This window comes from Lycium barbarum, chromosome 3, assembly GCF_019175385.1.
Source record: "Lycium barbarum isolate Lr01 chromosome 3, ASM1917538v2, whole genome shotgun sequence".
Classification (NCBI taxonomy): domain Eukaryota; kingdom Viridiplantae; phylum Streptophyta; class Magnoliopsida; order Solanales; family Solanaceae; genus Lycium; species Lycium barbarum.
This window is the reverse complement of record NC_083339.1, coordinates 130,225,833-130,297,921: the sequence shown is the minus strand read 5'-3', so window position 1 is coordinate 130,297,921 and position 72,089 is coordinate 130,225,833. Positions and strand designations below refer to the sequence as shown.

The window sequence follows — 72,089 nt, the reverse complement described above, 5'->3', positions numbered from 1 at the left end:
GGACTCCAATGCGAGTACCGGATACCGAATGAGAAACCAAAAAAAATTAAGCTAAATCTAGATCTTTCAAGTTTCAACTACAATCCAACGCATCGCACTTTATAAAGCACATGATACACATTTCCTACTAACTATTAGATCACGAGCGAGCCTATATATCCAAATCTCGGCGCTGTTATCTTTATATTAAAAACAAAAAGGACCATCCAAAATCCCATCGTCGTTTTAAATTTAAAGGGTATGTATGAAAAAAAATAATAGAAAAAGAAAAGAAATTTTGGATTAAGCTTTTTTATGAACTGCTCAAATTACGGCTCGTCACATTGATCTCCTGCTAATTTTTTATATATGCCAGCTGCTATCATATTGGTGTGGGATTGATGTAATTAAAAGTTTGTGATAAACTTCAAAACGAGCTCATAGTTTGAAAATGATGCATCTTTCCGGCCATTTCCGGCCACAACTCTATTGCTCAACAAAGACGCTTGCGGTAATTAGAGTGGACTTTCAATTTTCCATTTTCAATTTTTCTTAAAAAGATACGATATATAATGTGTACGGTGTGAAGAAACTGTTATCCCTATATTCAAACGTATAAACTGTTAATCATAAAATAAAATATAAGAATGAAAGTGTAGTTTCGAGACAACAGAAAATTGTGTTTCCTTAAGAAATTTAATCCCCTCACAATTGTTCAAGGTTTGGATTAATTCCTCCCAGGATAGAACGAAACTCTATTCTGCAATACTGGCAATCAAAATTGCAGAACTTCAGCGAACTCAACCAACGGATGTAATCATACGACACTTACAATTTTTCTGTTTTGAAAACGATGCAAGAAGAGGGGATGAATTTTTTTCAGAAAGTAAAAGTGCGTTTTTCGAGGTGTAAAATTTGTAGCCATTGAAAAGGTGCAAAGGCACCTGTTCGGGAAGAAGATGACCGATCAGTTAAGACCGTTGGGATTTAAGGAAAATTAAATAATGAAAGTGGAACATAAATTTAGTCCAAAAAGATTATCAATTAATCAGATCATTGTTATACCCTATTTTAACCTGAGTCAAAATAGTTTACAACATCCGGGTAATTTCGGGGTTATTTAACGTTAGGAGTCGCCACCTAATTATTTACGGTGAATTAGGGCACCTAAAGTTTATCAAAGTAATTATCTAGAGTTGATTTTATTAAAATCTACGAAACCAAATGATTCTAGGTACAAGTTCAACTAATCTAGAGGGAAGGTATTAGGCATCCTCTAAATTCCATTAATAATGGTTAACCGACCGGACTTATAATTAATTAGATTAGTAAAAGTGTAAAATATAAGTATTAACCTATAAGGTGGTTGATTTAAACTAAGAATGGGAATTAGTGCTTAAAAGTTAAAGGCCGTGACTAAAATGTGTTGTGGAGTTTCAAAAGGGCAGAATGAAATTTCAAAGGTAGTAATGTATGTGAATTTGGTGTTGATTCTTCATTTGTAAACATATATTTTTTGTATTGTTATATTTTCGGTAAACATATCTCTTCGGTAAACATATGAATTCGGTAAACATATTTTATTTGTTGATTCGTCATTTCAGATATATCTTTTAGCACTAAAGAATGATGACAAAGAACAAAGGGACCCTTATTCTTCTTTGTATTGCTAATTTTTCTAACAGAACACATAATTAGAGATCAAATCATTCCAGTGCAAATAAAGTGAAAAGCAAGCAGATAGATGTGCAAAAGTAAAGTAACGGAAAACACATATATTAAATGGGCTCAACCCATTTCAAAGCTGCTGTCTTATGTTCCTGTCGTGTGGGGCTTTGGCCCAATGTCTTTTTTTCTTTTTCTGCAGGCCACGGATTGGGGCTGACACGGGAAGAGAATTTCGTTGGGCTTTAGCCCAACATCGGATGCGGGAGTGGGCGAGTCTCTCGGACTCGTAGGCGAGATATCATGCATAAAAAATGAAAAGAAAAGGATTAGTACGGTGAGGATTTATAAGACCTATACTTCAAATATAAAAAGGAAAGCAACAACCGAAAACTTAGATAAAAAAATCATATAAATAATGGCAGCCCAGATAGATTTAATTTACTAATGGAATAAAACCCAGCCCAATAACAGAACATAAAGAGAGGCAAGTCATATATGATACAAGATTTAAAACAGACCAGGGGTTGTATATGCAGGGTACGAAACGCAACAAAAAGGGGAACTGAAATAGGTTCTATCTGTCTCTTTCTTTTAAGGGCTGTTGGTTTGCCAAGAAACAGAGAATCGCAGGCAAGCAAAGAAAAGAGGGGGGGGGGGGGGGGGGCAGCCTAATGAATCATTTTAAAGACCTAATCAAAAACACATAAATCAACAAACAAAAGAAACACTAAACTAAACATTAAATACGCCAGTGTCACATTCGCTATTATAGTCAGTACTTAAACCAAACACTCAAAGCGAAACAAACATGTGTTGAGTTCAACCAATTTTAGGCATTCTGAGATGGAGATCAGACTGAGCATCTTTAAAGAAGGACCTTTACATATGCTTCAAGTTTATAACATCTAAATAATCAAACTGTTCCCTCTTTAATCATCTAACTAATCACAAAAGTAAAAAAGGATTTATGATTTTTGTCCAGTTAACTAACCCATCAGAGGTCTATGTATTTAACCGAAAGGAAATTAAACAGGTCACCACACCACATAGCTTATCAAGATTTCAAACAGAGGCACTGCCAGGGCCAGCAGAGTATGAGCAGCTACGCCAAAGGCCATGTTCAAAGTCATAATTTATTAACCATTCCTAAGGTTCGAACAAGGACAGATCTGGAGTTTGTTTCCATTCGACAATAAAAACCAATTCAAACTGTACACAATGAAAGGAGAAATAAAACCAATAAACACTTAAGGCAACTATATCCAATCAAAACTAAATTCATACTCACACCATTATTAACCTATCATTTACACTTTTCAAGACTATTGGCTTGGTTCAATCAAACGCCGAGAACTAGGCCTCTTAATAATCAAAGAAACGATAATCTGTTCCCCCTTTCTTTACTCAGACTAGCATGTAAATTCCCCATTTCTTTTCAACAACTCATAAACAATTAAGCAAAGAGAAAACATGAATGACATTCACTACAGGTTGTATGACTAATCACAAGTTTCAGATGAAGTTATGGGAAAATCAACTATATGGCAGAGTCTACATAATACAACTTCAACTTAGCAGATATCCAACCAACGAGGCTGAGATCAATTTGGAGAAATTTTCTTAATAAGCTTGAATTAAATGTCTATATGTCAATATTAATCCGATCTGATTCTGAGCTAGCCATAAATCATATTGATGGCTACATTAACACATATTCTATTAACTAACAGGCAAAACCTAAACAGATATGCTAAACTGCTACTAATAATAACAGAACAAACTAATGACACAAAACTCAAGCTAAACACAAACAAAGGACAACAAATGATGAACCAAACAACACCAAATAACTTAACGGAAGAAAGATTACCTTTTGTGGGTGCAGTGAAGTGGGGACGTCAAGTCTCGAATCTACACTCGAACGCGACGAACTCGAACTCGAAAAAAGTCTTTCGAATCGAAAATTGTGATAGAACCGAATACTCTTTTTTTAAAAGGAAGTTTGGTTTGTTTTTTTTTTTTAAATAATCCTAATACATAAGTAAAAAAAATGACTCGAAACAGACTGGAATTTGAACAGATTCAAAATCTAAAGTAATGGAAAAGTCGAAATGTTGAATGTGGTAAAGTTGGTCCTCCTCTAATCAGTATTGAATTCCCCAATCCCTATTTTTCCCCATATATCGTGACTGAAAAATGTAAATATTTAAGAGGAAATGTTCAGGCGGCTGAAAAAAGCTCTCTTTGTTGGATCAAAACGTGAGTATATATAGAGTGATTTCTAGGGTTTTTCGGTTCTGGATTGGGCGGGATTTTGAAATCAAATTTGTTTCCAAAAATCAGAACGTTAAGGGGTATTCTGACCTTAATCAGAAACCACGAAGATGGGGACAACAATCATTTCAAACTTGTACTCAGGAGAATTAAAAAGGTTGATAAAGCAAAGATTTCTCTTCATAAGTGGACAAAACCATTAAAATCGTTTTGGAAAGCAAACAGAAAATAGCAAAAGAAAACAAAAACCAGACCCTTTCAACCGTTGAAAATCGGACCGGCCATTAATTCCTTTTCCACAAATGGCCATGCATAGCCTGGTTCTAGCGAAAACGATCTGTGATTTTGCCCAAGTCGTCGGTTGAGAGAGAGAGAGTAGAGAGCAGAAAAATCTTGTATAGAAATGGTTGGACAAAGGTTGGGTAAGGTTAAAGGGCGACTGGGACTTTGCTAAAATGGAGGGGGGAGAGAGATGAAGATGAGGAGAAAGGAGAGGGTATGCGGTTGGTTGAAGGAGAGAGAGAAAAAAATGAGAGGCGCAGCTAGGGTTCTTGTTTGGAGGATGAACTAATGACAAATAGGTGGGCTGGGTCGGGTCGTCGGGTTTGGGCTGGACTGTTGGGTAAGGTGTTGGGCTGATTTGTTTTGGGCTGGTCGGGTGAGCTCATTTGTTTAAATAGATAATGGGCTTGATCGATTAGGCCATTAATTGGCTGAAAAATGTGTGTTCTTCTTTCTTTATTTTAATTATTTTTGGGCTTCTAATTTAACAACTAGTACAATACATATTATGTGAAGACAAATAATAACTAGTATGTAGAAAGTAAAGGATTTAATAAAGTAAAATTAATTTAACGAGTACAAAAACCGAAAATAAAGTGATGACGAACCCCTTTGAAATTTGTGATAAAGTGATGCTAGTAATAGTGCAAATGATGATATTAATAGTAAAAAAAATGTTTAGCTCGTCAAAAATTAGAAGCTCCAAGAAATAAATTGAAATAAAGGATGGACAAAATTGGGTGTCAACAATCATTTGACCGAATCCGAAGCCGAGCCGAGCCGAGCGACGACGACGGCACGAGGGGAGGTCCTCTTCTCAACTCTTTATGAGCTAGAAGATGTGCTTCTACATATAAGCACACACATATCACTCCCCCCCCCCCCCCCCCCCCCCCACCAATGTGGGAGAATGCTGGTTTGGGCTGGACTGTTGGGTAAGGTGTTGGGCTGATTTGTTTTGGGCTGGTCGGGTGAGCTCATTTGTTTAAATAGATAATGGGCTTGATCGATTAGGCCATTAATTGGTTGAAAAATGTGTGTTCTTCTTTCTTTATTTTAATTATTTTTGGGCTTCTAATTTAACAACTAGTACAATACATATTATGTGAAGACAAATAATAACTAGTATGTAGAAAGTAAAGGATTTAATAAAGTAAAATTAATTTAACGAGTACAAAAACCGAAAATAAAGTGATGACGAACCCCTTTGAAATTTGTGATAAAGTGATGCTAGTAATAGTGCAAATGATGATATTAATAGTAAAAAAAATGTTTAGCTCGTCAAAAATTAGAAGCTCCAAGAAATAAATTGAAATAAAGGAGGGACAAAATTGGGTGTCAACAATAATTTGACTGAATCCAAAGCCGAGCCGAGCGACGACGACGGCACGAGGGGAGGTCCTCTTCTCAACTCTTTATGAGCTAGAAGATGTGCTTCTACATATAAGCACACACGTATCACTTCCCCCCCCCCCCCCCCCACCACCAATGTGGGAGAATGCTTACTTGGAAAAGTTATTTTTCCAAAATTTTATTTCCCTCTAATTTTGTTTCCCTACATTTCCCAATTCACACTTCCTCCTTAAAGTCCATCACTTTGTGACTTTTAAAACCCATCAATCCCCCACATGAATGGGGAATGGCTACTTTATGAAAATATGCATGAATAAACTGTGTGATTTACAAGTAAGGATTAACCGCATCTGGGTAAGTAGGTTTCCCTTTGAACTTTCCGTAGTGAACATACATCGGATATACCTGATCAATCGGTAGATATCCTTGAACCGTCGAGCTTTGATGTATATCTAGACAATATATGTCACACAATTAACCCTTAACCGTTCTTGGTTCTCATTGTTGTGTTCGTTTCAGCCATGAACACTACCTGGTTTCATGAGTGCATAAAGAACTGGCATTACACTAATTCTCCTTGAACCGGCTTCCACTTCACACTCACATAGGTGATTCCTGAATGTGTAACCCATAGATACATTGTTTGCTCATATCATGTCAAACTTAAAAACCATTAAAAAAACCTTAACGCTTTATCCTTGTTCCTGAACATTATCTTATCGTGAGAATAGATTGAGTTTGACGACAATGTTGAACCATCAATCATAACTTTGTTTGTTCTCCTTGAACTTAGATCTTGGGATCTCCAGTCGGCCAGGTGGAGTTACCATTATGATGGCTTGTTCTCGGCCATAATCCTATTCCCTTTGATGATTTATCAACCGCCTCTCTAGTTAGGCCTTTTGTAAGTGGATCCGACACATTATCCTTTGCATAGTCAATCGTGATAATTCCACTAGAGAGTAATTATTTAACGGTATTATGTCTTCATCGTATGTGACGAGATTTTCTGTTATACATAACGCTTCTAGCCCTTCCTATTGCAGCTTGACTATCACAGTGTATGCATATAGGTGCCACTGGTTTAGGCCATAACGGAATGTCTTCCAAGAACTTCCACAGCCATTCAGCTTCCTCACCAGCTTTATCCAAGGCTATAAATTCAGACTCCATTGTCGAGCAAGCGATACATGTCTGCTTGGATGATTTCCAAGACAATGCTCATCCTTCAACGGTGAAAATGAATCCGCTTGTGGATTTAACTTTAGATGATCCGGTGATCCAATTTGCATCACTATATCCTTTAATTACCACATGATATTTATTATAGTGTAAAGCATAGTCTTGGGTGTATTGTAAATACCCCAAAACTCTTTTCATTGCCATCCAATTAGTTTGGTCAGGATTACTTGTGTAACGACTCAGTTTACTTATTGCACAGGCTATATCTGGTCGTGTACAGTTCATAATGTACATCAAACTTTCCAACACTCGAGCATAGTCTAACTGAGACTTTCTTTGACCTTGGTTCTTTTTAAGAGCAAGGTTCACATCAATCGGAGTATTTGAAACTTTAAACTCCATATACTTGAATTTTTCAAGTACCATCTTAACATAGTAAGTTTGAGACGATGCTAGACCTTGTGGGGTTCTATGGATTAAATCAGCAATTCATAAGTCTTTCATATAAAACTTGCTAGCAAGTATGCGCTTAGTAGGATTTATGTCGGCAATGTCTGTGCTCATTATCAACATATCATCAACGTATAAGAAAACAATGACCATGTGATTTGGAGTGTTCTTAATGTATACACATTTATCACACTCGTTAATTTTAAATCCATTTGCCAACATTATTTGGTCAAATTTCACATGCCATTGTTTGGGTGCTTGTTTAAGTCAATACAGTGACTTAACAAGTCGACACACCTTCTTTTCTTTTTCGGAAACTACAAATCCTTCGGGTTGATCCATGTAGATTTCTTCTTCCAAATCTCCATTTAAGAAGGCTGTTTTCACGTCCATTTTATGCATTTGGAGACTGTACATCGCAGCCAACCCTATTAACACCTGAATGGATGTGATTCTCGTTACCGTTGTGTACGTATCAAAATAATCAAGACCTTCTCCTTGTCTAAATCCTTTGACAACAAGTCTTGCCTTATATTTTATCAATAATGTCATCATCTTTCATTTTCCTCTTCAAAATCCATTTTGAACCTAAAGGTTTGTTTCCTGGAGGAAGATCAACCAATTCCCAAGTATGATTGTTTAATATGGATTCTATTGCCTCTTTCCAATTTGTGCTTCTGAGGAAGACATAGCTTCCTTAAAAGTTTGAGGCTCATTCTCTATTAAGAATGTCAAAAAATCAGGACCAAAAGAAGTGGATGTCCTTTGAGGTTTGCTACGTCTTGGATTCTCCTCGTTAGGCATACTGTCTTTTGTTTCTTCCTGAGGTCGTTTAGGTTTTTTGCTAGATGATTCACACTCCATTTTATACGGATAAATATTCTAAAAAAAATCAGCATTATCTTATTCAATTACCATATTAACATGAATGTCTGGATATTCTGATTTATGCACCAGAAAATGATACGCTTTACTGTTGGTGGCATATCCTATGAAAACACAGTCAATGATTTTCGGTCCTATTTTTACCCTTTTGGGTTTAGGAACTTGTACTTTTTCCAAACACCCCCACACTTTGAAATATTTCAAGTTGGTTTTCTTTCTTTCCATTGTTCATATGTCATGGACTCTGTTTTGCTATGGGGTACTCGGTTGAGTATTCGGTTAGCTATCTGCGGTAAACCAGAACTTATAAATAAGGCGTTCATCATTTTCTTTAATGTTCAATTCTTTCTTTCTGCAATTCTATTGGATTGCGGAGTGTATGGGGCAATTGTTTGATGAATAATGCCATATTCCAAGCATATTTCTTCAAAAGGACATTCATATTCTCCACACCTGTCGCTTCTAATCATTTTGATTTTCTTGTTAAGTTGTGTTTCGACTTCATTTTTGTATTGTTTAAATGCGTTAATAGCTTCATCTTTGCTATTAAGTAAATAAACACAGCAATATCGAGTGCTTCATTTTTGCTATTATGAAATACTTTTTCCCACCGTGAGATGGTATTGACTTCATGTCACAAATATTTGTATGAATTAAGTCTAGAAGATTGGAATTCCTTTCAATAGACTTATAAGGGTGCTTAGCATGCTTAGATTCAACACATACTTGACATTTTGAATTATTGCATTCAAATTTTGGCAGTATTTCCAAGTTAATCATTTTCTGCAAAGTTTTACAATTAACATGTCCCAAACGCGCAAACCATAAACTATTTGACTCAAGTAAATAAGAAGAAGTAAAATTTTTATTCATATCAACTGAAATTACATTAAGTTTGAAAAAGCCCTCTGTGAGGTAACCCTTTCCAACGTACATATCATTCTTACTAACAACTACCTTATCAGAAACAAAAACACATTTGAATCCATTCTTGACGAATAGTGAATTTGAGACCGAATTTTTCTGCATTTCTAGAACATGAAGTTCATTATTAAGCGTCATGATCTTGCCAGACATTATCTTCAAGGCAATCTTGTCTGTTCCTTCGATTTTTGCCGTTGCAGAATTTGCCGTGAATATTGTCTCATCGGGACCAGCTGCCGAATAGGAAGAAAAGGATTCCTTGTTAGAACACACATGGGGGGTGGCACCAGAGTCTATCCCCCATTCCCTTGGATTACCTACCAAGTTGCATTCTGATAACATGGCACAATTGTCCATTTCTTCATTTTTTTCTGCCATGTTGGCTTGACCTTTCTTCTTCTCCTTATCATTTTTTGGAGCACAACAATCTAAAGCCATGTGTCCAAATTTGCCGCAATTGTAGCAACTTCCTCTGAATTTCTTCTTGCTTGGAACATTCTTTCCTCCAGAAGCCCGTTTCCTTTCCTTTGAACTTGTTGAAGCAGTTTCAATAACGTTTGCACCCATTATTGCTTGTTTTTTGTTGGCCTTCTTCTCAGCAGATATGTTGTCTTCCTCAATTCTAAGGCGGACAATCAGATCTTCCAATGTCATATCTTTTCATTTGTGCTTTAGGTAGTTTTTAAAGTCCCTCCATGAAGGAGGCAACTTTTCAATGAAAGACACAACTTGGAAAGCTCTGTTGATTACCATTCCTTCTGCAAAGAGATCGTGTGTAATCACTTGTAATTCCTGGACCTACGACATGACAGTTTTACTATCAATCATTTTAAATTCCAGGAATTTTGCAGCAACGAACTTCTTCAACCTAGTATCCTCGGTCTTATATTTCTTGTCCAAAGCATTCCATAATTTCTTAGACATCTTACAACCGCTATAGACATTATATAGGCCATCATCCAGCCCATTGAGAATATAGTTTTTGCATAGAATATCATAATGGTTCCATGCCTTCGTCACGATAAAACGCTCGTTGTTCGGACTCTCCTCTGGTAGAACAGGAACATCCTCAGTAATAATTTTTTGCAAACTGAGGGTTGTCAAGTAGAAAAATATTTTATGTTGCCACCGTTTATAGTCGATGCTGGATAACTTTCCGGGCTTCTCAGCCGCAGCCATTGCAGGCGCAGTCGTAGTGCGGTTAGAGGAGGCAATAGTCGTTGCACCCGTAGCACTTTGAGTAGCAATTTCAACCATTTCTGTTCGAAAAAACAAACAAAGAGAATTAATCAATTGGTGAGGTTTTTATATTCTTCAAACTAAACGCAAAAGGTTATTCACTCGATGAAGCTTTTATGTCGTCAAATCGAGTAAATTAACAGAGTAGAAAATCCGAAGATTTTAATATCCAAGCAAACAGAATATAAGATGAAACAGAAGTATATAAAATTAAATTCCTTAAGTTTGTTATCCCTATATTCAAACGTATAAACTATGAACCATAAAATATAAGAACGAAAGTGTAGTTTCGAGCCCACAGAAAACTGTGTTTCCTGAAGGAATTTAATCCCCTCACAATTGCCCAAGGTTTGGATTAACTCCTCGCAGGATAGAACGAAACTCTATTCTGCAATACTGGCAATCGAAATTGCAGTACTTCAGCGAACTCAAACAACGGATGTAATCACACGACACTTACTATTTTTCTATTTTGAAAACGATGCAAGAAGAGGGGATGAATTTTTTCAGAGAGTAAAATTGTGTTTTTCTGCGTGTAAAATTGAGGCGAAGCATCTAAAAATTTGTAGACATTGAAAAGGTGCAAAGGCACCTGTTCGGGAAGAAGATGATCGATCAGTTAAGACCGTTCGAATTTAATATTAGTTTCCACAAATTAATTAATTAATTAAATACTGCGCGAATTAATATTAGGAAAAGAAAAAATAAATAATGAAAGTGGAGCATAAATTTGGTCCAAAAAGATTATCAATCAATCATTTGACTGAAGCCAAAGCTGAGCCGAGCGATGACGACGGCGCGAGTAGAGGTCCTCTTCTCAACTCTTTATGAGCTAGAAGATGTGCTTCTATATATAAGCACACAAATATCACTTTCCACCACCAATGTGGGAGAATGCTCACTTGGAAAAGTTATTTTTCCAAAATCTCATTTCCTCCAATTTTGTTGCCCTCCATATCTCAATTCACACTTCCTCTTTAAAGTCCATCAGTTTGTGACTTTAAAAACCCAACAGAAACATAAGCAAAATATATTATACTAAAAACGCTAAATATCTATTTAGCCCCCATAAACTTGGCACATTTTGTAAATTAGATACTTAAACTTACATAATAATTCGATAGACACTTGAACTTGGCAAATGTGTATCATGTAGATTACCTCACCCTAACATGGAATGTCACGTGTGTTTCATGCATACTTGAGCGAGTGGAGGCCTCAAATTTTCTTGTTCTGTTTCTCTTTCTTTCTTTCTTTTTAGAATTTTTTTTATGGACCTAATACTTTAACCATTTTATAAACAATTCACTACCGATCGAGGAAAGTGGCCATGGATGTACAGAGAAAGCAACTGGCAATTTTCTAGAAAATATTCAATAATCAATGATTAATTTGTTAAAGTCAGCATAAGCTTAAATCTGGAGATGAATTTTTGGATTGAAAAAGAAACTGGAACCAAAATGATGAAAACTATAGCAGATTACGTGTTCTTCGGCCACCTTCAAATTGTCGAAAACTATGGCAAATATGTGTGTTCTCCGGCCATCTCGAAAACCATGACATATTGCGTGAGGAATTAATTGTTTCTTTAGAGCCGAAGAAGATTTAAGGTGGACATCATAATTAAGTTAGATTTTATCTCCACTGATCTCTTTAATTAGATAGAACCTATAATAAACATGAATATGAATAATGACAGACGGATGAAAAAAGAAAAAGGCAAGGGATTGTGGGTTTGGAAGATGGCTGGGAACGTTTTTCCTTTTTATTCTTTTTCTTTTTTATTGTCTATTTTTCTTTTTTATAACTATAAGTCATTTTTCCCTTTAAATTACAAGTGTCAATACCTGATTGGTTCAATTGATATGTGAGATGTAGTTGCTTTCACGCGTCTGGTCTCATAGACATGGGTATTTAAAAGATACAAGACTATCAAGTTCAAGTGTCTATCTAGTTACTATGTAAGTTTAAGTACATATCTAACAAAAGGTGCCAAGTTTAAGGGGCTATCTAGGTATTTAGCCTACTAAAAACATTTGTATATATATAATCTAGGCAAATATTATGAGAGGTCATTGATGATAATGGTGTGGTGGGGATGGGGTGAAGATGATGTGTGTTGCCAATACAGTATTGGAGGGTGGGAGGATACAATCAAATGCAAATTGCCACTTGTGGAACTTGTTTTCCCTACTTCTATTAGGGAAGTCATTTTTCTCATATTTAAAGAACTTGTTTTCCTAGAAAAAAATATTTTTCATAAATTTTGACCAACCGAAAGGAAAATTTTTAAAAACACTCTTTGAAAAATATTTCCTCTGTATCAAACACACCCATAGGCCTCGTTTGGTTGGGGAACAAGTTATCCCAGGATTGTTATTCCACCCTCTATGTGGGATAAATAACACTCTAATACCGGGATAACTAATCCCGGGATTAGTTATCCCGTGGATTTATCCCAACTAAACGTGGGATAAGATGGTACTAAATTTTTATTCCAAGACTATTTTTGCTTATCCATTATACCAAACGACCTTATAGAGTTTAAATTTTAATACACTATCACTAATACTTACAAGACAAAATATGAGTACTCTCTATAACAATCATTAATTAATAACCTAAAATTAATGGTGAGTGACATGCTATAATCATAGAACATGTATTGGACAATATACGGGGATACAACTATACCAATGTGGTTAGGACACGTGGCATAGAGGACAAGTCATAAGATGAGTTAGCATGATTACCACTGATGGTAGAACCGTGGTACCGAACAAAGTGCCAGGCCTGGTGGAAGATTAGAATAGCTCCGGACAAGAGTGTAACGGTCTTCTATTACGGGTCAATTCAAGCGTTACAGATACGGTGTAATCATGCTTTATGGCCCTCTTCATTACCCATTATTGCTATGTATTTAAAACACATTATGAATAGGGGTGTAACACATGGAATGTGTGTGGCCCTAGCATTTAGTTAAGGGTGTGAAGTGGGTCGGGCCATATAAATGGGGGTCACATGGGGCCGGGCCGGGCCGGGCCATAGTTAGTGGGCCGGGTTGGAGGAGGGAAAGGGGTGTCCGGCCAGCCCCCTACCCGGGTAGGGGTACGTAGTGGGCTAAGTGGGTCGGGCCGGATTTTAGTTAGTGGGCCGAGCTTTTTTCTTTCTTTTTAAAGTTCTAATACAAAAATAGACATTTACATTTACTACTAATAATAAAATTAACATTTACAACTAATGATAAAATTGCTAAATTAAAAAAAGTTTAGTCGTCGTCAAATTCAAAAAGCTAGCCGTTGTAAATTTAAAAAACTAGTTGTTGCTAATTTTATTTGAACCCCTAAATTTATGAATAACTACACTTTGGTCATATTTTCAAACTATAAATACCCCTCCATTCTTCTTCATTTTCACACAATTCTTCCACAATTCTCTCTTTATCTAAATTTGCTATTCAACTAGTGTACATTGCTTCACCTCCACCTTCTCCTCGAGTTCGAAGATCAACTTCAAGTACGGTGTGGATGCATTTTGAGCGAGTAAATGAGGAACTTGTTAAATGTCAACATTGTGGTGACATATATCTCCACAAGTCCGGAGCGTCGGGTATTAGCCTATTGGGGGGGGGGGGGGTACTGGTGTGTTGCGTAGACACTTGTGAAAAGGCATGAAATTGAACTGAATGATTTATCAAAGGTATATTTGTTGAGATAAGTACTATCACAATCTAATATATACTATATACTGAAAATGTATCAAAGGTATATTTGTTGAGAAAACAAGAGTGTCTAGCTTTAAAATACAATTTTAAAGAAAACTAAAGTGCTCCGTAAAATGAGACTCCTAATTTATTAGGATACAATGTTTTTAAAATACTTATTATTAGTAATAAATGTAGTACATATCTTGTTTTTTTTATATTACTTGAAGTGGGTCGGGCCTGGCCAGTGCCCCTGCGGGCCATCACCCGGGCTACTGGTGGGTTGTCCACCTTGTCCGGCCCAGACCCCTAATAAATCCCACTTAGCCCAGCCCCTTACATCTCTTAGTGGGTTTGGGCCGGGCCGGTGGTGGGCCGGGTTTACCGGGCCGGGTTCAGGCTGGCCCGACCCACTTGACAGGCTTACTCTTAGTATATATAGGGCTTGTCATTCCCATTGTAGGGACACGAGATACAAGCTAATATACTCAGTTCACACAATTATTCTTTGCTTACGGTTTAATTTTATTGTCATCTTTTACTAAGCTTCGGTGCCACGGCCAGACCGGAATTACTAACGGTAGCCCAAGCTATTCCTTACTACTCACTTTGATTATGCATATTTACATTAGCTTAATACGAACATCTTAATCTTATTGGTCACTTTGATCAACGTGTCCTTGACCACGTCTACAAATTCAACTGAACCGTTTTACAGGTAAACAGATCATAATAATAATAATAATAATAAAATTATTTGCACTATCCAATTCCATGTGTAACCGTTTCAATTAAGTATTCAACTATAACATGCGCCAAAATGCACTTAGTATCTGCGTCCACTCATGGTGGTATCGTAAAAAGGTTCATTATGGTTGCTTCTTACTACAGAATGGCCCTTTTTAATTAATAAACTGATATATGAATTTAACTTATTTATAGTGGCAGTATAAAATTCTAACACTGTTATTATATTCTTATTTGTAATCTACTTTACTTTCTTGGTTACTCATTCAATAGACAGTTTGTGTGGTTCATTCTTTGGCTGAAATTTGATAGTGGAAAAACTCACACACTGTCAATAAAAATTAATTGAACTCTTAATTAGTAAATGTTAGTACATATTTGGTTAGCAATCAGGTCGTCTAAATCCAAACACCATTCTCCAGAAGTGCAAAACGCCCCTTAGTAATTTTGTAATATATGTATTTGATTCTAATACAGGGAAGATCATTAAGTTGAGTGGTCAAAATTATTGATTTGACTTTAATACATGAAAGATTTAAAAAGTTAGATGGTCAAAGGTATTGAAATTGTTACTACATTATATGAGGTGCATGTATTATCATGAAAAGAAGCTCCCCGTTGAATAAAAGAAAGAAGCTTACTAGTGGTGTCTTGGTCTTCGTCATTACTTAGAACAAGAAGTCATAGCCAGTGGCGGACACATATTGCTTTTATTGGTGGCACCTAAATTTTGGTGTAGGATTGATTTAAAGTGGTAGGAAATCAAAATTGTTTTGAATTTGGTATTTATTACTTTCTCCGTTCATTTTTATTTGTCAATTATATTAACGTAATAGAAAAACTAAAAAAAAAAAAAATGAATGTTTTATCCTTAACTTTATAGCCTGTTTGGCCAAGCCTCTAAAAATAGCTTATTTTAAAAAGTATTTTTTTCAAAAGTACTTTTCAAAAAAGTACTTTTGGCTAAAAGCAGTTTGTATTTGGTCAATTAATTTAAAAGGTACTTTTGAGCAGCAACTAGTGTTTGACCAAGCTTTTAAAAAGTGCTTCTATGTATATTTTTCTCAAAAGTACTTTTCAAAAATATGTTTTTGGCAAAAGCTATTTTTTTTAGCTTCTGAAAAACTGCTTCTGCTACTCCCCAAAAACACTTATTTTCTCCCAAAAGCTTGGCCAAACACCTCACTTTTTTAAAAATAAGCACTTATTGAAAAAATAAGTACTTTTCGGGGAAAAATAAGCTTGGCCAAACAGGCTATTAGTTACTTATTTCTCAAATTATTTCTTAAGATCTAAGAGCCCGTTTGGATTGGCTTATAAGTTGGCTTATAAGCTGTTTTTAGCTTTTTTGAGTGTTTGGCTGACCAGCTTAAAGTCATTTTGTGTTTAAAATAAGCTCAAAAAAATAATTGAGTCAATTTGACTTAACTTATCTAAAGCAGCTTATAAGCTGTTTTCAGCTTAAAGCCATAAGCCCATCCAAACAGGCTCTAAGACTATACACCAATTAAGATGGAATAGTATTTTTTAAAGTGAGTGCAAAATTTATATTTATGGACAAATAAAGGTGAACAGATGTAATAGCAGTTTAATTAATTTAAAGATTTTGTAGTTAAAATTACATAAGGATAGATTTTCAATTTTTTTTATTTTTTTTGGTAAGTAAATTTGTATTTACCTAAGCGAGAATTAGAAGCTCAAAGATCTCAAACCTGTATATTTTCAATTTTAAGATAATTAGATCTCTACTTTAAATTGGTATCAGATCCTTTAATAAGTATTAAACAATTGAAAGTTACCAGCCGTGTGTGAAATTAAAAATGTATATATAATAATATAAACGGATTGTAAGGACAGAAAAAAAAATTATAAATTTCAAATTCTGAATTGACTTTTATTGATCTTGCCTAATATTAACCAAACATCAATAACTAGGTTAGATACATTGAGCAATCAAAGTTTGATACTCCCATATGGTTAAAAGATACATATAGAGTTAATTGAGATTTGTCGACGATTAAAAGACAAAATCTCAAAAAAGCAAAAGTTCCCGTGTATCTGTCAACCGGAAGACATTTTCCCGGCGCTACAGTTGTCAAAAGTTCTCCGCCGTAGCCTACTTATCCAAGTTACACTTTCCGCATAACAATCACGTGATGAAGTTGCATACTTAATAAAGTGTGGCAAATGTCCACCCCCTCGTGTCATTTTCATTCCACATATATAAATATAGAGCCACAATTATCCCTCAAAATCATTCAAACCTCATTCACTCTTTCAGTTATCTTCCTCTAAAGCCTTAACATTCACTTTGCTAAAAAAAGATGTTTTTTTCGCTCTTTCTTTTCTTCATTTTAGGGTTTCTTTCCTTCTCATTTTTGTCCTTCTCCGTAAAACTTCATCCCAAGTTCCGAAAATTCACTCCCATCTATGGCCCTTCCTCTTACCCCATCCTTGGCTGTCTTATTGCCTTCTACAAAAATCGCCATCGACTATTAGATTGGTATACTGAACTCTTGTCAGAATCGCCTACACAAACCATTCTAGTTCAACGCTTCGGTGCCCCTCGAACCATAATCACAGCCAATCCAAATAACGTTGAGCACATTCTCAAAACAAACTTTATTAATTATCCAAAGGGGCAACCCTTTACAGAGCTTCTAGGCGATTTTCTTGGGCGTGGTATCTTCAACGTGGACGGAGACCTATGGAGCGTTCAGAGAAAATTAGCTAGCCACGAGTTCAGCACAAAGTCATTGAGGGAATTTGTGGTGAAAACTCTAGAAGAAGTTGTTGAAACCAGGCTCATTCCTTTACTAAACCAGGCTGCAAAATCTGGCAAAGTGTTGGACATGCAAGACGTGCTTAGGCGTTTTGCCTTCGACACTATTTGCAAGGTGTCAGCCGGTACAGACCCACATTGCTTGGATGATCTCTCCAACGTTCCAACTCTCGTAGAAGCGTTCGACACCGCTTCTCAAGCGTGTGCAATGCGCGGGATGGCCCCTATATACGCGATTTGGAAAAGCAAGAGAGCGCTCAATATAGGATCCGAGAAGAAGTTGAGCGAAAATGTAAAGAAAGTTCACTGTTGCATCAACGAGATCATAGAGAAAAAGAAACAAAAGATCATTAATGAAACTGGAGATCATAAAAACACGGATCTTCTTTCCAGATTATTAATTGCAGGACACGAAGATGAAGTGGTGAGAGATATGGTCATAAGCTTTCTCATGGCGGGAAGAGATACTACTTCTTCCGCATTGACGTGGCTTTTATGGCTCACTACCAATCACCACAACGTCAAAAACGAAATGATCAATGAAATAACGTCTATCAACAACGGCGATAAGGCCCTCGAATTCGACCACTTAAAAGAGATGAAGTATTTACAAGCGTGCTTGAATGAATCAATGAGGCTTTATCCACCAGTAGCTTGGGACTCTAAGCACGCGGCTAAAGATGACATTTTGCCTGACGGAACAAGGGTTCAAAAAGGCAATAGAGTTACTTATTTTCAGTACGGAATGGGTAGAATGGAGGAGATATGGGGAAAAGACCGGCTTGAATTTAAACCGGACCGCTGGTTCGATGAAAATGGAGTGTTGAAAAGTGTTTGTCCGTACAAGTTTCCAGTGTTTCAAGCAGGTCCAAGGGTGTGTTTGGGGAAAGAAATGGCTTTCACGCAGATGAAGTATGTGTTGGCTTCGGTTCTTAGGCGGTTCGAGATTAAACCGGTTAATGTAGATAAGCCGGTTTTTGTGCCTCTTTTAACTGCACACATGGTTGGTGGTTTCAATGTGAGAATCTATCACCGTGGTAGCGAGCGGGTGAAATAAAAATATTACTACTATTATGCTGATTAATTAGCATTTGCTGCTTGTTATATTTTTTTGCAAATGTAATATTTAAATTAACGAGCTATATGAATATATAGCTCGAAGCATGCTTGTGGTTTTTTCGAAGGTCCTTGATGATCAACGTTTATTATAAGATAGAAATTTGGCATTCAAGGAGTAATTAATGATTATTCTTTTCTTGTTTAAATTTCGTGTTCGGTCAAATGAGTTCACATAAATTAAATCGGTGATTTATGAATATGTAAGTTCTATTTTCGGAAAGGAAAAAAGGGAAGTGCCGGTGTCCAAACAGTGTTTCTGATTAATAGCTGGTCCAGCTGTGATGTAGTAGTAGTAGATTACCAGTGATGAGAATTGGACACGTGATATAATTTAGAGCACGTTCCACGGTTTCAGTGTTTGTTCCGTAACTTAGAGAAGCGGTCAAGAATCAAGATGTCCAGGACCACGGTTTCAGTGGTTTTAACGTCGGCATCAAGTTCAAACTATTTTATAATACTCCCTCCGTCCCGATATAAGTGTATTCGTTTGATTTGATATAGAATTTAAGAAATAAAGAAAAAAAATTAAATTTTGTGGTCTTAAATTAAAGATAGATAAAGTAGCAAAAAATACTTTGAATCTTGTGGTTTAAACTTGACACATAGAATGTTTGAACTGTGAACTTACTAAATATAAAAAGAGACACTCATTTAGGGACAGATCAAAAAGAAAAGTAAGACACTTAAAATGGGACAGAGTGGAGTAGTAAGATTTATATCATACAATCATAATTTATACTGCCTCTGTTTCAATTTATGTGAACCTATTTTCTTTTTAGTCCTCGCCAAAATGAATAACCTCGTTCCTAATTTGGAAACAAATTCACTTTTTGAAATGATTTACAGCAACATAAATATTCAAGACTTATTTTAAACCACAAATTTCAAAAGTAATTGTGATTTCCCACTGAGAAATTTTATTTTGTGAGTCATATAACCAACGCTACTTGTGTGAGGCTCTTTGCTACTTGACAAGTGGACATTTACTTGTTTTAAGCTTAAACAAGGAATGCATTGTTAATTTTTTCTTAATTAAAATCCTTAGCTAGAAAAAAAAAATTAAAATATCTTCAAAATCGACGATTGGAGAATGGTAAAAATATATATTGATGATTTTATATTACTTTTCTTCTTTTATACTAACATGTATTAATCAATTTCTGCTATTAGAACTTCTCCAAATAATTAGTGTTAAAATCCAAAAAATTGGTCCTAAATGCGATTGATCTTCTCCTTTAATTTTCCTAAAAAAATAGAGTTATAATTAATAATACATGATCATGGACCAGTTGTATTTGTACATAAACATATAAATAGTTTAACTGTATAGTCATTTTTAATATGTACAATTGAATATTTGATAAAAATAAAATAAGATTTAGAGAAACAGTTTATTTTAGATCTTCAATAAAAAAAAAATATATTACGCAAGCAAAGGTTTGGACACTACAATAAAAAATTCCATAACGCCAATTTTGTTACCATTCTTTATTTACAGATTTTGGAGATATTTTTAACTCTTTTATTTCTCTTTTTTTTTTTTTAAGTTCTAGCTAGGCAATTTAATTGATTAAGGAAAAAAAAAAGAATTGATTAAGGAAAAATGTGGACTTTGCCTTTCTCGTTTATGCTTAAAACAAACAAGTGCCCACTTGTCAAGTAGTAAAGTAGTCTCACACAAGTAGTGTAGGTTATGTGACTCACAAAATAAAATTTCTCATTTCTCACTCTGTTTATGCGCGCACCTTGATTAATTTTATAGGGTATAGGTCATCTCTTACCAGCATAGATATTAGGTAATAAGAAAAAACATAGATATCAAGTAATAAGATAAAATCACCTAGCATAGATATTAGATAATAAGAAAAAAATCACCTATTGCTTTTAATTCTACTTGAAATCCGAGACCTCATAATTATCAATTCACTTCATTAACCACTAGATCACTGTTACACCCCTCGTTTTCGTAGTGGTAGAACCTATGTTTTTCTAGTCAGGTATGCGGTTGGAATAGAGACTCGAGTCGGAGTTTTGGAGATAGAAAGTGTCTTACCTCGTGTACGAGGGTACCAGCAGATATTCCTGGCGATTTATAGAGTTAGAAGTTGAACGAATCGAATCGACGTGATCTGAACTGAATCAGAAAAATCTGCAGAACACCAGTCATCGTCGACATAGTCGATGGACCGTCGATGTGCGGCGTCGACAAGGTCCCACAGCCTTGCATCTGCAAGCGCAGGTCGACGAAGCAAGTTGACAGACCGTCGACACATCGACGGGCATCGACCCGCTCGTCGAACCGGACCGCTATAGCCTTTTTGACTTCCAAGTATAAATAGGTGGTTTACGACCCTATTTCATATTTTCCTCCATTCCAAATCATAAAAACCCTAATATATTCGCTCCCAATATTTTCCATCATATTAGTGAAGATTTGACAAGACCCGGACGGACCCCGTAAACCTAAGCTTGTGAAGAAGAAGGGTGCTTCTAGGGTTTCTTCAAGGTTGTGAAGTTTAGGGAGTTGAAGTTGAAGTGATTCTTGACCCCTCAAGGTATGTAAATGATTTCTACCCTTATATTTAAGCTGAATATCAAGAGTTTTAGTGATTCTAAGTAAAGAGAGGATATTTGTGGAAGTGGTAAGTTGATGAAGGGCAAGGTAGTGACTTGAGGCTATTTTTAAGAGATGATTGGAAATGGATTTAAGTATATTTTTGATATATATATATATATATATATATATATATATATATATATATATATTGTCATCGTGTTGTGGGTATTGTGGTTGATGTTGGATCGAATGAGAAGTTGAAGAGTTGTTAAGCTTATAAGGAAAATGTTGCCCATAAATTGTCAAGCTCTATTCGTGTTTAAAATTATTAGTAAGTGAGGTAAATAGCCTAATTAAGCCCTATGTTATCTTAACTGTAGACTTGAAAGTTCGAGAGGTAGAAGTTGGACGATTGAGTATACTTCAAGATATGTTAAGGCCATTCTTTCCTTCCTTTGGCATGATCCTATGATATGATCTCACAAGCGAGTAAGCAAGCTTCCATATTACTCTACTCTTAGAAGCATTAGAAGTACTTCAGTCTTTGATGTTCATGTACCCCGTTTATGAGTGATCCTTCTGTTCATGGGTCCAGTCTTATGTAGCCAGTTTTATGCATATAGTTGATTCATGCATTGCATTCCTTATATATTTATGTACATTGACCCATGACTAAAAGGCGTTATATACGCGAATATTGTATATGTATATATATGGGGTATGAGAAGAGGGATAGACGTTATATACGCATTACCACTTGATCAGCTAGTGTACATTGATGATGATATTGATTATGGCAGCAGAGGAGCCGATATGATATGATGAGATGCCATAGAGGCTTTACATGCGTTATAGTGATTCTAAGTAAAGAGAGGATATTTGTGGAAGTGGTAAGTTGATGAAGTGCAAGGTAGTGACTTGAGGCTATTTTTAAGAGATGATTGGGAATGGATTTAAGTGTATATATATATATATATATATATATATATATATATATATATATATATATATATATATATATATATATATATATATATGTGTGTGTGTGTGTGTGTGTGTGTGTGTGTGTGTGTGTGTGTTGTCATCGTGTTGTGGGTATTGTGGTTGATGTTGGATCGAATGAGAAGTTGAAGAGTTGTTAAGCTTATAAGGAAAATGTTGCCCATAAATTGTCAAGCTCTATTCGTGTTTAAAATGATTAGTAAGCGAGGTAAATAGCCTAATTAAGCCCTATGTTATCTTAATTGTAGACTTGCAAGTTCGAGAGGTAGAAGTTAGATGATTGAGTATACTTCAAGGTATGTTAAGGCCATTCTTTCCTTCTTTTGGCATGATCCTATGATATGATCCCACAAGCGAGTAAGCAAGCTTCCATATTACTCTACTCTTAGAAGCATTAGAAGTACTTCAGTCTTTGATGTTCATGTACCCCGTTTATGAGTGATCCTTCTGTTCATGGGTCCAGTCTTATGTATCCAGTTCTATGCATACAGTTGATTCATGCATTACATTCCTTATATATTTATGTACATTGACCCATGACTAGAAGGCGTTATATACGCGAATATTGTATATGTATATATATGGGGTATGAGAAGAGGGATAGATGTTATATACGCATTACCACCTGATCATCTAGTATACATTGATGATGATATTGATTATGGCAGCAGAGGAGCCGATATGATATGATGAGATGCCATAGAGGCTTTACATGCGTTATATACGCACATACATCAGGCGTTATATACGCACACATATCAGGCGTTATACACACACACACATATGTAGATGCATGACCATCATTGATAGGCATAAGCATGCATATTATGTGCCCACAAAGGCATTATCAGTTATACAGATTTATATAGATTTATGCAGATTTAGGCAGATACTGGTTCATACAAGTACATGCAGTCAGTCATTTCAGTTTATGAGTTCAGATCATATCCATGATTGTATATATGTTGTTCTTCTACCTTACATACTTGGTACATTATCCGTACTTGGTACATTATCCGTATTGACTCCCCGTTGCTCGGGGGGCTGCGTTCATGCCCGCAGGTACAGGGAGACAGACAGGTGGTCCAGCTCAATAAGACCTCTAGATTTAGCAGTGGTCAGTACGCTCCATTTGATCCGGAGCTACAGTCAGTTTTGGTATGCCCCTTTTGAGATATGTATGCATATGGGTATAACGGGGCCCTGTCCCGTCCTTTCTACAGCTTTCATTCCAGTAGAGGTCTGTAGACAGTTGTATGTAGTAGTCAGATGATGTAACCTTGTTGGCTTCTATTCTTTTGTGTACAGTATATGTAGCAGCCTAGCTGGCATGCACTGTTCTTCCGCTTGTTGTGTATATTTGCAGATTGTACAGAGTTTTGATGTTTCCCTTTTATGAGATCAGTTTATGCCGTTTATGGGCCCTTGATGTTCAGTATGGTTCAGATACGTATTTCGGGGTGTTTGGTTGCTAGAGGTCAGACGCTCGTCACGACTCATCGATTTGGGTTGTGACAATCACACCCTTAAGCATCACCCTCACATTTTCCTCATCCCTTTGTCAATAGTTTTGTTAATGTTTTCTATCCAAGGATATATATCTTTGAGACAAAAAAAAAAAATTATAATTTGGAGTATCAAAATTTTAAAAAAACTATATATAATATAAAGCTAGGCATAAACAAGGTGACGTGACACTTCTCTATGGTCACCATTGCTATTTATCTTTTTATCTCATTTTTTTTTCCTTTTTTTCCACTTCATTTTTTCTTCCATTTTGTGTCTTTAACTGCCAATTAACTTCTGAATATTAAAATCTCTACATCAATTACAAATTGATTACAATCATTATAAGCATCACGCATACTAATAAAGGCTTATTATTCTGCCTCTTTAAGTCTACATCAGTTACAAGTATTATATCTTTAAAACAAACCATACAGTGTCTCATACAATGCCACTAACCCGCATCAGTCATTGTTTTCCTAGAAGATGGAGCATTCAACAATGCACCACTACTCAGAGCAGCAGCAGCATCAGCCTCTAGGGATGATTCTCAGGTATCTGAAGGATAGTAGAGCTTTCACATAACATATCCCAAAATCGACGCTTGAGAAACTTATGACACTAGGATTTAAATTTATTTTTTTTCCATATGTTTTAGTTTCTGTAAGAAACTTAAGAATGACTCTAGGCCTTCTTTTTTCTCTTCGGTTTTGTTTTATCTTTAATACCTTTATGTTCGTTGATCAAGTTATTTACCTTTATATTCATTTGATCACAGTTATTTACATGTCATTTTTTATGTTCATCTAAAAATTATTTTGGTAGTATATATAGATGGATAGACAATACAAAAACTATTACAATCAAATAAAGGTAGTTGTATCAACGTTTGAAGCAGTAGCTGGAAATGAAGCTGCAAATATTTTTCAGCCTTAGCTCATGACTCATGTCACGACATTTAAGAGATGGAATTATGGGATAGATTGAGGTCACAAAAAGGACTACGGGAGAAAAGGACTATCTATATGTTTATTCATGGAGACCCTGACGGAGATGATTAGAAAGATCAATATTTGTTCTTCGAGCTTGAATTTTGAGCAAAACTATTGATGCATATTTATTTGACTTTCGACAGTTTAAAGTGGTAAATTTAAAAAGCATGACCAAAGAATTCATCACTTACTCTTAATGAATGTGATCTATTTATTTTCATTTTCATTGTGATATGTCTTGAAATTTGCTTTATTTTTCTTCCTTTTTATCTTTTCGCGACACTTGTGCGGTTTAGAAGTCACAAAATATTTTCCTCGTGTGACTGATTTATTAAGCAAAAGAAGATAAAAATATTTCTCGATCCTCTCTAAATTTAAATACTTGTGTTTTCATTTTTTTTCCTTGAATGCTATTATCTTTTATATAATGCTTGTAAAAGTATTATGTGATAATTTTGTCAGTTGGAAATAGTGACAAAAATTTTAATATGAAAATAATAGCAACACGTCGTGAGTCAAATATTTACTTTCAGATGTAAAATGCTTAATCACCCTATTCGTTCCCCATCTGATCTTAACTTCATGTCATTAATAAGGTGTTATGAATTATGATCCTTTTATTTAATTACAGTTGAAATATTTTCAAGATTTAGTTCTTACAAAAGATTACTTTTTCGTTACTTTTATTGTTCAAGTATTAGTAAAGATTATTCTGAAATATAATAGATTTTTTAGTGATCGCGCAGTCGAGTTACCTAGTTTAGTAATAAAATGAAAGAAAAGAAGTCGTTACTTTTATTGTTCAAGTATTAGTAAAGATTATTCTAAAATATAATAGATTTTTTAGTGATCGCGCAGTCGAGTTACCTAGTTTAGTAATAAAATGAAAGAAAAGAAGTCATGAATCGTGATTAAAAGGTCAGTGAGTTAGAAACTTAAATTCATTAAAAATAATATCATATGAAATACCATTTCTTTCCCTATTTTGGTGTACATCAACTGCTATCACCATGATTCACCATAACTTAGATATCTAAATTTTGGATGGGCCTTGAGCCGTTAACTATTATTTCTTTAATCAAAGTGGTTTCTAATCAAATAATCTTTTGTCAAAAATATTATTCACGGCGTAAACAGATATAATATTTTTTGCAGGAATAGCAATCATCATAGGATCTAATTAAGTTGTGTTGGTCAAAACCTCAATAATCATTTGTTAAATTTATTTACGCATTTCTCTCAACTTCATCATTCATTGTGATTTGTGACGATATTCCTTCGGCAGTGATAACTTTAATTTTTCTTTACCTCTTTTTCTGGCCAATTAAATATATTACAAATATTCATTATTGATAACTTTATCATTCTCCAATCTGAAAACGTGGTTGGATTTGGTTCACTAGTTGGAGCATTATATATGATCATAACGAATAATTAGGCACGTGGGTAGAGTTTAACTTATGATTTATGAATTATAGGAAAAGACTTCACCCCACTTCAAAAACATTTCTTTCATATCAGTCATCACTACTCATCAGTGTAGTGCCATCTAAGCAATTCTCGATCCCCTATAATCAAAAACCAGTTATTCCCTCCGTCCAAATCTATTGGCAATATTTGTCTGGACATCAATTTTTATTTTTTATTTTTAAATGTCAAATTCTGTGGTTTAGAATAAATCATAGACATATTTATAATTGTGATCACCTTATTAAGAGAAAAATGAAAGTTTAAAATTAAATTATTTCTACTTAATAAAGTATGACATTTTTTTGTGATAGGTCAAAAAAAGTATGCTACATAAATTGGGATAAAGGAAGTAGAACTTCACCAACACTCTTCATTACTTTCTTCTTCCTTTTGTTTTCCCTTCAATCTATGTTCAATTTAGAGCTTTCAACTACATTCCAATTGCCCCGATATGGTAGAATGGATGAAATTCATCCGACCTTAATGAGAAGTCTGACATTCAAGATCTGAGAAAGAAGATATTTTTAGTAAAAAGCGCGTCTCCATAAGTGAGTCCTATGCAGCTGAAGCAAATTTTCAATTCGGCCGGGTACACCCCAAAAGTATCCCATACCATTGAATTGCATCAATTGGTTGATTTGTTTTAGAATCGAAATTCTTCGTTTTTTTCTTCTAATTTTCTTTTTCTGTAATGAAAAACCTTACCACACTACAATGACTAGTATTACACTATATTTTGACACAAGTAAAGAGGACCGTGCGTCAATTTGAATTACTTAATAAGTAAATTTTGAACATCAGATGATAAAATTTAAAAAAAAAAAAAAAAAAAAACTATAATACTACTAGTACGGTCATAACTCACTGTACTTAAAAAAGCACACATGATTCATATTTCATGCTTGGGCCGTTATCAACATTTTTCTCTTCGAATTATAATGACAAAGAAAGAAACTCTCACCTGTCGTTTAAGGATATACTTTATGTCCTGTCATAGTTAACTGTTATCCACTGAAGCGCGTGATGTAAAAGAAAAAAAGGAACAGAAACTTCGAGTGTTGAGAGTTTGGATTAGTAATTTTCTAGGAGTCCCACAGTCCAAATTTCAAGAGGAAAAAACCTGCTCAATTTACAACTGGTCACATCTCTGGCTTTGCTATCTGCCACTTGGTACAATTTTTCCAAAGAAGACATAATATAAAGCATTAAATTTTAAAGAGTTTAAATTTTATACACATTTAACATGTAACATATATTTATTTTTAATATGTAAAATATATTTTGCACATGTAAATCACTAGAAAACAATTGTAAATAACTCTTTAATAACAATTAATTGATTGATAATCTTAAAAGCATAGTAAGTGCATAGTAAGTAATCTACAAAGTGTATGCAGAACTATTTATAAGCGATGTCAATATTTAAAGAAGTGAACAAATATATAATTTATTGCAATGATATATTATGAAGACACAATCCAAACAATAAAAAATAATTTTAATATATTGTTACAAGTCTTGTCGACGGTTTTTTATTTTCTATAATTTGTATTCATAACAACCTCGTTAGAGAGGCTTTTTAAATATATCTTTTTTTTCATAGACACCAAAAGGAGCTGACATAGTGATTTAGTTGATTGTTATTGTAAGAAGATTAGGGTTCGATTATGTAATGTTCTCAATTCTTTTATTAACGAGGCTAAAAAAGTCTAACACATATACATGTAAGTAGGGGTTCGAATTCCTAACCGTGATTAAATAATGTGTTTGATATAGGTTGAATTAAGAGGTGCACAATATACACTAGTTTCAATTTATATATCTATATTTTATTTCTTATAATGCATAGTTAGTATAATTATCCGACCCAGCGATATCGAGTGACACTCCTTGGCCTCTATCAGCTATAACCTGTTAAATTACTATATAATATAAATATTATTTACGGTATCCATGTGTATAACTTACAATTTCAGATAATTGTTCCAACTATAACGTGCAGCAAAATGCATTTAGTCTTCATCCACCTATATAGAGGGATCGTTAAAAGCATCATATATACAATCAGAACTCTCTATAAGGGCATTCACATATAACAACATCTCTCTATAACAGCCAAGTTTTTTCGGAATTGATTTTTTATGTTATATTTTATTTCTCTATAACAACATTTCACCTATAACAGCAACAACTAACTTTATAACAGTACGCACTTTGTAAGATTACCCCCCATATAACAGTTATATTCTTTTTTTGGTAATATAATAACTAACCATCTTTATATAAAAATAGAATATTTATGATTACCAATAATAAGTGTAGAGATTTTGACCAAATATTTGATCATTTAATACACTATTTATGACTAAAAATATCATATGAATATATATATTTGGCTTAATGCATATGCAGCCCCCTAAACTTGTCCTTTTTTTTCATTTTGGCACCTCAACTAAGTTTTGTTCCTATTGAACCCCTGAACTCGTCCTCAAGTGTGTCCATCAAACCCTCTAAATTGATTTTTATTAGAAGTGAAAATTAAATTGTGGTAATGAAGGTGAAGTAATATTTTAGACGTGTGGTAAGCTATTCTTTAGGTTATGAATGTGTCGGTTTCTGCTGGTTCTGCTCTTTCACTATCAGCTTAATTAAGAGCTTACTCTTTTTTCCCCTCTTAATTGTTGCTAATCTTAGCTAAAAGATGACATAATTAAATTAGAATATATATATTAGCATGTTGCTACATTGAAGATAGCATATTATGTAAGTCAGATTGTGTTTAATAGACACACTTGAAGACGAGTTCAGGGGTTCAATAGGAACAACACTTAGTTAAGGTGCCAAAATGAAAAAAAGGGGCAAGTTCAGGGGGTTGCATATGCATTAAGCCTATATATTTTCATCATTAAAAGATTTTCCTTCATTATACAAATGTGATTAAGCTTAGTATTTGGCAATAAAAAATGAAAAATTAGATTTTATGCATTATTTTTGCCTATAACAGCGAAATATTATTTAAATGTCAATGTTATTATATGTGTATAGCAGTAATTCTCTATAATAGTCAAAAAATTTCGGACTCAATAATGCTACTATAGAGAGGTTAGACTGTATATTATGGTGGCTTCTGATTCTTAATTGAATGGCCTTTTGAATTGTTCTTTTATTACTTTTTCAATTATATCACTTCAAAATTAGTTGTTGTGGGGTGCTTTGACCAATCAAATGCAAGGTTTATGAGTTTAAAGTCGAAAAACAAATCAATAAGAGAGTGGACTTCATTGATGTCGACGGGCTAACAATTTAAAGTCTTAAATTGTGAGCATCCAGAATGAGTTAAAAGGATTTAATAATAAAATAATAATAATTAAGTTAAAGTCTCGATGAAATAATTTGATAGACAATTAGTACAAGCTTACTGAATATTAAGCAAGTCAAACATCTTATCATATTATTGTGGGCCACGTATATTGGCCACAAACCACAAAAATATATTTCGAAGTCGAATACTCTGCAATTTTGTCAACAAAAAAGGGAGGAAAAAAGAAATGGAGACAACTCTGTGACCTTTTGTCAACTGAAAACTAAGGATAAAAAAGAAAAAAAGATCTCACATTTCAGTCTCTCCTTTGATACAAGTAGTAGCTTTTGAACACGTTTTTGCTCTGTCAGAGAAAAGCAACTGCCAGTCGACTTTAAACAAGTGAAATTGACAGTTTGATGCAGATAGAGTTAACCCGTTCTATAATAATATATTTTATCACGGTTTAAAAAAAAAATGGAAAACATACCACTGCCAACAGCTATTAGCAGTTTGAACAATCATTTTCATTCGCTAATAAGATTTCAAAGCATGTGCCAATAAAATTACTATTGGAAAAGTGGCTGCTACAGAAGCAAGTAGAAGTTATTGCCATTTGTTGGTACCAACTGTTGGGATATTATTGCTGATTTTTGGGCGAATGTCACTTCTTTAATTCAACCATTTCATGTCGACATCCAGACTCTGCGCCAGACACTATCGTAATTCACTTTTACTACTTAAAGTAAAATCTGTTGATCAATATGAATTGCATAAATTTCAGATCATAGTTTTTTTTATTTATTTATTTTGATCATTCGGTATTCAAACCTCACAAAGCCAGACAAATCTAAATTGGATACAATGCTATGTATTAAAACGCTCCTTGTCAAAAAGTTCTCCATTCACGTGATTTAAATCCAAAATCTTTAGTTAAGGATAAAGGAATACTAAGCGGGGCGTTTGAATACAAGAACTGAGAAATTCGAAAGAAAAAAAAGGTAGTATCTGTTTTCAAGTTGAAAATGGTATTCTAGACATGAATACAAATTAGAGTGATTTGTTAGTGTGTTAGTAACAATGCGGTTGTCTGCTCCCTCTCTCTCCTCTGCTCTCTCCCAACGGTAAGATCTGCCCACCCGCCACTCCGTCCGGTGACCATACGTCATCACTGTTCAGGTGACGCCGACGACTAGGTAACGCCGGTCACTTTTCCAGCCAGATTTACTTTTCTTCTCTCTTTCCTTTTCTTCTTCTCTTCTCCTTTTTTTCCCTTTTTTATCTGCTTCTGGCGCTGCCAGTACGCCGCTACGCCATCGCCGGCAACTTTTTCCGGCCAGCCCCCTCTTTCTCTCTCCTTTTTCCCTTTTTTTCTTTTTCTTTTTTCTTTTTTCCCCCCTATTCCCTTCTCCCTTTCAGGTATTTGTGAACATTTTTCCGGCAGTGAACAGTAACTCGGCCGTGAAAAGTGTTTTCCGACGGCGACCAGGTTCAGTTCAACTGGAGTTGGTACCTCCGGTTGTCATATCCATTATTTGTCCATACACTTGTAGTTATAGTTTGCTGACTTTAAATCTTTCAATAATTTATTAGTTCATACTCATTTTCGTGGCCTTGGTTAGTGATGGTAGACTAGGGTCATGTTCTCGTTCAGGGACGGGGGCGAGGGTTAGGAGGGGTAAGTGGGTTAAAGGAGCGTCTAGGTTGAGAGTAGGTTCTTGGAACATTGGGACGTTAACGGGGAAGTCCATAGAGCTAGTTAAGATTCTTAAGAAGAGGAAGATTAATATAGCTTGTGTCCAAGAGACTAAATGGGTAGGTCTTAAAGCTAAAGAGGTAGACGGGTATAAGCTGTGGTTCTCTGGTAGGTCGAAGTATAGAAATGGGGTGGGTATTTTAGTAGATAGTGATTTAAGGGATCAGGTGGTAGAGGTTAGGAGAGCCACTGATAGGATGGTGTTGATTAAAGTGGTCATTGAAGGGTTCACTTTGAACATTATTAGTGCATATGCGCCGCAAGTGGGCTTAGGCGAGGAGGAGAAGAGGCGCTTTTGGGAGGATTTGGATGAGTTAGTGGGAGGCATACCACCTACTGAGAAGTTATTCGTAGGATGTGATTTCAATGGGCACATCGAGCCTATTTCGGGAGGTTATGATGATGTGCATGGAGGCTTTGGCTTCGGGGACAGGAATGGAGGAGGAGTCTCACTTTTGGATTTTGCAAGACCTTTCGGGTTGGTGATAGCCAATTCGAGTTTCCCAAAGAAGGAGGAGCATTTGGTAACCTTCCGTAGTCCAGTGGCTAAGACTCAAATAGACTTTTTACTCCTTAGGAAGGACGATAAAGGTCTGTGCAAAGACTGTAAGGTCATTCCGAGCGACTATCTTACAACCCGACATAAGCTCTTGGTGATGGATTTAGGGATCAAGATGACGAGGAAGAAGAGGGTCGTGGATGATCGACCTAGGATCAGATGGGGGAGTTTGACCACGATTAGTGCCGTGGAGATGAGAGAGAAATTGAAGGTTATAGGGGCCGGGGATAGTAGTGGGGATGCGACCAGTATGTGGGATAGGACGGCTAGTTGCATTAGGGCGGTAGCAAGGGACGTGTTGGGGGTCACGACAGGTAGTCGTGGCCAGCATCGAGGGGACTGGTGGTGGAATGGAGAAGTTCAAGGGAAGGTGGAAGCAAAGAAGGTGGCGTATGCGAAGTTGATAAAAAGCAAGGATGAGGTGGAAAAGTGGACGAATAGGGAACTTTATAAGATGGCGAGGAAGGAGGCGAAGTTGGCGGTTTCGACGGCAAAAACGGCAGCTTTTGAACGCCTTTATGCTGAACTAGAAGAGAAAGGAGGGGTTCAGAAATTGTTCAGGCTAGCCAAGGCGAGGGAGAGAAAGGCACGTGATGTGGATCAAGTGAAGTATATCAAGGACAAGCATGGCAAAGTATTGGTAGAGGAGACTCTCATTAGACGGAGATGGCAGTCATACTTCTCCAAACTCTTAAATGAAGAAGGGGACAGAGACATTGTGTTGGGAGATTTAGAACATACAGGAAGGCATCACGGTTTTGGATATTGCAGAAGTATTAAGGTTGAGGAGGTTAAGGGTGTTGTTCGTAGGATGCGGAGGGGAAGAGCAACCGGACCTGACGAGATTCCTGGGGAATTTTGGAAGAGCGCGGGCCCGGCAGGTTTGGAGTGGCTGACTAGGTTGTTTAATGTCATATTTAAGACGGCAATGATGCCTGAAGAATGAAGGTCGAGTGTAATGGTCCCTCTATACAAGAACAAGGGAGATATCCAGAGTTGCAACAACTATAGAGGTATCAATCTGCTAAGCCATACTATGAAAGTGTGGGAAAGGGTGGTGGAGATGAGGGTGAGGAAAGGCGTGTCTATTTCAGAGAACCAGTTCGAATTCATGCCGGGACGATCAACTACAGAAGCCATCCATCTTGTGAGGAGACTGGTGGAGCAGTATAGGGAGAGGAAGAGGGACTTACACATGGTATTCATCGACCTTGAAAAGGCTTACGATAAAGTTCCAAGAGAGATCCTATGGAGATGCTTGGAGGCTAAAGGTGTACCTGTGGCGTACATTAGGGTGATCAAGGACATGTATAAGGGAGCCAAAACTAGGGTAAGGACAGTAGGAGGAGACTCAGAGTACTTTCCAGTTGTGATGGGGTTGCATCAAGGATCGGCTCTTAGTCCGTTTTTATTTTACTTGGTGATGGATGGATTGACGCGGCAAATTCAAGGTGAGGTGCCATGGTGTATGCTTTTCGCGGATGACATAGTCCTGATCGACGAGACTCGTAGCGGAGTTAACGCTAAGCTGGAGGTTGGAGACAAACTCTGGAGTCTAAAGGGTTTAAGATGAGTAGGACCAAGACAGAGTACTTAGAGTGTAATTTTAGTGAAGCACCCCAGGAGGCTGGCTTGGAAGTGAGGCTTGGTACCCAGGCCATCCAGAAGAAAAGTATTTTCAAGTATCTTGGGTCTATTATGCAAGGCAGCGGGGAGATTGACGATGATGTCACACATCGTATTGGGGCAGGGTGGATGAAATTGAGGCTTGCTTCCGGAGTGCTATGTGACAAGAAGGTGCCACCACAACTTAAGGGCAAGTTCTACAAAGTGATGGTTAGACCGACTATGTTGTATGGGGCGGAGTGTTGGCCAGTTAAGATCTCTCACGTTCAAAAGATGAAATTTGCCGAGATGAGAATGTTGAGATGGATGTGTGACCGCACCAGGAGTGACAGGATTAGGAATGAGGATATTCGGGACAAGGTGGGAGTGGCCTCGGTGGAAGACAAGATGCGAGAAGCGAGATTGAGATGGTTTGGGCATGTGAAGAGGAGAGACACAGATGCCCCAGTGCGGAGGTGTGAGAGGTTGGCCATGGATGGTTTCAGACGAGGTAGGGGTAGGCCGAAGAAGTATTGGGGAGAGGTAATTAGACACGACATGGCACAGTTACAGCTTACCGAGGACATGACCTTAGATAGGAGGGTTTGGAGGACCCAAATTAGGGTAGAAGGCTAGTAGATAGTCTCATTATCCTGTCTTATTAGTAGTCGCATTATCGTAGTATAATTTCTTGCGCTCTGATTTATGCTATTATCTGTTATTTCCTGTGCTTTGATTATTCTGTGGTATCTGTGTAGCTTGCGTTACTTCATTTCCATATTGCTTTGAATCTCTTAGCCTTATCTAACCTCTTTTTTATGTTTTTATTGAGCCGAGGATCTTTCGGAAACAGTCGTCCTACCTTGGTAGGAGTAAGGTCTGCGTACACTTTACCCTCCCCAGACACCACGTTGTGGGATTTCACTGGGTTGTTGTTGTTGTTGTTGTTGTTGTTGTTGTTGTTGTTCATGATGTAAGCGAAAACTATCCTTGGACAAACGGGGACTAATGACCCCTTTGTCCATAAAAGTTATTCACTTTTTTTGAAATAATTTTTAACTTTATCTGAAAGTCGATGTTTGGTTATGAAAATTCCAAATCCAACTAGAAGTTGTATTTCACATTTGGCAAAAAAAAAAAATTATAACATGTTTTTCAAATCACTTTTCAATGTTGGAGTTATATTACGAATTTGAAAAGTATATTCAAGCATGAAATTTAGTTCAAATATTCTTTGCAAAATATAACCAAACACAACTTCATCTTCAACTTCATACATTCCAATAAAGTGAAAAATATTTGGAATCTATTGCCAAACACCTACTAACTATTCCAACACCCCACCGACGGTGGTGGTTCCCCAATTTTTACTCAAGATGCATTATGCATAGAAGTGGATTAAATATTATACTTACTAGTCTATACATATGCGTTGCATATGATTATAGTGAAAAATGATTTGCTAAACATAAAAGTTACTTTGAGTGTGATTAGCATCAGAAATACACTCTCCTCAAAGTATCATAGGATGTCAATTTTCCACGTAACCGGATACACACCAATCCTGTACTCACGAATAGAATATTTTTAGAAAAAGATTTATGCGCATGAAGAATGTATCAGAATTTAATACCCACCATGCAAATGAGTGGGGTGAAGAATTTATTAGGAGAATTCGCGAATACAATAGCCTATGTATAAGTTAATATATTACTGTCTCAAAGTTTGTCCATGTTAACTTTCAACAATTTTTACTTCCTTAAGATGCAGTGCTAAATGGATTTCAGTTGTTCTGAAAATTCTAGATCCTCTGCTTGGAAGTACTAACTGTGTAATTTATCATTCTTTCCTATTGTCATAAACTTTTTGGGAGTTTAATCTTAAAATAGCTTCAGAAGAAAATTCGACTTGTGTTAACCAAGAACGGATCAACAGAGCGTACATAGATACGCTAAATCTTCATCCTTACCAACATTGAGTCGACAATTTTGAAAATTACCCTGTCTATACTAGGGAGTGAGATTAAATACAAGGACAATTCATGTAGTACGAGAGTGGCATTTGTGCATCTTTGTCCGTAAGAATGAGTTGAAGGAAGACATTTTTCAATTGTACCGGTGGTTTTTAATCACCGGCACATGTATTGAGTAACTCAACTCACCAAAATTTAGCAAATGAAAAGAAAATACCTAACATTTTTTGAACGTTTAGTGCATTTTTAGGAGAAAACACATTAGGAAGAGTTAATATAAATACCTTCCACCTCAGGTGTTTCTTTCCCAAGATACAAATATAATCTGGAAATTTATGCTGCCATTTATCGATTGATTGCTTTCATACTTTCAGTTACTTCTATGAAGAATATTTCATTATTACTTGACCAACTCATCAGAAGAGGTAATTCAGTCAGGTGAAATCAGTCTTAACTAATTTGAAATGCATCATTAAATCAAAGACGCCATAAGATGCCAAAAGTAAGGGAGCGAAGACGCACAATCGAATACAACAAAAATATCATCAGTAGCAGCTCAAGAAAATGAAGAGGTAAAATGAGAAAGTCCAACGGACACTGAAGCCAAAATTAGATTCAAAGGCTGACAAGAGTAGATTTTGAAAGACCAGTTTCATTGTGAATTTGCAAAGAGTAGCGAATTGTTGAGATGCACTTTTTCAGAGTAAATTCCACAAATGGTCATTGAACTTGTACGAAAGTCCCCCTAAAGTTTGAATTTTTTTTTACAATAAAGTCATCAAACTATATTCATGTTTCCAAAAAAGTAAAACCATTCATTTTTTGACATAAAAATCCCTTAACTCATTTTTAAATTATAAAACTCATTTGAATATTTCTATTTTACTTTCAAAATGTGACATATTAATTCGAATAAAAATTTCAGAATATTGCAAAATTATATCTCAATGGACAATAAGAGGATACAGTTGAATGGTAATAGAACTGAGCACAAAGCTTAACTATAGGTTTTTCAACTGATTGTAAATTCTCCTTGATATATAAAATTTTCAATAATAAAAGAAAATATTTAGTATTTTTATTTTCTTGGAGGTGAACTTGTAATATTTTGATTTATTTAAGTTTTATAAATAAGTGGATTACAATTAATGTAAACATTTTATATTCTCTCTCAAAATGATTGTAAACATTATATATATATAAACCAAAAATAATAATTACATGCATCATGAATTTATATAACGTCTCATGTGTTTCAATTATGTCCAAGCACTTCTATTCAGTAAAATATTTAACTTCCGACTTTGAACAATAGAAAAATATCAAAATAGTTCAAAAGATGTTGATATAACAAAGAAAATCAGCTTATAACATACTTAAAGTTTGAACGATTGTATTGTTTTATTCTTATAACTTGAAATATGATTTGAATATTTCTATTTTATTATTAAAACTTGAACAAGAATTTTGGAGTATCTAAAATCGTGCCTAGGTAATGGGTTTTATAATTTATATATGGATTAAGGGATTTTATGTCTAAAAATGGGTTAATTTACTTTATTGAAAACAAAGACATAGTTTGATGACCTTATTATCCAAAAAAATTCAAAAGTTATTTTAGTGGAACATTTCTATAAGTTCAATGACCATTTGAGGAATTAACTCCACTTTTTCACAGATAAGACGTATGATGTAACTATTAAGGCATGTGTAGTGGACCCTCATAATTTAACAAAATGCTACAGCATTTTTACAACACGAACACGAACACACACACACACACACACAAAATGCAGAGTGTGTTGTAAGGGCCATAAGTTGACTCTTAGTTGTAAAGCATACAAAAAATAGAGAAGCAAAAGCCTACTTCGCCCAGCTGCTTGGTGTACAAAATGGAATTAGGATCAGCTGCCTCTAACTCTTGGATATGCTTAGTTATGTGTCCCCTTTAACCGTGCAATTAGTTCATCCTGCCGAGAGAATTGCATCGTGAGAACTTGCATTGAAAGAGAATGACATGCCATGCTACAGAATAGGCCAAATATTCAATAAAACACATCATTTCAAGTACAACAACAACTACGCCTCAATACAAACAATTTGGGGAAACATATCATACAACTACTTGTCTTTGTTCCTCGCTCCGACTTCGGTAACTGGAAAGTTGGAAAAAATTCAGAGAGATCTTTGGGATGCGGCAGATGGGGAAAAGAAGTTCCACTTGGTGCAGTGGGAGATTGTCACATTTCCTAAAAAATGGGGAGGCCTTGGAGTTTAAGATTTAAAAGTTTTTAATAAAGCTTTGTTGGGCAAATGGATGTAACGATTCGGGTTGGAGGTACAAGCTTTATGGAGAGGGGTGATAGTTGATCAATATGGGACTACAAAAGGGGGTTGGAAAACTAGAGATATCATTTTGCCTTTTGGGTGTGGTTTGTGGAGGAATATCATGAAGGGATGGGATGATTTTGTGGAAAATACCTCATTCAAGGTAGGTGACGGGAGTAGAGTATATTTTTGGGGACATAATTGGTGTGGGAATATTTTATTGAAAGTTGAATTCCAGAGTCTACAGAATATCTTGCCAAAGAAATGTGACAATTCAACAAATTAGGGGGACACAAGGTGGAGACTTGGGATTTGAGATTTAGAAGAGATTTTCAAGAGTGAGTGAGTTTCAAAGATTGATAGACTTACTTCATAGGCGAGTCAATCCGGCGATTAATCCCGATGTGTGGTGGTGGGGCCTGGGAAATAATGGAGTGTTCTCTATGAAGTATTTTTATGAGCGTCTTTTGGTTAGGGAGGAGGTTGATTTCCCATGTAATGCAGTATGTATTCCAAGTGTGCCGAGAAAAGTGTGTTTTTTTCACTTGGCTAGCCTCTAGAGGGGTGATTTTGACAGTGAAAAATCTTAGAAGGCAGAAGGTTGTCTGCGTCAGTTGATGTTACATGTGCAAGGAGACGGGCGAGGACGTGGATCACCTTCTTCTACATTGCGAGTTTACCCTGAGATTATGGTGGGATATGTTTAGGTGGTTTCACACACTTTAAGTAATGCCAAGAAATGTGAAAGATTTGATGTTTAGTTGGAAGAGCCAGAGGAGGAGAAGACGAAGGGTTTGGAACGTGGTACCGCTTGCATTAATGTGGGTAATATGGAATGAGAGAAATAGGAGAGCTTTTGAAGGATTAGAGTCGAGTTTTCCCCAGTTGAGGAGTAGTCTCCGCTCTCTTATTTACTTTTGGTGTAAACAGAAAGCTCTAGTTGTATAGAGGATTGGGTGGAGTTTGTAGAGAATCATAGTTTGTAGATTTTGGATCTTTTGATATACCCGTTGTGGCAATGTTTACAAATGAAAATACTTTTACTTGATCAAAAAAAAAAAAATTCTTCTTAAAAATTGTATAATGTCCCATTTTGATAGATTTACCAACAAGCTCCTTGAGGAGAAAAAGTAGAACAGTGGACCACAATGAAAAGTTCAAAACCTAATTAAGAGAAAAGGATATAAAATACTTACCTTCCTTCCCCTCAGTGAAAGACCTTTCTCCTTCAGCAGAACCCGTAACCTCTCAACAGTCATATTTTGTATGTCAGGTGTACGAGCTTTTGAAGATTCTGCAGGAATAAAACAGTTTAATACATTACTAACTATAAATGATAATTCCCGTGATTTTATTCTGCAAAAATACGTAGTTTCAAGAAAGACTTCAAACAAGTAGATTTGCACAAAGACACAGTAGGAAATATTAACAATGAAAATCTACCAATGTACACCTGACTATACTATTTCCTGGACATTTGCATTTTAGTTTCAGGCATCACTGGTAAATCAAAACAGACCTCATTTAATTTTTTTGAAACTGGTAACTGTCAAATCAACAGACCTCATTGTAAGTGTTTTCCACATTCCCAGAGATTTGGGGAATCAGCGTTGTCAAAGGCGCGCTAAGCGCGCTTAAGCCCTGAAGACGTACTTTTCCTTGCCAATGAGCCCCTCTCTTGAAGACATGACACTAGATAATTGATATTTCACTTTATCGTAATGTTTTTACAATTTCTTTGTCCATATATTTGTTATTCATTCTTATTATTATTAGTAAGGCTGCGTACAATAGACCCTTGTGGTCCGGCCCTTCCCCGGACCCCGCGCATAGCGGGAGCTTAGTGCACCGGGCTGCCCTTTTTTTTTATTATTCTTATTATTATTAGTCTTGGACTAAACATATACTTTATATTTGTATTTTTGCATCATTGCGCCTTTTTTAATTAAAGCCCACACTTTATTTGTGCTTAAAACCCCAGCTGACCTTAGAGCTTTTGATAACACTGCGGGGAATATGGCACTCAAAGCCACCGAAGGGACATTTACAGAAGTTAGAGATAAGGCATATTAATCACCTATTTTCGTGTCACTCAATGACCCAAAGACACATTTTCTTGAAGCAGCCTGTATTCACCATCTAGTCTCATTAGATATAGTTAATGTACTTGATGCTTGACAGTAATTCACACGACTTAATTATTGGTGGTAAATGTTAGGAGTACGATCTTTACCTTCTCACCCCCCTCCCCCCCTCCCAAAAAAAAAAAATTGTAGCAAATGTTATGATGTTAAAATCACTCCTAACAAGATTTCAGCAAATTTCTAACTGAAGGTTGAAAGTAGTTAAACTGACATGCAGCATAGCGGAGGCACAAGGCAGAAGGAGTAAACACAAACAGACGTAGATCTTTTAATAACACCCCAACACGGATTTCACAAAGTTCTCAACTAGTGGGTCAAGAGTAGTTATTCAATATGCAGCATAGGATCGACGTGTCAGAAGTAGTAAAAGAAAAATACAACGAGCCTACAACGATGTACATGAGCATAAAAGACTTCAATGAACAACGAGCCTAGGAACCACACAAGCTCTTTGAACCCATCAACACTCTTCTTTTAGCCAAAAAAAAAATCAGAAAGTCGAGTTTTACTTTGTGCATTGTGTAGCACAATGCTGATATTGTTATTGGTTTCTTTGTAGATGATAAATACACTTCATCTCATGATGTCATCAATGTATAATTGTCAAATATCCTCTCTACTTATCATAATACAAGAGGGCCTCCCAGTTATTAAAATTGCATTAACAACCCCCCCCCCCCCCCCCCGCCCTTTCGCTGCAAGCCTAGACTTCCCACTTTGTGTTCTGTGATTAACTTTGTAAAATATACAAACCCCCTCCTGCCCACCTCTTTTTGCTTCCATTACAAACCTAGCGTTCCTCTGGCTTCTGCAATTAATATTTTAGGTTAAGCTTTAATTCATGACCTTGCCTTAAATATCAGGATTGACTTTTAAGGTAAACTGAGGCTGTTTAAATTAAAGAAATCCTTGATTGGAAGTCATCAGTCATTTAAATACCGAGGCTTCTATCCCAATCTACATGACTTTCCATTTCACAATGTCCTAAAATATTCCGAGGTACAACAACACTGTAGTCCCACTTATGGGGTTTGGGGAGGGCGGGGTGTGCAGACCTTACCCCTACCTTTGTGGGGTAGAGAGATTGTTTCCGATAGACCCTCGGCTCAACATTCCAAGGTAATATAACTAATGAAGTTATTTTTTAGAAACTGGTAACTTAATATAACTAATAAAGTTATTATAGTTCGTAAGAACTTCTAGGATTTAAATTACAACAACAACAACTTCTAGGATTTAAATTGACAATTCAAATTTAAAACTTGATGTGATATTTTCCAATCAAGATAAATTTTCAATATATATGCAATATATCCTTCTACCGCTCCTACTAATGCATAACAATCAAGTAACATCTTGAACTCCTCCGTACCCATTCAAATGGTATTTCATAAAATGGAAGGGAAAGAGCAATCTTTTCCAAACAATACTATTGTTCTCTTTTTGTGGACCCAAAAGTATTAGAGCTGGTATTCAAAAATGCTATAAAAGTTTTGAGCTAGGATTAAGAGTCAAATTGGACAATTTAAATAGATGAAGTAATAGAGATAAGGATGCATGAACAACCACAATAATTCCAAGTATCTTTTTGATGAAAGACCACTTCTTTTAAAAAATACTTTTGATTGCACCACCTAGAAAGACCGTAAGTGATGATTAATAACGGGCTCACCTTGGGAAGAGGCAACTTGGTTACTGGTTGTAGCCTTCTTGGTTGCTGCCCTACTATCCAATGCTTTGTCAGCAGCTCTGGAAATTAGGTGGTATCAGGAGATACAAATAGGTTAACTGAACAGAGATACACTAGCTAGTAAAGGATAGCAATAACAGGAACAAAGATAACAGGGCCAATTACCTTTTTCTACCATTATCATTTGAGGAAATCGCCTTGCCATCTTTTGAACTCTGCTTCTTAAGCATGAGAGACCTAATCAATATGTTTTGCTGGTTTGTCTTAATAAGCTGGTCCTCTGCATGTACAACATTTTGTAAAACATAACTAGAACTCCAGATTGATGAAGACAGCAACCTAGCCTCAAAAGAAAATGGTAAATGGGGAAAGAATAAAATTTATAATCTTAAAAAAAGAAAGACATTTAAATTGCCTGAATCATCAAGACTTGAGATGGCCAGATATCTCTAAGATTTAACTGCCAGATATCTCTAAGATTTAACTGCCAGATATCTCTAAGATTTAACTATGTACTAAAGGAGACACAGTGAAAGGATATCAATGCTTTAGAATGACTTACAACAAAAGTGCATAGGCAAAGTCCAAAACAAAACAAAAACTAAGCAATAAAATAACCATATGCAAGTAAAACCATTAGAAGGACAAGAAAAACAGGAGAATAGAGGCTCAATCAATTTTCACCGTAATAAAGGGATTGCTCAGCTAATTATGCCTTTTAAAATTTAAAAGGCATTAATATATAGAAACAGACCAGGAGGTGACGTTTCATGATCGCAAACATATATTCGCATTCCACCCTGCATAAAGTTTCAAAATTAGTGGAGATCAAAAGAAAATGAAAGAAGCACTATTAAACATTCCTGATAGCATCACTTCACTTTTGAATAACCAAATTATTTCCATTTAATGCTGGTCGGAAGATATGACGATATCAAAAACGTATAAGAGGTTAAGACCACATAAATAATACTATCTTACAGTGAAGACAAAAGAAAGAAAAACAAAGTTGATTGCTACTCTAAAAGGTGCAAGGAGGCCGTAGAACTCAGATAAGAGGTACCACCTACTTATTTATCTTTCAAAGACCTTTCTGATCATACACTGATTCACGCACCGCTTAGCATCACCTGATAGCCATTTCTTTTGGACATAAAACCTTGTTACTGTCTAGGCTGGGGTTTAATAGTATTCCAACCAAAAAGCAAGAAGGGAAGAACAGTTTCTCAATCTGAATAAAACCTTTCCAGAAAAAAACACTACTGCATGCTTAGTTGCGTTTTATCGCCATGTTGATTATAAGACCACATACGAGTAGTTCTGTTAAAAATCCCTATAATTGAAGGAAGACTGAATTCCACAAGAAGGATAATAAAGACCAAGTCCTGTGCAGCTGTTAATTTGAACTTCTTTTATATGTACTACTATTACTGTGTGGGCTGGGGTTTAATAGTGTTCCAACTTCCAACCAAAAGACAAGAAGGGCCAGACCAGTTTCTCAGTCTAAATGAAATCCTTTCCAGGAAACATACTACAACGTGCATAGTTGTATTTGTATCACAACCATGTTGATTTTAAGATCACATATGAGGAGTTCTGTTGACATGGAAAATCTCTATAGTTGAAGGAAGACTGAATTCCACAATAAGGATAACAAAGACCAAGTTAAGTGTAGTTGTAACTTTGAACTTCTTTTACATGTACTAATATCCTTGGTACAGGTCAAAACAAAACTAGAGGAAATCAAACGAACAAAATTTTAAACTCTCCCTAAGATCTCCGTCTCTACCGACTTCAACCTCTAAGATTCTTAGCATTGAATCTGTTATATTTTTCTAAATTACAGGTTCAGACCTACTATTATTGCAATCTTAATAAACTTTTACACATAAGCTTATACTCCATGTTAAAAGTACCGGTTCAGATGAACCCAGTACTATAAGGTTGTATCAACTATCTGCCGTTAATCTCCCTAAATTCTATATCCAACACAAAGCCTAAACTTGTTCTCCAGAATTTACCAACCAAAGAAGACAAGCTACTTCATCTGTCCCAATTTATGTGTTCGTTTTTATTCTATCCCAAAAAGAAGGATACATTTCCATAATTAAAAATAATCTAACTTAAAACTTCCCCTTTTACCTTAATGAAATGATTTAGAGTCACACAAATATGTTTGATTTATTTTAGACTACAAGTTTAAAAAAGTATTTTTTATTTCTCTGTGACTAGTCAAACTATATCACATAAATTGGGACGGAGGGAGTATAAGTTAGGGACAATTAATTATATAACAGCAAAACATTAAAAGACAAGAAAAAAGGTTATATCTACTCAATTGTAATCTGTAGAGCAGTAAAGGAAAAGGGTGCAAAAAAATTAGGGTTTATGGGGGAGGGAGAAAGAAGAAGTTACGGGAGTAGAGGAAGGGACAGTGGAGGAGAAGAGGCCACGAGAAGGGAGGCCGGTTAGGTATTTGGCAGCACCGGAACTAGTTGTTGCATTGGTCGATGATGAGCTGTTATTGTCCTCCATAATTACACACGCTCCTAATTTGATTGGAAAGAAAAGGAGGTTCTCTTCAAAGGGCAGGAAAATGAATTTTCCCCCCTTAATAGTTGAGTATTTCCTTGGGGGCTGGGGCGGTAAAATACAATTTGCTCTCATCTAGTAATTACGGCATTTAGACTAATGGTCCAAACAAATTATAGATATTTGTATGGTTAAACTGTTTATAAATATAAAAAAATGAAAAAAAAATTGAGATAAATTAAAAAGGAAATTGTGTTATATAAATTGAGAGAGAGGGAGTAAATGCGGGTATAAAAAATCATTTCTTTCTTATATAATTTTAACTAAAAGTTTAATTAAATAAATTTTACTCAACTAAATAATTTTTTCCTTGCAGTACCCTTTTAAATATCGCTTTTTTTCTTTTTGCTTTTTTTTTTTTTTTTTGGCTCCGATTTTGTATAACCTGAAATACTAAAATTTTGTAAGAGAAAATTGTATCTCATTTAAAAATCTTTTTTTCTTTCTTTTGTTGTTAAGCAGTAGTATTTTGTTAATCTTTTAATTAAGAAGGAACGTTGGAACACAACTAGTTTAAGGCTAAGGCTTTAGCTCAAATAATGACCTCTATGTTAATAGAATGCTATCTAATTCAATATTATTGTAAACTATTATATTTTAAGAATATTAAATATTTCCATTCGCTTTAATATAAACTTTTTTTAATATGGGAACCAGAATAACTCTTTCTATAAGCCAATAATTTTACAATAATAAAACTTTTCTTGAGCAAAGTCAAACTACTTTTGGAAGCACGTATTTAGAACTTCTGGAGATGAGAAGCATAAAAATAAGTGAATGAGTAACTAGTGCGTTTGAATAAGTTATTAAATTTGAGTTTATGTCCTATGCACAACAGCGTAAATGTTTTTTTACAATATTAGATTAAAATTGACTTGCAACAACGAGTAACTTTCATATCAAGCATGATAACGTAACCCTAAAAATCAAAGTAATAACCTGCAATAGCTGATTAAGTTTAAAAAAATGTAACAGAAATTTGCATTGTCAATATATATATATATAACATTAAACTCGCAGATATACATGTATAGTTCTATCCAAATGTACTTATTTTTCTTTTTTAACGTATGCACATGGTAAGCTTTTCCCGTAAAGGAGTTCAAACTAAATCACGAATATTACTTCATGTTGCCTCAGTGATTGGACATCCTGACAATAAACACTCTACTTCTAGTTGCTAACATGATGATTCACTAAAGATTTTAATTGTTGACTAGGCGAAAATACAGTAAAACCAAAATATGAAGCTTTTTGGTTCTTTGCTCTCTTCTACTGGGCATGTTTGGACATGTCATAACTTCGAATTTAAAGGCTCTATATGAATGATTATTGATGGAGCTAGGAAGAAAAAGTGGAACTGTCTAATGCAAAGAAACCTTATGAGTGAGACTACATGTTACTGTACCAAGAATTAATTAATTTGGAGCAATTGTTCTACAAATTATCGCCCTTTTACCTTTTCCTTGATAAAGCAATATTCCTACATCCCATCTTCAAGACATTCAATGATATAGTTGGTACAACATGCAATACATAATCAACAGCGTCTACTACCCTACAAGTATACCCAAAATCAATCGTATGCCGACTCTTACCATCAAAATCTCGCCAACTTTAGAACCACTTCCAACTGTAACCACTCCAAAAATATTACCAGCATGACAAACCTTCCAACCCCTAAAATCACTAAAAGACATTGCAGAATTTCCCAGTCATTCCCCAGCTTATAAGGGGCCCCTAATAAATCACCCACTTCCCTGGCTTGGCTTCATATGAAGAGCTTGTGCAACAGCTTATCGACCAGGACAAATGATGAAGTCTTGATCCAGATTCTTTTATGTAAGGGCGCGTTAGTATTTTTGGATAAATCTCAGGATCCAAAGTTCCATATCCCGCCAATGAAGAAGTGCCTCAACAAACACTACCCTTAAGTACACATATGCGATCATTTCTGGGCCGTTGCCTCCAAATCAGACAAGATTTTACTCATCTCCTCAAAGTAAGGCCACTTTTCCTGGCTTTTCTTGTCACTCTTGTTTTCCTGTTATAGAATGCCAAAACGTTGTTAAAAAGTAGCTTTCCAAACAGAAAATGTTTGCACAAGAATTTCAACAGGATGCAGGTGAAAGGCGAATCTTCAACTAAAAGAAAATATACAAAATATTTTCTGTGTGTCTTGTTTTGTTTTAGCAGTCTCCATCTATCTACAATTCAAGAAATCGATATAATCTTGTTTCTCTCTTTTTTCCCTTGAGAGATCACAACACACCATAACAAAGGGGTACCTAGCCCTGTTTTCATTTCAATGTTCTCAAACAGAAATAATGTGATATCCTTCAGGAAAAAAATGTTCTGAAAAGGATAGTCAAAATGCAAGGTTTACGGTTCTATTGTGAAAGATAGTTTCTTTCAATAAAGTTTGAGCATGCTAATCAGCACAACCAAAGTACATGCGCTCAATGAGGAAACAAGAAAAAGAAACACTCTACCTCATACTTTTGAACCAGAGAAGCCCAGAGAGATTTACACTGTCCAGGACTTCGATTGACTCCAATAGATAGTAAATTTGAAGATATCTCTTCCCAAAGTGCCATTCGTCCCCGAACAACTTGGAACCTGCTGTGAAGTTCCCCGCGCAATTTAATTAATTTCTTTATTTCCTCATGTTTCCATCGGTTTCTCTTCAAAGGCTTGGAAGATTTCATCATAGATTGTGGAAAGCCAGAATCAATTTGAATGCTTTCTTTTCTGGACGATTCTGATTCCTCCTGTGTTGAAGCACCAAAATTACCTTTTTTTAACTGACCAAGTAGTGATGATGATACAAAAGTCATATAATAATACCTGAGTGGCAGAATATTCATCCAGCGAGTTTGAGCTTGAAATGGGTGCTCCGTCGTGCGTAAGTCTCTCAATATCCATATCATCACCTGCACATAACAGTTAGGGAAGAAATGACAGCAAAGTTTAATCATGTATTGGATCTAATCATATCAGAAGATGAATATCAACAAGCAACTTCCGATGTAATATCTATCCTCCGACTAATGAAATTGTCTTGTCCAGAAGGAAAAATAGAAGATAGTAATTTCATGATGCACAAGCACACTTGCATACTCTTAGCCAGGAATTGCATGCCCTTTAGACAAATAGAGAACGTGTGTGAATTCCATTGTCCTTCTTCTGGGGGGCTAGGGGCTATAGTGTATACATGCCCTGAGAATTCCATTGTAAAGAGCAGGAATCAAGAAATCAGGTGTTTTCAGGGAGGTGGGAATCTCTGAAGAGCAAAAATCAAATTAGCATAACATGTGAGGGGTAGAACCAAATCTCTTACTTTTCACCCACTAAAGGGCTTCTAAATATTGGAGCAACCCCTTTCAGTACTTGTTATGAACATGACAAATGTTAACCAAATTGTAACACAACAAACTATTGTTAGTTAAATGCGTAATTGCAGTACATATGTGAGTGACCGCCAACATGTAGATTCAGTGTAAGTGATGTTCTTGTTCTACATAAATTCATATATACAAACATGAATGGCCAACCCCACCACCGTACCCCTAGGCTTATTGGTCCATTAGCAATTACTTTAAGAGCATCACTAGCATACCAACCCGAAGATGATTACTCTGCCTAGCATATTATAAGATTAGAAAACCATGGAATGCATTGGAAAGAATTACTGAGAAAAATTATTTCATTGTAAAGAAGCATGAGAGGAACAAAACCTTTCAATTGCTCGGCTGCATCATCAATCGGATAGCCGTGGCCATTGCCGCCTTCTGCACGTGCCCCACTTGCCTGTCTTCTTTTCTGATCTTCATCCAACACATTTTTCAGTGCCGAAATTCCAAAACCTATATGTGATTTTCCAGAAAGTTTTCCATTGATTTCATCAGCCAGGACTCCTGCAGGATTTTCAAAGGCAACGGCAATAACCTCAGGTCTTTTACTACTGTATTTCCTGACCATTTTCCTAAGAACTTCAGACACAGTTCTTTCCATGTGCGACAATGGGCAATTCAATGGACAGCTTGCCAGTGCAGCATGTGCAGCTTTATGGAGCGCATCCAGAAGTTTCCCTTTGTCAAGCCACAAGCACCGTGTGGTGATTCTTATTTTTCCTTTCAAAGCTTTCTCTGTCATACCATCCGTGGATTGAGGACGTAATATTTCCATACTGCATTACAAATATCTTACAACAATCAGATCACAAAGTGGAAAAATAAGTGATGCATCACAAGCTTAAGAAAATTACCTGATCACTATAATACCATCGGAAGCAATTCTTAGTCTCTCATCAATACAAAGTTCAGCGGCTGTACCAAATGCCTTGTCGCCATCACTATACATCAACTGCAAAAACAAATTATTAGATGAGTGTCACGTCTGCACAGATCAGCTTAAACTAGAAAACAAGATGAAAGACTGCAGTCTTTGTTTACACAATGACAGAGTGAGAAACCTGCAAATTTTGCTTCCCTAGGGAAATGTAACCATTGGATAGAACTTTTCTGTTCCTCAAATGAGAGATTCCAAGCATCTCTCCATTCTTGATAACCTATTCAAACACAGTTACAATAACAGAGGTCACTTTAAATCAGCATCGAGAATGAACTGAGAAGGCTTAACAACAATGCTTATAATTCAAGCGATTCAACTGAATCATTCTCTCACTGCAGATCATTTCCAATGCTTGGAGCCTTTCATCCCCTTTATTTTTCTTCAAGTCTATATAATCATATAATTTTTGACAAATCATCAAAATAAATAGGCTTGCACTTCTTGCAACCGAAGGGAGGGAGCTAGAAACTGAAATATGCATAATAAAAGCAGCGATTGGTTGTTCAGCTTAGATCCATACGGGCAAATAGAAAATCAGTCTAAATAGTTGATCCTTTAATTAGAATCTTCAGACATTAGGACCATTGGTCACAGAAAAGGTAATGGCGCAGAGAATCAACGAGAACTGTTGGAACAGCTCTTAGCTAAATCTTGAAAAAAGAATTGTATGTAACATATTGGATACTGAGACACACTTTCCTCAAACGCTATATCTACCTTTGATAAAAATAGCGGGCCTGGGAGGTGACGTATACAGAATCTTAAAAATACGAAAATACATTTCAAAGAGGACTATCTGCCACATTCTGAGCTTAAACCAGTGAGATATCAACATCTGACCCAGCCATCTGTTCTAGCCAGAGATGAAAGGCACTAAATGGAATTATAGGTGGACTTTCAACTTGCATTGTCCTCGCAAGCTTATTGCCCAGCTCCTGCTCGCAAAGATAAGAGAGGACACAGTGCAACACAATGCAAGGTCTAGGTCGACCTCTAGAATAAAGATACAACACTTGTTTATCATCCATGATTGGGATCGACCTCCAGAAGCTCACATGTTATCTAAGTGCCACAGAAAGACATAACCTGAATGTTGGATTATTGGGGAGGAATGTGGGAATTTAGAAAATCTTAATCGAGCTTCTATAATTATGGCTGAACTGAAGTAGCAAATTTAAACAAAAGAAGCATAAAGAGTCAAGTATCAGCACAATGGGCACATGGAAACAAAGCGAACTGGTTGACTTCATCAATTCATTATATTTTGAGAAAATAGGAGAAATGTAAATCTTGAGATATCCACTGGAGCATACACCTCAAATAAACTCCCAAAAAAGACATGCTTCCATCATGATACAGTTTCCTAAAATAACAAGAATACCATTATGGATAAATTATTTTTATCCCGCAACACAACTTAAATCCAATGGCTACAGGTCTATACAATTTGAAGGTACTGGAAGGAACAAGCATTACTAATCAAACATCGAACCAAAACCATACTACTTACAGTTGTATGCCGAATTCCAGTTGATTTCCCCAATAATTCATGCTCTTTAAGGAATAAGAGCTCGCCATGGACAGGAAGAAAATGTTGTGGCTTCACAATCCTTAACACTTCTTCCTTCAGAACAGGAAATCCATCATAAATATTGTAGCTTAGAACATTGAGCATGAGATTGTAAAAAAGTGATAAGAAAATTGGTAAAACAGAACAGAATCAGAACTGTGTAATGCTCCGTGATATAATCTGAGAAACTGGAATTCTTGAAATTTGACACGCTTTCTTCTCCCCTTCTTTGTTTTTCTAAAGCAAAAAGATACATAAAACTGAAAACCGCATTCCTTCTGCCCTTCTTCTTCTTTCTTATGTAGAACATAAAAGGTTTAGCCAGCTTTAAAAAGTGCTCGCAGTGCGATTCTCTTGCCCGCCTCTCAAATTTTCCCTTTTCTAATTACAGCAAGTACCTTCTTCATTTTCTTGTCAAAATATGATAAAAAGAAATGCACATCATCTTATAACCAACTTTTCGTTTTGCTTCTATAAGATGGAAGCAAGAATGATACTTAAAATGCTGTTAAGTTAGTGAACGAGAGGAAAGTCAATGAAGCAGGTATACTACTTCTACCAGTAAAGGAATAACTCAAGATAAAGTCATGGGACTCGAGAGGTCATCATTGAGATTTACACACAACCCAACACCCTCCCCCCCCCCCCCCCCCCCAAATAAAAAAAAAAAAAAAAAAAACAGAAAAAAAGGAAGCCTTACTTCCTAAAGTATTAAGTGTTCGCTTAAAAGAAGACTTTACCAGCTCTTCACGATGAGCATGGCCGGATGTATGCAGCAGCTCATTCTTTCCCATCACTATAGTTGATCCTATATCTGATATCCGGTTCAACATTTGAATCACCCGGGTATCATTACCAGGAATCACCTACCAAAAAAATATATATATATTGCATAGCTGATTATGGCAGTCCAACATTATCAATTATCTTTCTGCAAACTTAAGACTTCCAAATAACACCTCAGGGAATCTTTCTCTTGAATAGTTTCAAAAGAACCTAAAAGCATTAACGAAATCAAGAAGACATGTTCTTTTTACTTTACCTGATCCAAAAAATATTCGAGAAGATACGTTCCTAGGTATTCATCATATAAACAGGAAAGAGAAATTAAAGAAAAAAAGATATTCACAGTTACCAAATAAAGATTATCCTAAGTTGTTCATCATGCAAGCAAAGGAAACAGTCAAGAATACAAATCAAGACTGCATTTGCTGCCAATCCTCCTCCTCTAGAAATTTATCCCCAGTAGGACCTTATTTTGCATCTCTTCCTTAAATTTATTTCACTTTTCCTATTTTGTTTGAAGGGGAGCCTTGGCGTAACTAGTAAAGTTGCTGCCATGTGACCAGAAGGTCACGGGTTCGAGTCATGGAAACAGCCTCTTGCAGAAATGCAAGGTAAGGCTGCGTACAAAAAACCCTTGTGGTCCAGCCCTTCCCCGCGTATAGAGGGAGCTTTAGTGCACCAGGCTGCCCCTTCCCCCCCCCCCCCCCCCCCCTATTTTGTCTGGTATTGGAAGGAAACTCAGCAGCATGATACTACTCAGTCACAAAGTGGGAAATTTACAGTTCACGTCATTTAAAGTAGATTCTCTTTGCAAAGCTACTAATCAACAAAACCACCTCCTTTCATATGGCAGAGATGTTGTAGAGCAAATAAGCTCGATTAAAATAAAGCATATAAACTTTTTAAACTAAAACATGGCTAAGATAGTGACAGGAAGCATAAAATGGCAGAAGTCTGGGGAGAAGCTACAAACACCAAGACTAAAATTTCCCAACTATTAGTACATCAACTGCAAGGAAATAAAATTCTCCAGGTGGGCATGCATTCATCAAACAGTCTCTCATTGGAGTCAGAGTCAAAGATTAAAGCTATTATGCCAAAGTCAAGACACGGGTGATCTTAATTGATCAGATACAACTGCTGAGAATAGGACTCCTGAGAATGAATTTGTCATGAATGAAAAATTCACATTGCCTTGAGTTCTACAATACGGTACCTTGGCTGAATATAAAACTAGATCTTCTTTGTTTAATTTGAGGGAATGACTACTTCCATATGACGCAAGATTCAATGCAGCACGTGGTTCTGCCTGACACGACAGAGAGTAGGTTACATATTGTGTAAGTGAAGCTTCCAAAGCTAGCAGACACATCAACAATACTTACTTGAGAACCTGTTGTCACAATCAGCAAATCTTTTGGGGCATAAGCATCAATATCTTCCACCTTTACCTGAATTAGATGTGTTTACTTATGAGTGGGGAAGAAATTAGAATATGAAGAGTAGATTTATAAGGAAAAAATTAAAGAAAATAGGCATGGTTACATATTGAAAATATCCCTTCTGTATATGACTAGATGCATTACACAGATTACACAATGATATCATACAAAAAACTGAATCATAATTCTCACTAGATAAATGCTCAAGGTGTTCCCCTCCCTCTATCCTCAGATTCTAATTGATCAAGACATGTGATCTGGATTCTTCAACTTCAACAGAGTAGCAGATCCAAATAGAAGACAAAATTTAATGTTGTATGACAGGGAAAGGAAGGAAACTCCACCTCCCCCTTCTTATCCCCTTCCCCAACCACACCCTAGGTCAGAAGATCAGAAAAGAAACAAAAAACCTCAACAACGTGTTTTCCATCAGGGGTCTTCAGTACATGGCTAAACAGTCATGTCAGTTTATCATGGACCGAATACCATGTTATGGCCATTTGTTTGCACTTTTGGTGTATTGTAATAAAAATCTGGCGTAATCACAAACCGCATACAATCTATTAAGCAACGCCATTGATGAGGTGATTCCTGCATTAGAACTACCTCTTAAGGACTTCAGATTGCCAAAGTGTCCTTCGAATATGATGTCAACGAATATAATGCAGGGGTGATGATGGAACCAAAGTTAATTTCACCGCATAACAAGTATCGGGATGAATTCCAAATATCTCGTCTTAATACGATCGGAAAAAAACTAAATTATATAATCCTCACCTTATCTTGTAACGATCTTACAAAGCACTCTACCATTAATATTTTATATAATGGTTAAAACTACAACTATGGTATAGAAAAATATGTAAGTCGAGACTTGTAAGCTTAACAGTCTTGCACAATTGTACATGTCAATTGGCATATCAGGTTCTTTGGAAGCAGATAAAGTAAGTCCTCCAGTCAAAAGAGACCTTGACAATTTAGGCCATTACCAGCGTTGATGGGTCGATTGGTGCTTTCCCATCTTTCCATGCAGCGTCAAGATATGTCCTCAAGGACATGCCAACAAATACCTATTAAACAATCATGTTATAATCTGAATCTGGAAAACAGAAAACGATAGTCTAAACAACACTAAAATATCATGAGAACACATGGAAAAGATTTGAATAACAGAGATGAGAGAAGTTTACCAGCTTTCTGCCAGTCAAGTCAGCTGCAGCTTTCACACTGCCAAGACGATGAATATTTGATGCAAACTGAGTAGTGATAACCCTTCCTTTTGCAGCCGAAATGTGCCTCAGCAACGAATCTGCAACTACAGTTTCACTGAGTGTCCTTCCAGGGGAAAGGACATTTGTTGAATCACTCATCATCTGAAAAGGAATACACCCAACAATAATTTATTTTAGGTTTGCTTCAATGATCAACATATCTTCCATGTTTTTTCTGGCCATGCAGTTAAACTTTTTAGAATGATGAAAAAAAGAAATAGAGGTGCATACACATAAAGCAAATAGGGATATAGGATTAAGATAAATAGGATATCAGCCCGTCTCTGGGAAAAAAAATCAACACCGTATGCAACATATGCGTACATGTACGCAAACTTGAGAACAAGAGATTCTATAAACTTGAATATTATCATAGAAAAGAAAGACATAACAAATAATGCATGAGAGACGTGAGAGAAGATCGCAGCTCAAGAATGTAATAAGGGGTGAAAGTAACACTATATTTGAGGCAGGCGCTGAGATAACTTCCAATTATGGAGCAACGAACTGGTACAATCAAGCGAACATGGAGTGCTATATGCATCACATGTTCAAAGTAAATATATCAAAATAAAATAAAAAGACATTTTTTTCCGACATAAGATACTATTCATAGCACAGAAAAATTACAATGACGAAATTGTAGTGTTAATCTAATTCAAGAGGATTTTTCAACACTTTTAAGAAAATATGCATGTAAAAGGGAGAGACTGAGCTCAAGGCAATGCGAGAAGGGGGGAGGAGAACACAGTGGGAGAATATACATCATAGATATGCATGTATACACTCAATTAAAGAACCTAAAATCATCCAAAAATAACACACAATTTCATGATAGTGGTACATACAGCTGAATATTAAAAGGAAAAAGAAAGGAGTTCACAGAAGATGTATCTAAGGATGTACTTTATCTAACTGAATAGCAGCTACAGTTTACTGCTAGAGAACATTAATAGTAATTCATTTCTTGCCGACCATGCACTCTTCAAGCCCCTCATTATATATAACTTCACACCTTATTTCAATATCATTCTAAAGTAATACGTCTAATTGAAAAAGGTAAATTCCACAATAAGATACTATCCATACCAAAGTAACACCTTCTTTTGAGAGTTCCTCAAGGGCCTCACGGTCAAAAACCTTCCCATCAAGTGGTGACTCATCTATCTGTCAAATACAGAATAAAAGACTCATAATGCTACCAATCAGAAAAGAACACTCACATGCTAAAATACAGATCATAAACCTAAACAGAATGGAAGACTTATAAGAGGGACACAATGCAATACCTTCCAGTCACCTGTATGGAGGATGGTACCATCAGAACAACGTAATACTATTCCACTACAATCTGGAATAGAATGGGTGACCGTTATAGGTTCTACCTCAAAGGGCCCAGCCGTAAATTTCCTTCTTGTTTTAAATACCTTAAGCCTAGAAGGAACAAATATCCCAAACTCCTTCAATCGCTTCTTAATTAGCTGCTTACAAAACAATAGAGATACTTAGTTCAACAGATATCGACATGTAACACCGTTGAAAAGCCTACAGCAAAAGGAAAATGATGCTGTAATCAATAAGTATGCAATAGTAGGTATTGATGTCTCAATTCATGTCCTACATGGGTTTTGGATCATGCTCCAACAAAATTAAATTAGCCTTGCAGCCAATGAGATAGTATACCAACCACTTGACCTTGTTCATTAATAACAACAATAAGAAAGGCATCCAAGCACTTATAGAAAGGAGAAAATGAAAAGAACAAAAAGAAAATTTCCAAATGGAGATCAGAAGGCTGAAGAAGGAAGAAACAGAGACAAAGGTAGAGAGAGAGATACCAAGGATAACAAATAGAATAGATGAGAAGGAAGTCTCGCTTTTTCAATTTGATGAAGATTAAAATTAAAAGACAGATGAATGAAAGACTGACGAGACGAAAAATCAAGTAATTTCAGATTTTCCTTTGCTTGGTAGGACCGTAAGAGAAAGAAGACAAAAAACTTTGTTCTGTTACTGGATCTCAAGGATAAACAGTTTTAGTATGCTTTCAACTATTTCTCAAGGAAAAAGGTTCCACTTTGATTTGAGATCTTCTCCTTTTCTTCTTTTGAGATAGAAGGCAGATTTAGGTTTTTATGGCTTTAGGCTTTAAAATACCACATATCCTTGTGGACACAGGATTACAATATAATCAAAAGCAGCCAAGGAACTTATAGGATCTTAACAAACCTCCATTGTGAACGACGATGCAAAAATCGGTGTATGAGAGTCCAGAGCAGGAATTACCTGTTAGGATAAAAAATGTCAAGGCAATATAAACTGTGAAAAATACATACAAGTATATTTGGATATTAAACAAGAGGAACTGGAACACCAAGAAACATATTCCATGCATCAGAAAAGGCTAATACCAACAAAGGGGAGACAATCCATAAAGGGACATGGGATAATAAAGATGAGAAAATTCTTACTAAACCTATCAAAGAAAGAACCTTAGAGACACGACCTCTAACAGAAGGATAAGTTCTGTATGACATAGACTAGTTGCTTAGAAAATTTGGAAGTATGATTCTTTAACTTAGATCCAATGTGTGAGTACATTGTCCCTGAACCTAATATGCTATATGTCTATCAGTGCACATAACACTATGAATAGATTAGAATAAAAACTTTACCCATGGCAGCGCACCAATGTGGTCTTCATGTCCATGGGTTATTATAACTGCTTCAATTTTGTGGCTCCATTTCTTAATGAATGTTGTGTCAGGAATAATCTTCTGGACACCAGGCTCGTCATAGCTGGATAGGGCGTCCAATAAGATCCCCAGTCAGTCCATGACAAAGAAATACAGACAAGTTAACTAAAATTTCAAAGCCGAACATAGCTAGTAATATTTAAGGAAAGAAATTCTTTTAACAGCTCATCATTCCCCCTAGGAACTTTTAACTTATACATAAAAGTTTAGAGTAGCTTTCAGTAGGAAATTATGACAGGTCCCTTGAACCTCCACCATTAGATTAATGACTAAAACAGAAAGAGTAATCAAAAAGATTCATCAAAGGGAGATTGCGCAAAATTTTCTGCACAGCGATATCTTAATAGATAGTTAAAAAGTTGCACGAAAGACCGCTTTGTAACACCTACCCTGGGAACATTATTCCAGCATCAATAAGAATATAACGATCATAATTTCCAACAAGCATGCAATTCATCCCAATTTCTCCCAGACCGCCAATAGGAAGAACACGTAAAGGTGGGCCATCAGACCCTTCATGGAATTGTTCCATCTTTCGTTGGACAGAATCGTCGAGGCTTCTTCCAGTACCCTCCATTTTTGGCGGTCTTTTACGAGGACCTTTTGACCCACGGACACCTGAAATAACACTATAACTTTCAGCAATAAATAGAATAAACAACTTTCAACGAAGTTCTGCTTAACAGCAGCTTCAAGAAGCGGAGGGATGTAAGAAGTAAGACAATCTAAACCCATTTATATTAATACTGGTCATAGTGTATCTATATCTGCCTCTTAGATACACGTAAGCATATAGTTTACTCAAAGGTAATGCAATTAGAGCTACAATATATGTTTGTAAGTGTATTGATGTGCCGCAGATTTGTGGCACATTCGATGCTTTTTTACTATGAATTTTGGTTGTTTTCAAGTAAGTCTGGTTCTTGTTAATATGTTTTTGTTGTGTTTTAGGAAAACAATGGCCCAAAAGCAAAAACAAAGAACAAAGGAAAATTGGCCAGAAATGAAGAATCGGCGTCCTGTCGATCAGCCGACGGACCGTCCTTTGAAGCGTCGATAAGTTCGATTTTCCAATGATGGCCTTAGTTGAAGATGACAAAGGACGGAGCCATCGACAAAGCGTCGAATTGATCGACGCTTCATCGTTTGTGTCGTCAATCAAGGTCTGTCAACAAGAAGAGAGAAAGACGGAATACTTGACGGAGCGCCGAACTGGTCGACGGCACCGTCAAATGGATCAAATCGCTGAAGATATAAAGGACGGAGGAATCGACGGATCGTCGAACGATCGACGGTCCATCAATCTTGCTATCAGGGACAATTTTGTCAGTCGCTGCTGTGCATTTATGGAGTCTATTTAAAGAACATTTTAGATTATTTTTGGCAGCCAGATTTTATTGTGCATGTGAACAAAGTTCCATTGGTGGGTGAGCATTGATTAATCCACTTTTGGAGCTTAGTGAAGACAATAAGATTCCATTTTCCATCATCTTTATCACTCTTTGTAAGCTTTATGTCTCATTTATTGCTTAATACTTTTGAGACCATTATGTGTGAGTAATTTCTTTAATCAAAGTTGTGAACCCAAATGATGGGTGTTATGTAATGGGTGTCTAATATTGTATATATATATATATAATGGGTTGTGATGTGCTTTATTATTTCTCATATTCATTGTTAGTTAGTGGTTGCAAACACTTGCTTATGCACAAACCCTAGTTTATTTGAAAAGATGAACAAGGGTGTGAGTTGAAATAATATAACAAGGACTCGGGGTGCTAACCCACGTTTAATGAACTCACTTAGGGATAAGATGAGTTCTACTTGGCATATTTAATCGGTCTTACTCGCAACTTTTCTACATTTGGGAAAATTATTAAAAGAAATACTTTCTAACTATTGGAAAATATTAGGAAGTGCATTAGAGATTAAGTGCATATAAAACCCCGACCCATTAGAAATATATCATATTGATACCCATAGCATAACATCTAATCACAGCGGGGACACAACTTTGGTTCTTTTAATCCAAACAAATTCCAACCACTTCAAAATAGCAACTACAAACCAATCCTCTCCTCTACACTATTCAGAATAAAATTAAAGTTTCTAGAGATTAGTTACATAGATAATTAGTATCTTTTTCTCTCCATATTCCCTGTGTGATTCGACCCCAACCTTGTTTGGGTTACTATATTTGACAACGTCCGCTTACGCCACTAATAGGTGTAATTTGAGTGTATCATGTATTCATAATCATAACATTGACTGACTTTAACAACAAATCCAACTATAGTTGTAAATGACTGGAGGGCTTACTATGAAACTCAAGGATAACATTACAGAGAAGGCTAGAAAGTTGAAAAATGATAAATTGTCCCATTTCACGAAAACAAAAACGAATAAGTCCATTTCAAATGATAAGAACTGCAACTAGCAACACCTAAACTATCACCTTTACGCGAGTTTCATACCTCATCTATCCATTGTTCCCTTTACCTACCTAAACTACTCACTCCCTTTGTATTAAGACACACCGCCATGCTGAGTTGGCCAAATATGCCAACTCAGCATCGAGGTGTGTTTTAATACAAAAGGAGCGATAGTTTAGGAAGGTAAATCGAATCATGGAAATTTGAGATATGAAACTCAAGAAAAAGTGATAGTTTAGGTGTTTTTGACCATTAGGCAGCAATTTACCCACTAAAACTAGTTATGCAATTAAATTGCCAGTACTTCATTTCCGATGTAGTTTTACCCAGTGGGGAAATTATTCGTTTCCTATGTTGTTACTGACATTATATTTTACCAAAGTGAACAGATTTCTTTCAAAATATATGACTTCACTCTAACATTTCTCATTACTTCAACTCAAAACCAAACCAATTAAAACGAAGGCAAAATAAGAATGTCATGTACCTATAGTAGAAGAAGTAGTATAGCAAGAAATATAACCCTTTCTAGGGTTTAACTGATGACATAGTTTGTACGGACACAGTGAAATAGCGCTGAAAGCGGCCATGTGAATAAATACTCCTTAACTACAATAGCAACTATATTGAAGGTATATGAATGGATGCTTAGCTAACAAAGAAAAGCTATATTAGAGTGCTAATTGCTCTGCAACAGAGCGGAAAATGGAGAGTTTACGTTTGCAGAGAGATAAAGGGGGGAAAAGGATATTTGTTTGCTGGAAAACTGAAAGAAAGAATGTGAGACCGTAAAAATATCTTTCTTATCGTTTTGGCCTCTGATATTTGCATTCCCTTACAGGGGGGAAAAGATCAAAGGGATGATGTAAGGCACGTGACAACGCAATTGTGGAGAACGAACTTGATAAACGAAAGATGAAGTGCATAAGTATTGTTTGTCTACTGGTTAGTAATTGAAGATCGGGGGGGGGGGGACTAGAAAGCTAGCTACGCGTTTGGCCAAATCCAATAGTTTTAGTATAATTCAAAGATTTAGAGCCCGTTTGGATTTGGCCAAATCCAATAGTTTTAGTATAATTCAAAGATTTAGAGCCCGTTTGGATTGGCTTATAAGCTGTTTTTAGCTTTTTTGAGTGTTTGGCTGGCCAGCTTATAAGCCATTTTGTGTTAAAATAAGCCCAAAAAAATAATTGGGCCCGTTTGGCTTAGCTTATCTAAAGCAGCTTATAAGCCAAAAAAAATAAGTTGAGCTACCCCAACTTATTTTTTTGAGCTTATAAGCTGTTTTCAGCTTATGAGTTGCTTATTTTAAGCCCATCCAAACAGGCTCCTAGAATCCATAAAATTTAAACCATGGCTCCGCTTGTGTATTTAGATTCAGCTACAATGTTACATATCAGCGCACGGAGTATATAAATTATTGAAGTTGCCTTCAACAAGTTTCGTAAAACAAATAAATGTAGGACGTGTGTCTACATGTAAATTATTATACTTAATTATGTTTGATTACCGTGCATTTCACTCCATTAAATCATTAATGAATTATTTGACAATAGTAAGCAAATGTTGTTTAGTGCAAACACCTGATATGGGTAAGTTTTACAACACCACCATATATGTTAAGTTATAACACTGGCAGCCAAACACCTTTATGAAATATGTAATGTGGGGCCTGTTGGTAAGAATAATGAATTGCTATTTTCATTAAAAACAGTTAAACAATACGGCAGTCAAGACGCTTCGACCCGCATTGAATGTTAGGTCACTCATTAAACATGAAGGCACTATTTTCATTAAAAGCATTTAACCAACTCGCCAGTCAGATTCTTCGACCCGCATTGAATGTCGAAGATAAAAGTATCTCAAACCCATTTTGAGGCCAATTTATTAAAGGAAGAATTACATGGTGTATCTAACTGTATTTAACATTCGTAGGTATACTCTCACGGAATTACCATTAGTAGCTACACATTTTATTTTGTAGCAAATACCCTCTTTGCGTCTTCTCCGAAATCCACCACTACCGATCTTCCTCACCTAGTCGGAATCACCATCCCTAACTCAAAATCATCGAATCTCATATGAGATCCACCATTGATGGAAAGAACTTCCATCGTGCTGCTGTTGATGTGATTTGAAAATTAAATCTAGGAAATCCACCATTGATGGAAGAACTTCCATTGTGCTGCTAATATGATCTGAAAATCAAATGCACAAAATCCACAATTGATGGAGAGAACTTTCGTCGTGCCGCTGCTGATATTAGTAACAACATACCCGGTGAAATCCTACAATGTGGAGTCTGGAAAGGATAGAGTGTATACAGACCTTACCTCTACCTTGGAAGATAGAGAAGCTGTTTCCGAAAGACCTTCGGCTCAAGAGAAAACTTGTCAAAAAGGTTAGATACAGACAAATAGATCAAAGCAATTTGAAAATGAAAATAATGAGAGCGAAAAAGCCATGATAAAGCAAGCATGAGACAGAGGCAATAAATACATAAAGTAAAAAGCATGATATACATTAAGAAAAGGCAGTAACTACAGTCGATATACAAATGGACTAATCGCATTACAAGACGTAACAGAAAGTCAAAGGTCAAGAAAATAATACTACGACTCCCACTACCGGCCTACTAAGTAGTGCGGCGCACGGCTATCTTTACCGTTCTACCCTAATCTGTGACCTCCATAGCTTCCTATCCAAGGTCATGTCCTCAGTAAGCTGTATCTTCGCTATGTTCTTGTCTAATAACTTCTCCTCAATTCTTCTTTGGCCTACCCTCCTTCTCCTAAAATCGTCCCTAGCCAACCACTCACTCCTCCGCACCCGGGCATCCATGCATTTCCTTTGCACATGACCAAACAATCTCAGCCTCATTTCCCACATCTTTTCATCCACCGAGGTCACTCCTACTTTGTCCCAGATATCTTCAATTTTAATCCTATCTCTCCTAGTATGCCCGCACATCCATCGCAACATCCTCATTTCCACAACTTTAATCTTCTGAACATAACAGTTCTTGACTAGCTAACACTACGCCCCATATAACATAGTTGGTCTAACCACCACTCTATAGAACTTGCCTTTAAGTTTTGGAGGCACCTTCTTGTCACACAAGACTCCGGATGCTAGCTCCATTTCATCTACCCTGCCCCAATACGGTGTGCGACGTCATCATCAATCTCGCCATTCCCTTGGATAATAGAGCCTAGATATTTGAAATTTCCTTTCTTTTGAATGACCTGCATACCAAGCCTCACTTCTACGCCAGCCTCATCCGAAGCATCGTGGAACTTGCACTCCAAATATTTCGTCTTCGTCTTGCTCAACATGAACCCTTTAAACTCCAAAGTGCCGCTGCTGATATGATTTGAAAATCAGATTCGGACCGAGACACTTCTATCATGCTGGGGCAGGAGAAATTCTCCCGCATCGAAAACCTTTTTTAGACCTGGGATGTATTTCTATATTCCAAAGGAGAATTTTTCCATCATATCCTTGTAATTCTATATTTCACCTTCATTTGCACCATGTATGTATTATTTTTTAGGCATGGGATGGATTTTTGTCGTTTGTATCCCGATTTTTTCGTTGTTTTTATCCGTAGCACGAACTAATACAGTTGACACAAGTTCCATTCGTTGCACAAATAAATACAGTCGATACAGGCGGCTGGCAACCAAACATTTGCTATGAATTGTAAACATTGAAATCACAGCTGCGCCTGGTAAATTAGCTAGCAGTAAACTATAGTGGTCTCTGAAATTTCCTCTTTATTAAAATATGCTCTAATCATATACAGTACCCATTGTCTGTCTACCCGTCGAAAGGATAAAGTAGATATCAGCTGTTTCTACCTATTACAATCAGTTAGATGGTTCAGTCAAAAAGAACTTCTGATTACAAAAGCAAAGCATTTACGCGCCTATAAAGCTTGTCTTGGTAGTGAGCTGTTGTTACGAGTAATTTCCTATTCCAGCATACATCTAATAAAACATCATAAAGTCAAGAATGGCTGACTACAAATTGCTCAGTGGCTCTGATTTCTACTCCAGCCCTTAACAATCAAAACATTTCCAACATAACTACAACGCGCCAGATAGTAACCATTTGCTCACAGGAGTTCCCTCTTTATCCTTTTCTTAGGGCGCATTTGACAAATCCCTAACATTCAAGACCTACTGAAATACGATACACTCTTTCTACCAGCAGAAGCATGCTCTTGAGCAGATTATTAGAATGCTGCTATATAAGATCCCCTAGTTTATGTAGGACATCCTTTGTCCAAAAAATATGGCCTGACAAGCCCTATTTTCTTGCAGAATGGTCAGTACCAGAAACCTGTTTGCGGTTCAAGTAGTGAATGACGGCATCTTCAGTCCTGTAAGGTTCACAGAAAGTAGGTTAGATGATCTGAAAAGTTTGTAAGGTACACATAATGTTGATTATCTTAGACAGATCAACCAAAACAGTTTCAAAGTTCAAACCAAAGCATAAATCATAATGGTTGTGGACAAATGGAGATCAAGTTTTAGCCGGCTGCATTTTGATTAGAAAATCTTTCCTGGGTTAGATCAGAGATGTTCACAGAATCAAAGTGACATTATAACATTTTATGTTATTTTCAGAAGATATAGTGACCATAATATTGAACAAAAAGAGTGTGGTTATACAGCATTGTGAACACCACAAAATTTAAGCCCAAATAATCAATAATTAGGATAGTTAGGAAAGAAGTTTACCAAGGCTGATTGTAGAATTCAGAACGTTTCTCCATTTCTGAAACACGGGTGGAATCATCAGAAACAAGCTTAAGATCCCTGGCTTGAGATGCAACTAACGCATTAATAAAATCGGCAGGCGAATGACTAAATCCCAGAAAGAAAGCTCGCCTTCTTTGATGTTCATGGATTTTCTTTATAGCGTTGGAAATAGTTTCATCATATGCATCAATTTCCTTGTTCTTCTCTAAACTAGATAAGAAAGAGGACATTTCCTTCTGCAATGTCAAGGGAACATCAACCAGTACATCATAACAAGTGTTCCCAGCTGGGCTATTTCCAGATAGCTTAATCCTGTGCTCCAAATGAATAGGTTGAGGGGCAGTTAAATGTTGAGTAATCTTTTGGGAAACCTGGGCAAATTTCAGCTTTTCTTCTCCAAAAACCTTCTTTAGAGGAGCATCACAAGTGAACGAGGAGGTGTCATCAGATATCTGTAGCTTCCTAATTTTTACATAGTACCATAAAGCAGCTAAAACTCTAGCTCGTGTCTCAACCTCAATACCAAGAACCTCTTGCAAAGCTGGTGAAAGTTTAAATTTCTCAGGCACATAATTCATTTCCAGCCTGATGATAGCAGTAAACTCCTTATCCCCTTTCCTCTTAATCTCATAACCCTCATGAAGCGCTGGTGATCGAGAACTATCCCACAAGATTACATGGTTATCAGGATATAGATTCTGATCCAAGTAAACAGTAATTTTCTTGAAGAAAGCTGAAAACTTTGGGTAAGAAACGGCCGATTTCTGCTCCATTTCCGACCTAGAAGGATCCGGCCCACCCCCCAAAATCCTCCCAAGAATCTTAAGAGACCATGAAGCTGGCTCAACACTATCTGGTGTCTGATTAGCAAAAGTATTGAACACATAAATTCTCAGGGTTTTCTGGATACGCGGAGAATTCTTAAGGGATTCCAACATATCAATCTTCTTTCTAAAAAGAGTAGCATCTACACGAGCCTCGAGTTCAAGCAAATTAGAGTAAAGTTCTGACTCGGGCAACACCATAGCCACTTTATCAGGTATAAGCTTATCAGAAACTTTACGCTTTTTCCTTCTCACAGCCGGGGTTAGTTCTATGGTCTTTAAAGGTGAAGCAGTAGCTTGACCATGGCTAGATGAACCACCGGTTCGAGAAGGCGGTCGATGCAGCACTTTTCTATTACCACCACCAGAGGCTGTGTTGGGTGTAGAATTAGCGGTTGATGAGACACCACCAGCATTGGTGTTAACACCTGAAGTGATGTAATGGCTAAAGGCTTGAGCTTGGCTTTGGAATTGAGCATTAGAACGTTGGGTTTGTGATTCGGATAATTGAAAATGGCCAGGGTGGTGTAAACCACGTTGTGCTGGTGATTGAGAGAAGTGATGTGGTGGTGGTGGTTGATTGTGGTTTATGGGCATAGATTGAGAAACTAAGTTTGCTAAACTGATGTTCTTAACTGGATTGTTGTTATTCATAGTAGCAAACTCCTAATTAACAAAAGCTACAAACCAGAATTAGGGTTTCTTTTCAAGTTTCAATAGAGAGGTCTTTTGAACAATTATAGAAACACAAAAAGGATTTTACCTGAAAAAGGAGTATGCCGGAAAAGGAAGAGATCGGGTGGAGTGGCCGGAGAAAGAGACGGAAGTAGCAAGTTCGCCGGTGAGGGAGAGTGATAAACTGTGATCGTTCAATAGAGTTGGCCCAAGTACTGCGCCAGCACTTAAATGCACTTGTTTCTTGGCCCATAATACGGCCCAAAGGGAACACGTATTGCCAATCCTTTCTTGAAAAAAAACCCAAATAAGTTCGTTTTAAAAAGGTATTCATAAATGGCTGATTTATGCAAATATTCCGTTTTTTTTAGGCCATCATTTATAATTTGTCCTAATTTTTTAAATTTGCGCAAATATAGCTCCTTATAAGTTATCCTTTCTGACAGAGTTATACTCGGATCTAGTGTTTGCTCGTATATTTCTCAACGTTCCAAGCAAAAAATTAGACTATCGTCTACTATCTGTATAACTTACAAAGTTTTAGACTTTATTCTACTGTTTCCTCATACAATTTTCAGTTTGCTCAAAAAGATTCATAGTATAAAAAGTTCATAAGCAGCAAGAGAAATTAAAAATGGACCATTTACTAAACAGTTGTCCCAAATGACAATTTCTGCTCATAAATAGAGGAGGGGTACACAAAGAAAATCGATAAACCGCACTAAACCGATAATCTGAGTCAAACCGAGAAAAAAACTCGATTAGTGATTTGATTTGACTTGATTTGGTATTGGAAAAATAAATCGACCAAAATTGGTTTGGTTTTAACTAAAAAAAATATCACACCGAACCAAATCAACCCGACATTACATGTATACACTTTTAAAAATATTTTATACATTAAGATATTTATTTATAATGTAATTTATAAATATTTCTTAAAACTATACATATTTTCGGTCTTTTAACATATTATTTCAAGCTTAGACCTAGAATTTTGAATGATCCAATAAATTTTAGGGTCATTTGCACAATTGTCCTTCAAAGGCACTGGTCTTTAATTTTTTGTCCTTCGCTAAAAATCCTTTGGTTTCTGATTCGAACCCCCGATCAGTCAAAATTTTCTTTAAAAAAAATTGCAAAGTAGAGTTTGGATTTACAAGACAGAGTTTCAAACTCTACCTTATGGTAGAGTTTTGCCTTCACCACAAGACAAGCATAGTTTTGCCTTCAAGCAGGCAAAACTCTGCCTTAGGGCAATTTTTTTTTTTTTAACTTAGTTGGAATTTTACAACCCTTTGAATTAAGGCCTAACTTTTGCCCAAATAAGCCTAATTTTGTGCAAAAGTTAGGCCTTAACGCAGAGATTTGCCTTAAAGCCTAATATTGAGAAAAAATTGTCTTAAGGCAAACCTCTATCTTAATGCCTAACTTCGCTACAAACCTCTGTCTTGCGATTTTTTTTTATTTTTATTTTTTTACTGAGCTGGGGTTCGAACCCAAAACCTCAGGGTATTAGGCAAAGGGCAAAAATGAAAGACCACCAATTTGAGATGCAAAAATTAAAGCTCAATGCCTTTGAAGGACAATCCGCACAAAAAAAAAAAGTAATTTTATAGCACATAAATGTTAATAACTCAAATAAAGTCCAAATCAAAATCATAATCAAATCAATACTAATGCTAACAAAAGAAATTCAATTCTAACACTAGCAATGACAATAATATTGGATATCTATTCTTTAGTTTTGATTGGTTTAGATAGTGAAAATAAATAGCTTGATTTTTTTTTTCTTTGTCATGTAATTAATACTTATTTTAGCATGAGTTAGTAATTTTAGATTATGATCATTTCACTATGGCTTAATCAGCAATATTTATTTTATGCAATTTCATTATCTTTTTTGTTGAATGTTTTATTACATTGTCATCACTCATCTCACATTTATTTTATTTTCTTTAAGATACACTTTAATATATAGTTGTATCTTACTAGGACTAAATAAATATTTGAAGTAAAAGTTATATATTTTGTACGAAGACTTTAAAAAAAAAACCAGAAAAACCCAAGAAAACAGAAAAATCCAAAAAAATCTGAGGTTGAAAAATCCGACACAATTGGTGTGATTTGATATTTGAAAAAGCCGAACAACCCGGTCTATGTACACCCCTAAATAGAGGTGGATCCAGAAATTTAATTTGATGGCTCAATCTTTAGGTTCTTCCCGCTAAATCCATTACACTTTCGAGATTATGGGTTTATAATCTGTAATTTATTACTCCCTCCGTCCCATAATAAGTGTCACCTTAACAAAAAACACGCATATTAAGAAATCAATAATGCAATGTAAAATTTACCAAATTACCCCTATATAATAAAAATAAATTACTTTTTCCTCTTGATTAGAGCATGCACAAATAGTAAACCTTTTGATATTGAGAATCCAACAATACCAGGTTACCATGTGACTTTTCTAATCATCATTTAGATGATACTTTAACTTGACAATTTTTGTCTAAGGGTAGAATTGAAAAAAACTAGTCAATTTATGTCTTGATTTCCTAAGGTGACACTTATTATGGGACAATTTTTTTTAACTAATGTGACACTTATTATGGTACGGAGGGAGTACAATTTACTAACTTTCACATATATTTCTAAGAACTGGATTGAAAACGTTGAGTCCCTCCTCAGTACTTACATTCTCATCCGCCACCATACATGAAAGTTTGCATTTTTAATAATGAATTGTATCTGTAAAATTATATGACCTCAAATGGGAGGTATACACCTAAAATTTGATTATATACACTAATAGTACAGAGAGCCTAAAATGGTTTTTTACGCTAACTGATTTATAATAGTGGGTTATGTATGTTGTTTTTATTACCAATAATGTTTATGAGTAAAACTTATATACATTTTTACTCGAACAGATTGGCAATTATCCATTTACAGAGTAAAGGCATATAACTTAAACTCAGTGATATAATTACTACTCTACTAGAGATACGAATTACTTTGAATCGAATAAATGCAAACGTTAAAAACCTAAGTGGTTTTAAGCTTGATCGATTTATATTGCAAGGATAGATGACCAAAAGTAAGAAGAATGATAATGCGAGGTAAGTGTGTACCTCGCAAAGATTTTGGGAGAAACTGAATTGAAACACTTGTGCTCTAACGAAGAAAAGAAGTACCAAAGTATTACATGCTCTTTCTACTATGAACGTAGAAGACCCAAATCACCAATTAACATGTGTAGTAATCATTGATGGAACCTTATATTTCACCCGAGTAATTTCAGTCATTTTGGCCAGCATTAAATCCATATATAATTACCTTTACGGTGCATTAAATAGTGCGGTATAAAGCAACACCTTGAGCTGCGAAAGCACTCGGTGGGGAACTTTACGAGGTATCAAAACTACAATCGTACTTCGACCCACACTGACGAGTATTAATGGAAAATGACAGATAGATCCAATCAAGGAAAAAATTTCCAGCAGTCTAAGCCATAAAATAAGGTAAACATCCAACTCAAGTCTCGGAATAGTAAGAATAAGCATAATGGAACCACAAGTTTCTAAACGTGGTTCAAAGGTGTGCCAAAATTGTTTCAAAACAGATACTATAAGGACACACAAACTTAACACATTCGCATTCCAAGAAGATTCTTAGCTCACGCCTTTGCCTTTCTAGAAGCCAACTGACTCTCAGGCTGCATTACAAAAGAAAATGTTTAGGAACATTTCTAAAAATGCTAGGAGAAGACAAAGAACTGGCAAATTTAACCGTTATGCAGACGACAGAAGAAAACAAAAGGCAAGCTATATGCAAGTGCAAGAGTCCACTGAATATGCAAATCATAAAATAAACAGTGACAAGGAAATAGTTTACCTCCTTCTTGACGGACTCTTCCTTCTCAGACAATGTCAACTCAATATGGCAGGGGTGAGACATATAGGCTGCAAAAAGGACAAGAGGTTAGGATTGAGATATATCAATGACTAGATACAACAAGATGCAGATAGAAATCAGAGCACTTACGGTTAATTCTTCCGTGTGCTCGGTATGTGCGGCGCCTCTGTTTTTGTGCTTGATTTACTTGGATGTGAGAAATGAAAAGTGAATCCACATCCAACCCTTTAACCTAAATAAGTTCAAAGGAACAGCGAAATCAGCTTAATGGCACATAGAACAATCATGAAAGCTGTACACATTCTTTCTAGAAAAAACAAACATAATCTGATATTACCTCAGCGTTGCTCTCAGCATTCTTGAGTAAATCTAGAATAAACCCTGCAGATTTAACAGGCCAGCGTCCTTGACCATTTGAATGGCGATTCTTCGCCTGAGCAGTACGACCAACCCCACGACAAAAGCGTGTGAAGGGAATGGCTTGTTTGTGGGCAAGAACATCTTCAAGGTATCTCTTGGCCTTGTCCAACGGCATCTTCCTAAGTGCATGCGCTGTCTCTCGTGTATTCTGTAAGTAGATAATGCATATTTAGTGAGAACGGTTAAGGATAGAACTACCATCAGAAATCCAGAACAGTTAATTCCAACTTGGGGTGAAAAGATCGTATTTGTAAACAGTATTCCAGTTCATTTTGGAGAAAGAGCTCTGTACTACATAGAAATGGTTAGAATCAAGGAAACCTCCTGGCCTGGGGTTTGGCATTAAATAGGCAAATACCTCATTAAATTTCTTTTAGTAAAGACCAAACTAAAATGAGTAAAGACCAAACTAAAATGTATATTACTAGACCAGTCCTATTTACCAAAATATAATTAAAATAAGAATGAGAAGAAAAAGACAAAGGAAGCTCATGTTAAATACATCGGAAGGACCAAACCAGTTAAATGTCAACCAGAATGACAAAAATTCATTAACATATAGGTCAAGCAATCTCTCGGAAACAGCCATCCTACCTTGGTAGGAGTAAGGTCTGCGTACATTATACCCTCCCCAGACCACAAGATGTGGGATTTCACTGGGCTGTTGTTGTTTTTGTTGTATATAGGTCAAGCAAAGATGGACCACAGACAAGAATGAAAGTTCAAGCTGATCATTTATGACCATAATAAACCATATGTTCGAACCAAAAAGAGTGACATGCCAACTTACGAAATGAATGATTAAACCAACTTTGGCTATCACTGAAAAATTTGGAGTGATCAAAATGTGCTGTGAAAGATTTTGAAGTGAGATTGTTTCAACAGCACATGTTGAGAATCTGAAAATGAATGCTGGAAAATACTCAAGGTAGCCTGCCCAGAAACAACAACATAACCAGTGTAATCCCACGTTTGGGGTCTGGGGAGGGTGGTGTGTATGCAGCCGTACCCTCACCTTGTGAAGGTAGAGACGATGTTTCCGATAGACTCCCGACTCAAGTAAAGCATAACAAAATCAAGCATCGAAAGGAAATACAGTAGTGTAACCAGAGCAAAGGAAACATATAATAATAAAATCGAAGAATAAAATAGTAGGAGATGAGGGAAAATAGAGAATGCTCGACTAAGTACAAAGTGCAAAATGATTTGTGGATAGCGAAACTTATTTTATTTTGTCAATAGCTAAATATTTTACTTAAAGACTTTGCAATACAACAGTTTGGCAAAGGAATCCTCAGAACTAAGTTTTCGTAACGGCAAGTGATTCCAGAACCTTTTTTAATAATTGTGTTGCTTGGCCAGCTTGCACACACGTCAACTAATTCCACGGGTACCTAATACCTCTCACTTGCACAGGTAACTGTGTCCACCAAGGCTTGAACATGAGATCTCAGGGTTCTTAACTCTCAACATTGACCACTAGGCATGCTTCTATGATCAAGGGGAAGTATTTTCTTCAACCTTTGAGGTGCCGTTTGGCCATAAAAATTATTCACTTTTTTCCGGAATTTTTTTCCACTTTTTTCACTTTTGGGCGTTTGACCATAAATATTACGAATACAACTTGAAGTTGTATTCCGGAATACCAAAAACTCAAAAAACTTGTTTTTCAAAAAAAATTCACTTTTTTACAACTACATTTCACCAAAAACTACAATTTCAAAAACTATGGCCAAACACAACTCCAACTCCAACTTCAAAAATTCCAAAAAAAGTGAATTTGTTTTTGGTATCTATGGCCAAACGGCTACTAAATCACTTGTTACCATCAACAAGCTGACACTGTTTAAGGCAAATTACCAAGTTGTACATCTTTTATTTATCCATACCAGTTATCACTCGACACTAATCTTGACATACACTAAGGCAAAACAGAATCCAAACTTGTATGTATTTTACTCATTCACATTAGTAACAAAACATATAATCCAACTTTTTTTTGACAATACAAATAATCCAACTTACAAACAAGAAAAGTAAGAAATTAATAGAAACATTACCAAAGCATTACTTGATGATTATTCGCAAGTTATTTAGTTGCCATAGACTTGCTAATTGTTACAACCCAACAATATAACAATAACTTTAAGGTGCAAGCAATAGATGATGAAAGGAGAAAGTAGGCACCTTAAAATGAACTCGGAGACTTGAACCCCTGGATTTGCAAGCTATAAAAAAAAACACGAAACAGCCACAAATTATATTAACAAAAGAAAAAAATAGATCAAGCAACATCGCATGACACGATTCATGAAACATGAAAGAAGTCTATATGCAAATAATATTAGGTACTCACATTTGGTGGGGTTATCGGGTTCCTTGGAATACTTAACCTACATTAACCAAAGCATTACCACGTAAGTAAGAACTTATAAGGTTGTTGGGCATAATGATTCTACGACAAACTAATCGTCTTACCATGTCTACCGGCGATGCTGCTGCTCCAGGTCAGTCCCTTGTTCGTTAACCCAAAAAGAAAGGAGATGAAAAATAGGGTTTCCAACTTAAGTGGGATGATGATAGGGTTTTACATGTCAATTTGGCTAGGCTAGTCGGCCTTTTAGAGTAATGGGCCTCCCAATTTTAAGTGAGTCCGGAACCAAAATGACCCTAAAAAAACATTTTTAACTAAAATACCCAACAAAAAAAAAATGTTATTAAATTATCTTTAGCGTAGTAAAATACTGTGCTAAACCACTTAACCGTAACAGTCCCGTTAAGTGTTTTAGCGCAGTATTTTAATGCGTTAAAG

The 72,089-nt window shown here is 36.0% G+C and overlaps 5 protein-coding genes across 5 annotated transcripts; 1 reads left to right on the top strand and 4 right to left on the bottom strand.

Moving 5' to 3' along the window:
- Window positions 1-16,933: 16,933 nt before the first annotated feature.
- Window positions 16,934-18,699, top strand: LOC132632516 (cytochrome P450 94B3-like). The gene has a single exon (XM_060348478.1). The coding sequence runs from the start codon at window positions 17,011-17,013 to the stop codon at window positions 18,523-18,525; it is 1,515 nt and encodes a 504-aa protein (XP_060204461.1). The 5' UTR covers window positions 16,934-17,010; the 3' UTR covers window positions 18,526-18,699.
- An 18,301-nt stretch (window positions 18,700-37,000) lies between these two features.
- LOC132632515 (uncharacterized) lies at window positions 37,001-44,089 on the bottom strand. Its single transcript, XM_060348475.1, has 6 exons — window positions 43,885-44,089; window positions 42,224-42,269; window positions 41,635-41,749; window positions 41,452-41,528; window positions 38,832-38,929; window positions 37,001-37,277 (listed from the first exon to the last, which is right to left on the bottom strand). The coding sequence occupies exons 1-6, from the start codon at window positions 44,002-44,004 to the stop codon at window positions 37,239-37,241; spliced, it is 495 nt and encodes a 164-aa protein (XP_060204458.1). The 5' UTR covers window positions 44,005-44,089; the 3' UTR covers window positions 37,001-37,238.
- A 1,371-nt stretch (window positions 44,090-45,460) lies between these two features.
- On the bottom strand, window positions 45,461-59,568 carry LOC132632514 (ribonuclease J). Its single transcript, XM_060348474.1, has 18 exons — window positions 59,159-59,568; window positions 56,629-56,857; window positions 56,159-56,282; window positions 55,713-55,769; window positions 54,773-54,964; window positions 54,573-54,650; window positions 53,403-53,585; window positions 53,202-53,282; window positions 52,156-52,221; window positions 51,987-52,079; window positions 50,725-50,850; window positions 49,925-50,038; window positions 48,536-48,631; window positions 48,329-48,426; window positions 47,799-48,250; window positions 46,909-46,994; window positions 46,554-46,832; window positions 45,461-46,105 (listed from the first exon to the last, which is right to left on the bottom strand). Exons 1-18 carry the CDS (start codon window positions 59,259-59,261, stop codon window positions 46,010-46,012), a joined length of 2,553 nt encoding a protein of 850 aa, XP_060204457.1. The 5' UTR covers window positions 59,262-59,568; the 3' UTR covers window positions 45,461-46,009.
- Window positions 59,569-62,427: 2,859 nt separating this feature from the next.
- LOC132632513 (SWI/SNF complex component SNF12 homolog) lies at window positions 62,428-65,200 on the bottom strand. Its single transcript, XM_060348473.1, has 2 exons — window positions 63,417-65,200; window positions 62,428-63,055 (listed from the first exon to the last, which is right to left on the bottom strand). Exons 1-2 carry the CDS (start codon window positions 64,913-64,915, stop codon window positions 62,983-62,985), a joined length of 1,572 nt encoding a protein of 523 aa, XP_060204456.1. The 5' UTR covers window positions 64,916-65,200; the 3' UTR covers window positions 62,428-62,982.
- A 3,223-nt stretch (window positions 65,201-68,423) lies between these two features.
- Window positions 68,424-71,878, bottom strand: LOC132632511 (large ribosomal subunit protein uL22y). The gene is made up of 7 exons (XM_060348472.1): window positions 71,756-71,878; window positions 71,634-71,670; window positions 71,465-71,505; window positions 69,195-69,425; window positions 68,987-69,089; window positions 68,837-68,904; window positions 68,424-68,657 (listed from the first exon to the last, which is right to left on the bottom strand). The coding sequence occupies exons 1-7, from the start codon at window positions 71,756-71,758 to the stop codon at window positions 68,619-68,621; spliced, it is 522 nt and encodes a 173-aa protein (XP_060204455.1). The 5' UTR covers window positions 71,759-71,878; the 3' UTR covers window positions 68,424-68,618.
- Window positions 71,879-72,089: the final 211 nt, after the last annotated feature.

Excerpts from the sequence above, each read along its gene's own strand:
- LOC132632514 (XM_060348474.1), bottom strand. The coding sequence starts at position 59,261 with ATGGCCGCTTTCAGCGCTATTTCACTGTGTCCGTACAAACTATGTCAT. Across the intron at positions 52,222-53,201 it reads CAATCGACCCATCAACGCTG|GTAAAGGTGGAAGATATTGA; the intron begins GTAATGGCCTAA and ends CATCTAATTCAG. Across the intron at positions 48,632-49,924 it reads CTGGAATTCGGCATACAACT|GTTATCAAGAATGGAGAGAT; the intron begins GTAAGTAGTATG and ends GTGTTTGAATAG.
- LOC132632513 (XM_060348473.1), bottom strand. The coding sequence starts at position 64,915 with ATGAATAACAACAATCCAGTTAAGAACATCAGTTTAGCAAACTTAGTT. Across the intron at positions 63,056-63,416 it reads GAATTCTACAATCAGCCTTG|GACTGAAGATGCCGTCATTC; the intron begins GTAAACTTCTTT and ends TGAACCTTACAG.
- LOC132632515 (XM_060348475.1), bottom strand. The coding sequence starts at position 44,004 with ATGGAGGACAATAACAGCTCATCATCGACCAATGCAACAACTAGTTCC. Across the intron at positions 41,750-42,223 it reads TCATGAAACGTCACCTCCTG|AGGACCAGCTTATTAAGACA; the intron begins GTCTGTTTCTAT and ends TTGTACATGCAG. Across the intron at positions 37,278-38,831 it reads TTTCACTGAGGGGAAGGAAG|GATGAACTAATTGCACGGTT; the intron begins GTAAGTATTTTA and ends TTCTCTCGGCAG.
- LOC132632516 (XM_060348478.1), top strand. The coding sequence starts at position 17,011 with ATGTTTTTTTCGCTCTTTCTTTTCTTCATTTTAGGGTTTCTTTCCTTC.
- LOC132632511 (XM_060348472.1), bottom strand. Across the intron at positions 69,426-71,464 it reads GTCTCCGAGTTCATTTTAAG|AATACACGAGAGACAGCGCA; the intron begins GTGCCTACTTTC and ends ATCTACTTACAG. Across the intron at positions 68,905-68,986 it reads AGCACACGGAAGAATTAACC|CCTATATGTCTCACCCCTGC; the intron begins GTAAGTGCTCTG and ends TCCTTTTTGCAG.